The sequence below is a fragment of the Humulus lupulus genome, chromosome 3 (assembly GCF_963169125.1).
Source record: "Humulus lupulus chromosome 3, drHumLupu1.1, whole genome shotgun sequence".
NCBI lineage: Eukaryota > Viridiplantae > Streptophyta > Magnoliopsida > Rosales > Cannabaceae > Humulus > Humulus lupulus.
In genome coordinates, this window is record NC_084795.1 from 13,647,793 (window position 1) to 13,719,881 (window position 72,089).

At 34.9% G+C, this 72,089-nt stretch overlaps 6 protein-coding genes across 6 annotated transcripts in view; 4 read left to right on the forward strand and 2 right to left on the reverse strand.

Annotated features, from left to right (window-relative positions):
* Window positions 1-16,013: 16,013 nt before the first annotated feature.
* On the forward strand, window positions 16,014-19,278 carry LOC133820940 (L-tryptophan--pyruvate aminotransferase 1). Its single transcript, XM_062253499.1, has 5 exons — window positions 16,014-16,187; window positions 16,303-16,636; window positions 18,037-18,323; window positions 18,436-18,740; window positions 18,845-19,278. Exons 1-5 carry the CDS (start codon window positions 16,093-16,095, stop codon window positions 19,039-19,041), a joined length of 1,218 nt encoding a protein of 405 aa, XP_062109483.1. The 5' UTR covers window positions 16,014-16,092; the 3' UTR covers window positions 19,042-19,278.
* Window positions 19,279-20,148: 870 nt separating this feature from the next.
* On the reverse strand, window positions 20,149-23,744 carry LOC133822158 (AP-1 complex subunit mu-2-like). The gene is made up of 11 exons (XM_062254401.1): window positions 23,372-23,744; window positions 22,990-23,136; window positions 22,843-22,905; window positions 22,300-22,476; window positions 22,110-22,213; window positions 21,649-21,756; window positions 21,439-21,535; window positions 21,257-21,354; window positions 20,956-21,097; window positions 20,704-20,826; window positions 20,149-20,542 (listed from the first exon to the last, which is right to left on the reverse strand). Exons 1-11 carry the CDS (start codon window positions 23,498-23,500, stop codon window positions 20,444-20,446), a joined length of 1,287 nt encoding a protein of 428 aa, XP_062110385.1. The 5' UTR covers window positions 23,501-23,744; the 3' UTR covers window positions 20,149-20,443.
* Window positions 23,745-24,179: 435 nt separating this feature from the next.
* On the reverse strand, window positions 24,180-27,810 carry LOC133823665 (lysM domain receptor-like kinase 3). Its single transcript, XM_062256516.1, has 10 exons — window positions 27,147-27,810; window positions 26,841-27,044; window positions 26,597-26,727; window positions 26,433-26,522; window positions 26,242-26,347; window positions 25,386-25,537; window positions 25,098-25,195; window positions 24,879-25,017; window positions 24,555-24,653; window positions 24,180-24,344 (listed from the first exon to the last, which is right to left on the reverse strand). Exons 1-10 carry the CDS (start codon window positions 27,808-27,810, stop codon window positions 24,180-24,182), a joined length of 1,848 nt encoding a protein of 615 aa, XP_062112500.1.
* Window positions 27,811-58,942: 31,132 nt separating this feature from the next.
* LOC133823667 (uncharacterized) lies at window positions 58,943-62,479 on the forward strand. The gene is made up of 8 exons (XM_062256517.1): window positions 58,943-59,111; window positions 59,325-59,424; window positions 59,481-59,653; window positions 59,770-59,960; window positions 60,228-60,468; window positions 60,937-61,566; window positions 61,707-61,760; window positions 62,004-62,479. Exons 1-8 carry the CDS (start codon window positions 58,943-58,945, stop codon window positions 62,477-62,479), a joined length of 2,034 nt encoding a protein of 677 aa, XP_062112501.1.
* Window positions 62,480-65,518: 3,039 nt separating this feature from the next.
* LOC133823668 (uncharacterized) lies at window positions 65,519-67,850 on the forward strand. Its single transcript, XM_062256518.1, has 3 exons — window positions 65,519-66,660; window positions 66,872-67,106; window positions 67,734-67,850. Exons 1-3 carry the CDS (start codon window positions 65,519-65,521, stop codon window positions 67,848-67,850), a joined length of 1,494 nt encoding a protein of 497 aa, XP_062112502.1.
* A 3,392-nt stretch (window positions 67,851-71,242) lies between these two features.
* The window catches only part of LOC133823669 (peroxidase 5-like), a 1,298-nt gene continuing 451 nt past the window's right edge, over window positions 71,243-72,089 (forward strand). The window contains exons 1-2 of the mRNA XM_062256519.1: window positions 71,243-71,464; window positions 71,561-72,089. The exon at window positions 71,561-72,089 is cut by the window's right edge and continues 222 nt beyond it. Of these exons, the coding sequence (XP_062112503.1) occupies window positions 71,243-71,464; window positions 71,561-72,089 (751 nt within the window). The remainder of the gene's footprint in view (window positions 71,465-71,560) is intronic.

Sequence of the window (72,089 nt, forward strand, 5' to 3'; positions counted from 1 at the left end):
ACTAATTCAATTAAGTTTCTACACATGTTTTTAATATAAATTTACCTAATTACCTTCGTCGCATTCATCAAAATTTACTATCTTCACATAAAGGCTAGTGAAACAAATAAAATTTGAAGATTAATAAATAAATAGGGAAATTTTACTTAGAAATAATAGTGAAAAAAATACGAATCATTGATGAAATGATAGGAATGTTAAATTTAATTCTTCGATTAGAAACCCAAAAATTGAGTATAGGATATAATTTCTACTTTATACCGTGTAAGCCTTCCCTCCGTTCCCAAAAGAAAAAAAAAAAAAAAAACAGAAGCCAAACAAAAGCCTTCCCAGTGAAATGGGCCGGGCTTGGCGCAGCTCTTGATAACACTGGGACGGGCTGACCTCGGTTCATTTACAAGAATGTTAGGCCCATGACAAGTCTTTGAAGGTTGGCACTAAAGAGATCGCTTTTAGTTATTTTAAAATGTTTTTCTATCCAAAAATAAATAAATATGAAAAGTTGTTAAACTTTCTCATGAATATTTTAATGGATTTAATTTATTTTTAATAAAAACCTAATTAAATGATGTGTTGAACTAAAGGATACTCACTAATGATAGAATGATTAGTATCTTACACTCTTGAATGATATATATTAACTTTAGGGCAACTTTTAATTTCTAATTAATGATTTCTATAACTTTTTAAAAAATGTTATCACGATCCATGTGAGCATTTGAAGCAACACTACGTGATCATCATTAAATTTCCTTCTCTTTAATTATTATAAATGAATAATAAATTAAATCAAGGACAAACTAATATTTTTATCATGCTTTCTATTAAAACTTTATTTTTATTTTTGTTGATTATAAATAAATAGATGAAGCATAAAGAAAATAAGAATCAAACACAAGGTTTTACTTGGTACAGGTTATTGATTGCTCATAGTCCACAAGTCAATTGCATTGAAGAAGAACTTGCAAAGCTGAAGTTTTCTAGAAATTTAGGCAACGTTTTTGCATGTACTAAAGTTGGGATCCTTCTACAAGTAATACCCTACGCTTATTAATAGGCAGCCAAGGAGGTTAAACTCATTAATGGGAAATAAACCTTAATTTACATGTAATATGATCCCTTTAAGGGGCGATTATTGAGTTTAAAAGTCACTTTTAGATGTCTTCTACATAATCTCATATTTTCACTTTTCTGTAAGTGAAAATCGTTAAGTGTTTTGCACCTTAACGTGTAAACATCTTAACTATTATATTTAACCAATCTCAATAGATTCTAAACCTTGAGGAGGACTGAACGACAATACCCAATGAGACCATGTTGCCGTTTAAAAAAACACGTACAACACTTTCATATAATAAAACTTACGACACCAACGTTCTTTTATGAAGTCTAAGTCAAACAACAAACAAACCCACTAAATAATTAAGAGAAATTAGAGTTTCAATGTCCAATAGCACTTAATATTTTCTTAAAAAAAATATAGTCTAGTAATACACAATCATATATTAATAAAGTATTTTACATTCTCCTCTTGCCTTTTTTTTCTACTATTCTTTCTTCCATGGCCGACCATTTCTTACGTCGATATGCACCATCTAGATGGGTTTGCTGGCCATCGAAACCCCCAAGCCTTGTTGTCCCACTTGTCACTTGCCATCGTGAGTAGAGAAGATGAAAATCTGGATTTTTTTTAACATTTGTTATAGACCTATAGTTGCTTTTATACATTATAGTATTTTTGTAAATTATAGTTACGAATTTAGTAATTTTATGCAATATAACATTTTTGTAAACTTTAATTACAAATGATGTATCTTTGTAGTCACAACTTAGTCAGTAAATATTGTTTACATAAACATCTTTCAGTAATAACTTTTTGTAAATATTTGTTATAAAATTGTCAATTCGTTAGTGCGATTTTTTCACTCGGTGTTTTTGTAAAAGAAATAAAGAGTATATTTCTGTAAAAAAAATACAATTCTTTTGTGATAATCTTTGGACAGCAGGTTACTGTAATTCGATCCTTGCTGTGGTGTCATCGGCTGTTGTGAGTGCTTGTATCGCTTGCATTTTTAAAATCCCTTTCTTTAGCTGCAATAGCTGCAGTTGCTAGTGCAACTGTCTTTGCCAATAAGGGAAAATCATCAGAATAGTATATAATGTGGTATTTGTTCCTTTCTTCCTCCATGCACCACTAAGTTTCTTTCTCTCCATAAAGAAGTGGTCTATTAGTGTTTCAAATTAAACCACTTTATCCATTCGTGCCAATCTGTAACTTGCACAAGGACATTAGAACATGGAAGCTGGTTTCCTTGCATTCATCACACAGGACAAGAAGTCTTCTCAATATGGAATTATTATTTGACAAGGTTAACATGGTTCGAATCGAAATCTAACTCAACTCAAAACTATAATATAGTTGTCCTCGAATTATGTTCAAACAAATCATTAGTCCACCTCCAAAATAATCATTTAATCACGTTCCAACATGCATCGAATCATAATTGAGCAATATTCGAATTTATTTACTTAATTATTTGAACCAAAACATTAAATTTGAAAACCTTAAATAAGACGACCCTAAAACATTGAATTTATGCAAACAAATTTGTTGTCACGTGCTGTCATCAGTGTCATGAATTAGCACATGCATGATGGTGGCACATGAGAGTTTGAGATCCACACACTTAATCAGAGACAAAGTGTCTAACATAACACTACCTTAATTAGACATAAAATTGTCATTGCAACACAAGCCTACGTCGCCACCAAAAAAAAAATATATTATTTATTTATTTAAGCAAAACCTTAATATATCTTCTATACAAAAAGTGTTTAGACAACGAAATTTTTTGGTTTTAAGCGTTTTTTTTTTCTTCAGTTAACCTTAATAGAATATTCTTATATTTAACAGTAGAATGTAAATATGACTTAAACTTAAAATACAATTAAATAAATAATAATTGAACAAATTAAAATAAGATATTTTTTAGAATTATTTAAAAATAATAAAACCATATATTTTATAACTTAAATAAAATTTAATTAAACTTAAACTTAATATTATATTAAACATATAATATATAATCTTTTGTTGTCACTGTCAAATTAAAAAACTACAACAAACATAAACTTAAACAAAAACAAATAAATAAATTAATTAAAATATGATAATTTTAAGATATTTGATGATAATTTAAATTGTTAAATCATATTTATTTAAAAATAATAAAGACATACAAATCATTTTTTTATCTTATAAATTTGTGTGATAGTTTGTGTTGATCCTGATTTTGGTTAACTGACACGGAGTCAGAAATGCTTGATGTGGACAAATAAAATGAATGTGATGACAAAAATAAAGAACACAAGAATTTATAGTGGTTCGACTCCAGAATCTGATAATAACCTACGTCCACTTGAACTGTTATTGATATAAGATCCAAATGAGTGATCAAAGAACTAGGGTTCAATGAGTTTCACAAACCTCTGAAGAACAATACAATATCTCGAATGTAACAACTCTAATCTCAGATAATTCGAAAGCCAAAAGTCCCATTCCTTGAGCTATCTTTCTCTATTTATAGGCTCAAGGAAGATTACATTAATTTGTTACAGATATTCTTTCCTATAATTTCGGATATGGTTATAACTACATAAGATTCTCTCCAAATATAGCGAGTATACGACCAGTCTGGTCGTATATAAAGATTGAGCGTCGCGCCATAGACATTTCTCTGGTCGATATACGAACAAGATTCCTGCCAGATGTCAGCCACGTGTATTAAACATTTGCCATGTCATCCAGAGAATGTTTTTTGGATAACAGTTTGCTTTTTTATTAAGTAATTATAATTCTTTTTCTTCATCAAATTCACTAAAGTACATTGTTCGATACATTAGAAACTAAAAATAATTGATGCATGTATACTGTTGTCTACATTATGACTTTTCCTATTCTTATTTTATTTCTATTATTAATTTCTTTTTAAATATTATTGTATTTTATATATATGTCATGTAGTCATGTAAATATATACATGTCAACATTGTGTTTAGATGTCATATATGTAGAGATTATTGATATAAATATTTATATATACTATTGTTGATCCCAAAATGGTGTGTTTTAAAATTTAAACTCGCAAGTGCACGAATCGTTTCGGAATATAATGTTCATGTAAGTACGAGGTCAAACCCATGGGAGTTGACTAACATCAAAAGAAACTATTTCAAACAAAGCAAGAATATTCTAACCTAGTTCCAAATATTTGATGAGATTTTGTTTTAGAAAAATAAAAGACAAGTAATAAAAAGATGTAAGATTAAATAGAAAAATGGTTTTCAAATGATATATGTAAAATAAGATTATTAAGATATTAGAATCCACAAAATGCAAGTTCAATAGTATTTATAAGTATATTGATTCCCAAGTTTAGATATAGTTGAAATAAATCACACTATATTTTTTTCAAAATACATTTTCTATTCAAGCACAAGTTACTTTAAAAAATGTAGGATTTTTCTTCACTTGTATAAGATATAATTTCTAAGCATTAGTTGTGTTACAACCTAATGAAACTACAAGAAATCAAAGAGATTATGTTTAGGCAAAATATGATACTTATGCTCTAAGAATTAGATGTGAACAATTTAATGAAAAACATTTAATCAAAGAATATCATATTTTTGCATAATGAAGAACTAAGTGTAATATGCTTTAACACTCAATAATAGATGAAAAATGCATATCTTTGGTAGAAAAATCCATAAACAATATTGTACAAATGGGAAATCAACATACAACAAAAAATACTATCTAGTTACATTTTGCTTCATCATCATCTTAATAACCTTTGAAAAAGATTAGAAGCTCATAACTAGATTGAAATAAAAATTACAAAATAACATACTTGACATGCTCTTCAAAAGATGAAAATGGTAGAGAAAAGAGAGAAAAATAGTGAAAAGAAGAGAGAAAAATATGTGTAGAAGATGTTGAAAAGATGAAGAAGAAGAGCCCCTCAAATGGTCTTACAAGACTCTATTTATAGGAAAAATGTGGAGATTAAATTAATCAAATTAAAATAAATAAATTGATTAATTTAATTGTGTTGGGAAGTGGTAGGATAAATAGAGTAAGTGTAAGGGTATTGGAAAGATGAAATGTTTGGTTGGGTAAAAAGATTAGTGAAAAGCTAGGGTAAAAAAAAATAAATTAGGAATGTTTATTTAGGTAAGAAAAATTGGGAAAAGTGAATTGATATTTGAGTGAAAAATATTGGGAATGAAAATGTGATTTTTGAGTCTTTTTGGTGGTTGTTTGGTGCTTGGTCTAGGCTGGCCGAAATGGGCTTGGGCTGAATGCAATGGGGTCCGTGTGGCTGGAAATGGGCAGCTGGTCATAAGCAGGTGTTGGAGCTGCTTTGGAGGTTGAATTGGAGCTGGGCCGAACGTGAATTGATGCTGGGAATTGCTGGGGAGTTGAAACGTTGACAGCTGGCGTTGGAAGCATATGCTGAAGCTGAAGCATAGGCGTTGGAAGAAAGTGGCATTTGACTTGGGGCTGAAGCTGGCGTTGGTGGCAAGTGCTGATTGATGAAGTGGTGGCAGGGACAGCTAGCGTGGAGAGGGAATGCTGAAGGCTGAGGAGGACAGCTGGCGTGGAGAAGGGAATGCTGAAGGCTGAGGAGGACAGCTTCGGATTGGGCCAGGCAGCAGGTGGGCCTTACTTGGGCATGGAGAAATACCACTTTCCTTGCTTTCCCTTTACAGAAATGCCATTTTTTCACCATTCTTCTTGCTTTTCAAGAGCAAATATCATACAAAAAAATTCCCTATAAAATAAACATAAATTAAATTAAAACTAAATATTTTCAATAATGAAATATACAACAAAAGTTCAATGAAAATATTAATTAAAATTTAATTTACTTAAACATTTAAGCTCAAAATTGCATCTTTTTACTCCTAACTTAACAATATTATTTTTAAATAATTAAACTATAAATTTTTTCAATAATATACTATAAAAACACACAAAAATATATAAAAATCAAAATTAACCTAATAAATTCAAAATCACTTAAAAACTTGATAAATCAATTAAAAACTCAAGGATTAAGCAACAATTAGCACATAAAAAGTGGTAAAATAACTCTATTTTATAGAGTTATCACACCCCCAAACTTAAAGTTTTGCTAGTCCTCAAGCAAAAGAAAAATTAAAAACACATTTTTTTTTATTTACTTGGTGATATCAAAAATGTCCTCAAAGATTGCACATTGAAAATAATTTATAAACAATATGAATCGAAATTAACCTTATGTAATTAATTCCATAGTCAATCTTGCTTTGAAAATATATTTTAAATTAGAAGTTCAAAACTATTTATCAAGTTTTATGTGAATTTTGGAAAAATTGTTGTAATAAACTATTTATTCCACATATTATGATGAATAATTTTTGGCAAAATTTCATTTTTTTTAAGCAAAATTGACCCAAGAATTAAACACAAAGCTTAATAAAGATTCATATATTTCTTTTTAAACTAAAATCAAACTCAATTAAGGGTGTTATCATAGGAAAAACGGATATCACCAAAGGGGTTTTTTTTTTTAATTTTTTTGTTTTTTTTAATAGTTTTTTTATAGAAAATAAAGTATAAAAGTACAAAATTATATATAAATATATATTACTAGAGAGATAATATTTTTTTTGTTTTTTTTTTAAGAAATTCTACCAAAAAAAAAAAAAAAATTCTACAAAAAAAAATTCTACTATTTTCAAACACATGAAAGAAGTAACTATATAAACCCACTACCCCCAAACGTAATTTATGCATTGTCCTCAATGTATCAAAATACAAATATAAATTGAAGCGTGAAAGAGTTTAGAGTTTAGAATGGTCGTACCTCATCATGGAGCATGTCAAGAGTGCAACAAAAATCAAAACAAGAAGTTAACCTAAAACATAAATAAAACACACATTTACCAATAATTGATGAGAGCGATCAAGGACCATGGTAAATAGGATCCTCAAGAAGGATTTCATCCACTTTAGCAGTTTTCAATTCTAAAAATGGTTTCAATTTTTGTCCATTCACTTTGAATACATTACCATTATTAGGATTTTCAATTTCAATGGCTCCATGTGGAAAAACAGTGCGAACAATGTATGGACCTACCCACCTAGAGCGTAACTTCCCCGGGAAGAGATGCAAACGAGAATTGTATAAAATGACTTTTTGACCGGGAGAGAAATCTTTTCGCAAAATGTTTTTGTCATGGTAAATCTTCATTCGATCCTTATATTTTCTGGAATAGTCATATGCATCATGCCTAAGTTCTTCTAACTCATTTAATTGAAGCTTTCTTCTTTCACCCGCTTTGTCTAAGGAAAAATTCAATTGCTTAATCCCCCAATAGGCTCTATGTTCTAGCTCAACGGGTAAATGACATGCCTTTCCATACACAAGTCTATAGGGGGACATTCCAATGGGTGTTTTGTATGCAGTCCTATATGCCCATAATGCATCAATGAGTCTTAAGGACCAATCTTTTCTAGTTGGATTGACAGTTTTTTCTAAGATGTGCTTAATTTCCCTATTTGATATTTCAACTTGACCACTAGTTTGTGGGTGATAAGGTGTAGTGACTTTATGTGTAATACCATATTGTTTCATTAAATGCTCAAAAGATCTATTACAAAAGTGTGTACCGTTATCACTAACGATAGCACGTGGTGAGCCAAAACGGGAGAAAATATTTTCTTTCAAAAACTTAAGCACAACTTTATGGTCATTTGTGTGGCATGCAACAGCTTCAACCCATTTAGACACATAATCAACACCAACAAGAATGTACAAGTTACCAAAAGAGTTAGGAAATGGACCCATAAAATCAATGCTCCAAACATCAAATATTTCAACAATAAGGATAGGATTCAAAGGCATCATGTTTCTTCTAGTTACACTTCCTAACATTTGACAACGTTCGCAAGATTTGCAATAAACATAAGTGTCATGAAAAATAGTAGGCCAATAAAATCTACATTGTAAAATTTTCAAAGCAGTTTTCTTCCCACTAAAATGTCCACCACATGCATGATCATGATAGAAAGATATGATTTTAGCTTGATCACAATTTGGAATGCATCTCCTTATTATTTGATCAGAACAATATTTAAACAAATAAGGATCATCCCACATGAAATGTTTCACTTCAGAATAAAATTTAGATTTATCATGCTTAGACCAATGAGAAGGAATTTCACCAGTGACCAAATAATTCACAATGTCAGCATACCAAGGCAAAGAAGATATATGCATGAGTTGTTCATCAGGAAAAGTTTCAGTTATAGTGGTGGAGTCATTATTAGTCTCAACAACAATTCTAGACAAATGATCAGCAACAACATTTTCAGAACCTTTTTTTATCTCGTATCTCTAAATCAAATTCTTGTAAAAGCAAGATCCAACGAATTAAGCGAGATTTAGCATCTTTTTTCGACAAGAGATATTTCAATGCAGCATGATCAGAATAGACAATTATTTTAGATCCTAACAAATAAGACCTAAATTTCTCCAATGCAAACACAACAGCAAGCAATTCTTTTTCAGTTGTAGAATAATTTAATTGAGCATCGTTCAAAGTTTTGCTAGCATAGTAGATTACATGAGGTAACTTGTTAATTCTTTGTCCTAGAACAGCACCAATAGCATAATCAGAGGCATCACACATTATTTCAAAAGGAATATTCCAATCAGGAGGGCGAATAATAGGTGCACTAGTCAAAAGGGATTTCAATCTTTCAAAGGCAACATGGCAATCATTATCAAAGACAAAAGCATTTTCTTTTCCTAGCAAATGACATAATGGGCGTGAAATTTTGCTAAAGTCTTTTATGAATCTTCTATAAAAACCGGCATGGCCTAAGAATGATCTAATTTCTTTTATTGTTTTAGGTGGGGAAAGTTTTGAAATAAGGTCAACTTTTGCTTTATCAACTTCTATTCCCTCAGATGAAATTACATGACCTAAAACAATTCATTTTTTAACCATAAAATGACATTTTTCCCAATTAAGAACTAAATTCTTTTCTTTGCAACGAATTAAAACAAGAGAAAGATGGTGCAAACAGTCATCAAAAGAATTTCCAAACACAGAAAAATCATCCATAAACACTTAAAGATTTCTTTCAACCATATCAGGAAATATTGCACTCATACATCTTTGAAAAGTTGCAGGAGCATTACAAAGACCAAAAGGCATGCGACGATATGCAAATGTTCCAAAAGGGCAAGTGAAGGTAGTCTTTTCTTGATCTTCAGGGGCAATGGGGATTTGGTTATATCCCGAATAGCCATCAAGAAAACAATAATATGCATGGCCAGCTAAACGTTCAAGCATTTGATCAATAAATGGTAAAGGAAAGTGGTCTTTTCTAGTAACATTATTTAGCTTTCTATAGTCTATACACACTCTCCACCTCGTTTGTACTCGAGTAGAGATTAATTCATTTTTCTCATTTTCAACAACTGTGATCCCAGACTTTTTAGGCACTACTTGAACTGGACTAACCCATTGACTATCAGAAATAGGGTAAATGATACCTACATCTAACAGTTTAAGTACTTCTTCCCTGACGACCTCTTTCATATTTGGATTTAACCTTCTTTAACATTCCCGAGAGGTTTTAGCATTTTCTTCTAGATGGATTCTATGCACGCATATGGATGGGCTAATTCCCTTGATGTCTCCAATGGTCCAACCTATGGCTTCCTTATGTTTTCTAAGGACATTTAACAATTTATCTTCTTGTTCTTTATCTAAAGAAGATGCTATGATAATAGGCAAGGTTTCAGACTCTCCTAGAAAAACATATTTTAAATTTTCTGGCAAAGGTTTAAGGTCTAACTTTGGAGACTCGGAAATTGATTGAACATGATCTAAGGGTGCAAAGGGTTCAACTTTGGTTTCATTTAAGGGTATAGACTCTAACAAAGAATTCACTTCATCATTAAAATCATCAATATGCAAGTTCATACCAAAGTATTTTTCACAAAAATCAAGTAAGTCATTTCCATCATCTTCACACATACTCCCTATCATGTTAACGTTCATGCACTTCCTCACACTCAACAGATTTAGCAACATTAAAAACATTTAATTCAACAGTCATATTTCCAAAAGATAATTTTAATACACCATTACGACAGTTGATAATTGCGTTAGATGTAGCTAAAAATGGTCTACCTAGAATGATGGGTATTTGAGCATGAGCATTTTCAACAGGTTGAGTGTCAAGAACAATAAAGTCCACAGGGAAATAGAATTTATCCACTTTAATTAAAACATCTTCTATGATACCTCTAGGGATTTTCACTGAACGATCGGCTAATTGAAGTGTTATAGAAGTTGGTTTTAATTCTCCTAGACCAAGTTGCTTATACACAGAATAAGGCAGTAAATTCACACTAGCTCCTAAATCAAGTAAAGCTTTGTTAATGAAATGATCGCCAATGATGCATGAAATTGTTGGACAACCGAGATCTTTATATTTCACAAGGCTTTTATGTTGAATTATGGAGCTAACTTGTTCAGTTAAAAACGCATTTTTTGGAACATTTGTGTTTCTTTTAACACTGCAAAGGTCTTTTAAGAATTTAGAATAGGCAGGAATTTGTTTAATGGCATCTAAGAAAGGAATGTTGATGCTTACTTGTTTGAAAACTTCTAAGATGTTACTATATTGGTTGCCTTTCTTGAGTGGAATTAATCTTTGTGGAAAATGAGCTTTTGGGATGGAAGGAAGGATTTGAGCATCATCTTTTGAAAGGTCATTTGTGTTGGAACTTTGAGGTTGGCTTTGGTCTTTTTCAACTTAAGGTATGTAATCGGGTTTGACAATTTGTTTTCCGGACCTAAGAGTTGAGATAGACTTAGCTTATTCTTTATGACTAGGAGTTCCTATTTCGGAAACCCACATGGTCGCCGAAACTTGGAGGCTCCTTCGAGAGGGCCAGGGGGCGTGTGAGGCTAAGGTCTCACGGGGTTGAAGGTTTCGGGGGTCGGGGAACACCGTGGACCAGCTCGTGTAGGCGGGGTATGGCAAGAAAGTCGTCGTTCATGGATGGGCAGCGGGCTTGCGTGAGAGAGAGAGAGAGAAAGAAAAATGGGGGAAGAGAGAGACAATGGGGTGTTTTTTTTTTTTCTTTGTGATTTAGTATATATTAAAACTTTAGTTAAAAAAAATATTCAAACTTTTAGGACACACATAAGTTTTTAGGACTCGCTTTGCGTGTCCTAAAAGAAATTCTTTAAGGACTCTTAATAAGTGCCCTAAAAAGTCCAGGAATTTTTGTTAAAAAAAATTCAAACTTTTAGGACGCACGTCAGTTTTTAGGGCTCGCACCACGTGTTGTAAAAGAAATTCTCTAAGGACTCTCAATGAGTGTCCTAAAAAATCCATGAACTTTTGTTAAAAAAAAAATTCAATCTTATAGGACACACTTCTGTTTTTAAGGCTCACACCGAGTGTCCTAAAAGAAATTATTCAATGACTCTCAATGAGTGTCCTAAAAGGTCTAGGAGATATTTTTAAGGCTCACATCTAGGTAAGTGCCCTAAAAACATATTTTTGTAGTAGGGGGGCTATTCTCCGAGATCATCATAGGCTTATACTATTTTTGCAATTTGGCCTATTCATGCCACTTATAGGCTAGATATAGTTGAGGCTTTGGCCATTGTTCATGGTCCCGTCTGTATAAAAGTATGGATTACGACAATATCATTGTGGAGTCTAATTGCTTAATTGTGATCAATGCAGTCTTGAAGAAGTGTATGCATTCTTCTTATCTAGGAGCTATTAATGTTAAAGAGATCATCATCATTTGTAATTGTTTTCTTTCTATTTCTTTTCAATATGTTTCTAGCGAGGATGACTAATATTGTTGTTCATTCTTTAGTTAAATTAGCTCTGCCAAAGGATGAACATTATGTATGATCATCAGACCATCCAATTTGTATTGATCCTCTTATAAGGGCGGATACCCTTTATCAATGATATTATCTTACACTTTTTTTCCCTCTAACTTTTTTTTTTCATTGGGTTTTACTTTTGTGAAGATTTAATGAGGCCAACTTTTCTAATATATATAAATATTTAAAAAAAAAAATTGCTAAGGGGTATCACTAGTGCTCAACACCACAAGGAGGTGGCATACCAATATTGGTGCAATCTAATATCGTGTCCCACACATTTGAATTTAATAAATATTGTGGGATATCGCTAACCAACCATAGAGTGTCTTCTCATATGGTATTGGGCACCTTAAGGTATCAAATAACAACACTAGAAACAATTATATGAAAGTACTTCGATGGCCAATTGATGACTTGCCATTTACCAATTGTGTCTGCATGCTTTTAGTTAGACAATGTGATTTTTAGATGGCACAACGAAATTGAGAATTTTTCAAAAATCTGACTTTTATACTATTAATGTGCAAAAATATGAGAATTATACTTTTTTTAATTTGTATGAGAAAATTTATTAAAAACCAAATTAAAGTATGAGAAACATAACTAGTAGCTAACTAAAATATGAAAATGCCACATTTTTTATCATAGTTATATTTTCTTTGATTTTGAAGGTGATTTCATTTTATTTTTTCCTTCATTCTTTAATTATTTTTTCTTTCTTTTTTTCCTTACTTATTTGTTCTTTCATTTTTTTATTTTTTTTTCTACTAATTTTTTCATTTATTTGTTTTCTTTCCATTTTTCCATTCTTCTTATTCGTCTTTTCATTTTTATTCATTTATATATATTTTTTATTTCATTTGTATTTTTTTTTCATATTTTCTCAGTTTTTTTTTTCATTTTTGTATTTATTATTTTCTCCTTCCATTTTTTTTCACACATATGAGATTTTTCTCTTTCTTTTTTTCTTCTTCCATTTTTTCTTTTTTTTTTTTCATTTTTTTCTACCAATTTTTTCATTCATATTTTTTTTTTCCATTTTCCCATTATCTTTCTTCTCCTTCTTTTCATTTTTATTCATCCATCTATTTTTTTCCTTCATAATTTCTTTTGTTTTGTTTTTTTTTTATATATTTTTAGTTTTCCTTCCTTTTTGTACTTATTCTTTTCTCATTCCATTTTCTTTTTCCCCTTTTTTCACATATATTTTAACATTACATAATTATTTATTTATTATCTTTTATTATTGTAATTTTTTTTTAGTTTTTTCCACTATATTTAAAAAAATTCAAATCATTTTTTTCAGTATTTTCTTTTTACTGTAACCCTTATAGGAATACCAAAATTTGGAAAGAAAACTAATAAAAATATGAAAACATGAATGTATAACTAGTTACCCTGATGGGAACATTCAAATCTAAAAAAAAAAAATTATATGAAGAAGATGGGAGAGAAGGGAAAGGGGGTAGATCTGATTTTTTTTTTCTATCTTCAGATTTGTGGAAATTCGTTACCTTCCCGTTCTTTATGTATGTATTTCTGGGGGTGAATGACTACATTCACGTTTTTTTATGTGTATATTTCTAGAGGTAACTGGTTACCTTCACGTTATGATGTGTGTGTATATTTTTGGGTTCTTTATGATAACTGGTTACCTATGTTACTAAAATCATAGTCACTTCTTTCTTTTTTTTCATTCAAATTTGATGTTTCTTTTCATATTTAATATGAGTAACCCGTCACCCCTCTTATGACAGAATGTTACTCCTCTCAAGGTAAATGTTGCTCCTCCTGGTACATGTTATTTAACCTAGCTCTAGGATTTTTTTTTACATAATTATCAAAGATCAATCAAGTAATTGGTTTCCTTACACATGATTTGAAAAAAGAAGCATACAATATAAAAATAAGGAAAAAATGTTTATAATAAATAAAAAAATAATAAGCACAATTCATATCATAAAAAAAAATTGCAAAACAACAAAATAAAAATTTAATATAAAATTAGTTATAGAAAAACAAATAAGCTAAAAAAAAATAATCAAATTACAAACATACCCTTCCAAATTAATAAAACTTGATTAAGAGTAAAACTATGGCATAAACCAACTTTTATACAAAAATATGGGAAAATACACCCATAAAAGTGAAAAAGCTTAAAAAAGCCATAGATTAACTTTTTTTGAAAAAAAAACCATATATTTGCACATTCTACTAAAAATCCCATACAAAATATAATTTCTTCTTACTTTTAGTCATACAAAACAAATTTTGTAACTAAAAAGTGAAAAATTTGTGACTTACAAAACATTTTCATACTTATATCATCTCACTAAAAAGTTCATGACTAAAAGTATTAGTCACAAAATTATTGACGCGTTTGACTAATATAAAATGAATATTTTAGTGTAGTGTAAATATGTTCTTAGTCACAACAAATTTTATCACTATATATAATATGTTGTAACTAATACTACATTAGTAATAACTTGTAACTAAGTATTACTTTTCAGTAAAAGTCACCTTTAGTTACAAAAAAAATCTATATTGTGACTAAAATAGTAATTTTTTTTGTAGGGTGGATACAATCTCTCGCTTTCATTGTATCTTTATCCAACCTTAAAGTGATTCAAATACTTTTTTCTTTTAAAAAAAGCAAAATAATCCAAATTGTCGGTTATCCCAAAATTTCAAATATTTTGAAATGTGGCAACCTAATAAAAAACCATATAATAATCATTTTAAAAACACCAATACAAAACGCAGCACCTTAAAACGAGATTAACTCATATAATCCAAATAAGGTACGAGTAATAAGTGTAATAAGAGCAAATCGTATAATAACATTAATTCCTCGCATATTTATACATATACAAAATAAAATTCATTAACTAAACACAGATAACTTATTTTGAAATGAAGTCATTCGTTTTTTTTTTAGACACTGATTATGGATCTTCCAATAATTAACTGACATTTATCATAGCAAATCAGATTCATTTAAAAAAAAAATCTGATTATAGAAACCCCATATAATAGTATTAAAACGATAATAAAGAAAAAAGTAAAAATATTTTTAATGGATGATATAAATATTGTGACCAATTTAACATCAAAAATTAAATAAATCTTTTAAATAATAGATGAGATATACAAAATAATAATTAATAACAAAACTGTAAATAAAAAAGATATTATTTATTGATGAGTCAAATTACAAATTTAGTTTGTTAATTTTTCTTTTGACAAATTTAGGATATGTAAGCACACAATTTAAGATTTTTTAAAGTGTTAAAATATGGTAATATATCACCAAATTAGTATCCTCTGATAGTTTTGCTATTATAAAAAAAAGACTAATAATTTTGATATTGGGTCAAAAATATTCTACTTTTGGTTCATTCCTCGTCTCAGTATTTCCTAAACTCACTCGTTTCCAAAATTTGATGTTTATTTTAATCTAAATGATAATTGCTAATGAACATTACTGGTGTCCAACACTACAAGTAGCTAACATATCATTATTGGTGTAATCCAATATTGATTCTCACTTATTTGAATTTAATAAGTATTATGAGTATCGTTAATCAATCATGGAGTGTCATCTCATTTGTTATTAGACACATTAATATGCCGAATAGCAACTATCAATCTAAATATAGCCCCAAAAAGCAAATTGTATATTCCATACATATATGACAACTCATGAGTAATGCATTCTTTACTATAATTAAAACAATATCTCACTTTTTGCTTCTTCCAAAAATCGGGCTGGAGATATTTGGATAAAAATTAGAAGGCAATCCCTTATAATTGGCAAAGTCTGATATTGTCATTACTGTCCAGATTTTCCTACTCATATATAGACAACTCCAAAGAGACATAATTTTCAAATAAGGAATTGATGTAACCAAATACTCTATAAAAAGTAAAATAGAAAAAAGGAAAGACAACATGGACAAATTATATAGCATTTATATGGTTCATGTACTTCTCCACATTCTCTGGCTATATATATAAAGCCCAACAAGTGTGACCCAACTACGAAATTTCAAGCTAGAAAAACCAAAGAAAAAAAGAAGAGAGAAAATAATAATTTTGTGAAAGATGTGTGGCACTGAGAACCAAGCTGCTACCAATGGCACCACCAAACACTTATCATCACCATCATCATCAACAGACGTTGTCCTTAATCTGGATCAGTAAGAATTAGTTGCTGCTGCTGCTTAATCTAGCTATTAACTTATTATACAAACACCCTTTTATCTATACATGTTTGTTTATGTGTTTTTTTTTTTTGTGTGTTGAAATGTGCAGTGGTGATCCGACGGTTTACGAGTCTTACTGGAAGAGAATTGGAGAGAAATGTACGGTGGTGATCAAGGGCAGCGAGTTGATGAGCTATATAAGCGATGTGAGGAAGCCCTGCTGGTTTTTGGAGGAGAAGTTTGAGAGTGTCATTAAGAGGCTCCACCGTCTGACCGGTAACGCCGTCGTGGATGACCGTTATGTGGTGGTGGGAACTGGCTCCACTCAGCTTTTCCAGGCTTTACTCTACGCTATCACTACTACTGATGCTTCCCTCGGCGGCACCGGCGGTGGCCCTGATCAACTACCTGTCCCCGTAGTTTGTGCTGCTCCTTACTACTCGGTCAGTTTCTACAATTATTTTTCACATCCTTATCTATTCATTTCTTCCGTTTTATTTTGTTTTGTTTTATTTAAAATATAAATATATATATATATATAAATCTAACTCAAATCTTTATGTTGATGTTGTGATATATATTTTGCAAGTTTCAACTATAAATTTAAATATGCATTAAATTTTCCTGCCATAATAATAAGGAGACTTTAGTTAAAATATCATGCGTTATAATTTGAGGAAAAGGGGTATCGGATCCGAGATCTTTGAAATTGGATCTTAATTAAGAAGAAAATTAATTAAAATGCCAACTAAAACAAACAGCAAATAATTTTGCAGTGCTGTTGATCATCATTATCATGAGCCATTTTTTCTTGATCGTTTCTCATTTGGGTTTGGAAAAAAGAGTGATTTTTCGTGAGAATCAAAATCTTTAACTAGTCATTGTCAATCATTTTAGGCCACGTGCTGAGCCACAAATGTTGGGCAAAATAAAAGCACAAAGCACGACTTTTGGTAAACAATTTTTTATTTTATTTTTTTGAATCTGAAAACATTAATTTACAAAGCAATGTATCTTGAAGGTGTGAATTAGCATTGGAAAATTGTGTGTGGGGTGACAAGTTAAAGAAGTGTTGTAGAAGACATGTGTATATGTCTGCATGGAACCCTCGGACAAAGGGACAGACATGTTTTTTGGGAACATCCAGCAGGCACAACCACGTACTTTGTTTTTCATTAATAATATACACATATATATATATATACTCATTCATACATACATATATATATATATATTTATATATAGCTTCAAGTTAAAACATGGTAACATGGCCATGTGTTCTTATTCATAACTAGATCGATATATGATCATCCAAAAGCTAACTTAATATAATTATAGGAAACAATTCGGTGTAGTTACTTTTTTTGTTATACTAGTGTAACTAGTTGGGTATTTTGCTATATAAATATTTATTTTTTTAATTTTTTTTAATAATAATGTATATTGTAGTTTTATAAATTTAAAATGATTTACGATATAGAAAACTAAATTATTATGTTTCAAATAATAACAATATACATCCTCGTACAAAAATTTATTTAAATACCAAAATAGTCAAATCAGTGACTAGGTGCAGCGGGTGCCTTATAAATTATAGCACTTTTAATTAAAAAAGTAAAAAAAGATATCGATGTGAAGATGCGTTTTTGTCGTTAATTTTTCAACTCCCTAAGAATCTAAATTATTTGCCAATAAGTCGAACTAAGCGGCGAACGGTAAGGAATACAGATTATGCATAGTTTAACTTTAGTCTAATCAAGATAATGACAAAAAATAATGGCTTTTGAGATTTTGTTTTTGTTTGTTTGTTTCTTTAATTAATAATTAATAATATTGCATGCAGCAATATGCGGAAGAGACGGATTATCTGCGATCTGGGCTGTACAAGTGGGCGGGTGATGCTTATGCATTCGATAAGGATGGACCATACATCGAAGTGGTTACTTCGCCAAATAACCCCGACGGCACCACTCGTGAAGCGGTCGTCATCCACAACGGTGACCAAGGCAAGGTTCTCTACGACATGGCCTACTATTGGCCTCAGTACACTCCCATCACTCGCCCTGCTGATCATGACATTATGTACTTCACCTTCTCCAAGAGCACTGGCCACGCCGGTTCCCGCATTGGGTACGTACGCAATACCTAGCTAATAATAATCGTCCCACATCGATTATGGATTCGTTTCTATATCCTACGTCTATTCTTATACTATACTTTGTTATTCTCTTGGTTTCGAAAGATGGGCTCTTGTGAAGGACGAGGCGATAGCTAGAAAGATGACCAAGTTCATAGAACTAAGCTCGATTGGGGTGTCGAAGGATTCCCAGATCAGAGCTGCAAAGATCATGGAGGTGATTTGCGAGGACTACCAAGATTTCAAGCATCATCAAAACTCGAACCATTTCTTTGAATATGCCCGTAAACTCATGGAGAACAGATGGAAGAGATTGAGAGAGGTCGTGGCTCGGAGTAACGTTTTCAGTCTCCCTAAGTACTCTCAAGAATACTGTCTTTTCCATGGAGAGTGCACTGAGTCATACCCTGGTACGTAATACATTTTACATATATACATATTATATATGTAATAATTAAATATTAATTAATATGTGTGGATATATATATATATATATATATATATATATATGCAGCATTTGCATGGCTGAAGTGCAAGGAGGAGGGTGTAGAGGACTGTGAGAAGCTTTTACAGGAATACAAAATATTGGGCAGAGGAGGGAAACGGTTTGGGTCTGATCCAAGCTATGCTAGAGTCAGTATCCTGAGCAGGGAAGAGGTGTTTCAACAGTTCCTGGAAAGGCTTGAGATTATTAAAGGGAACACAAACTAATCAGTCAATAAGAATAATAGTAATATATTATATAAACCAATTCTTAGAAGAAATGGTTGTTGTTGACCATTCTTTAGAAGAAATGGTTTTAAGTTGTAATGTTTTGTTTCTTGTTTGTTAATTAAGTTAGAGTCGTGAGCTTATATAGCTCCTCTTGTTTTTGTAATTTTTATGCAAACCTCATCAACCACAATTTATTATTATTTTTAAATATATTTTATGCAGAATATGTTTCTGCTTATTGATTATTATTTTTGTTTCACCATATGCTGTCTTATTCTAAAATATTCTTCTATAGCGAGCCCATCAAGATTAACAGAAGACTATAAGCATGTAAGTAGTTTCAGCCATGATTCTCTACTTACATCCTTGAGATTGCTTCTCACCAGAGTTTAAGTATTAAAAAAAAATATCATCCAATCCTTAAATTCTCAATAAATGTCCGATAATCTAAATCTCCCAAAAAATTTAACTTTAAATTTGGAACCTGGATTTTAAGAAGAAAAAATCTAAATTAATGATTTTGTTTTTTTTCTTGTTTGGATTCACACTAAAATTGGGAGATTTTTTTTAAATGATAATTAAATTTAATGAAACTTTTATAAACATATTTTTAAAAAAATTTAAAAAAATACTCATTAATTTCTTTCTTAAGTTCCAAACAAAACATGAATATATAAATATTGTCCATCTTATTTCATGTGTTACTTCCCGTGAGCAAGAGCAAGAGGGAGGATCAACAAGGAAGGTGAAAGATAAGAAGAAATATTTGAGACATACAAATTTATTTTAACTTGCTCTCGTTAAAACCTTGCAATTTAATATCGAGTCACACACATTTGAATTTAATAAGTATTATAAAATATTGCTAACAAATTATAAGGTATTGCCTCATGTGGTGTTGGACACCTTAAAGCATCAAATAGCAATACTCCTTTTTTGTTCGGCTCGCCATTAGACTAGCTAATATGTATAGCTATATATATTCATTAGCCAAAAATATATTCAAATACTTGGGAAAGACACCTCAAACAAAATGGGAAAAGTGGAAACCGTTGAGTCATGATCAAAGGTTTGTAACATGTACAAAAAAAAATCAACTGCTCAGGACCAAAAGAAGATAAAATTTTAATGAATTTTCACAAAGCTGAAAAAAGAATGATTGAATCGCAATTTAATACACAGAAAAAATCCTATGTTTCACAAAAATAAGGTTAAAAAACCTATGAATAGAAGACATAGAAATCGTGATAACAGTCAGCGTAAGGACAGAGCACAAACATTGCTCCTAAAACAGAGTGTATTTCTTGATGATGTCATTTATGCATGGAGTTCCAGTCTTTTGGTCGATTAAAGAATAGCCGTAAATTTGGTTTGGAAAAACCAAGTTGGAGTTACGAGTTTATATTAATCGAAGTTCGTACTCGCCAGCCATTGTTATGTATCTCACCCATGGAAGAGCTTGGTATCCACTTTTTTCAATGATCTTCAAATAGCGAACCTGCAAAAAAACCCCACCATTCACAAAAATGCATGCTTAACAAATGTGTGCGTGTTATATACATTGACATTAATGAAACATCTCCTAAGTATAAACAAAATATATTCCAATGAGATAGCTATATAATTTAAGAGGCCAAAATCAAGGACGGTAAAGCGTACCTGAATTCCAGAAACTGTAAAATATGGAATCTCAAACTTGACGCGTATAGGAGCCTTTCTCTCAGGAGCACCTTCTTCTGCTGTTATGGTTGGAAGACGAAACTCTGCTCTCAACATGTACTCCTGAATATGTTGGATTCAAAACATTACTATGGAGAATACAAATAAGATAATAAAAGAGACAGATTGTTACAAGAAGACGCAACATTGTTGTAAGATTTTAACAAACATAAGAAAATTTTCAACTTGTACCTTGCCACCAGGAAAAGATTTTATTTTCCAAACCAATGCGTCGCTTTCAGGTGCGTATGCTGCGGACCCCATTGATGTCCGAACATCTGGATTTGTAGCATCATAAGGCACAGGCAGCTCTATCTCAACGTTAGTAGCAGTGCTGTAGGATTACAATTAATAGATGACTTAGAGATTTTTTTTACATTATTTATTTAAATTTAACACAGAGCAATAGACTAACTAGAGACATGAGTAAGCAGTACACCAGAACCCAAGTTCCAGCCTTGTTCAAATAATAAAATAGATGTACAGAAAGTACCTACGCTCCTTGAACTGGCTCCTAGCTTTAACTGTCATCTCAACACGACTCTTTGAATGCCTTTCAACTTGAGCTTCCACCCATATCAAGGGCTTTACCTGAAATTAATATAGTAAAATTCTTAAAGTTGTTTAAACAAGAAAATCATAACAAATGGAAAAAGAAAAAAGCATGAGTTAAACCTGAGTATTAAGTCTATAGGTCATGAGATCAAAAGCACCATCAGGTGGTATAAAGGATATTGTCCGGTCATTTTCAAACCGAGCCAAACGCACGCACCTAAAGACAAATTTAAGTGTGAGGACTTGCATAAAGCTAGCAATTTTAGAATCCAAAACACTAATATTGACAACACTAGAATTAAATTAGACCAACAAGTTAAAGCAGCATACTGATGAAATTTGATGTCTTCCAAATCAATGGCCTTTCCCTTTGTTGCTCTGCCTTGTGCCTCTAGCAACACTCGATCGTTAAGGCCAAGCTTACATTCTGGCATACCACTGCAACCAGTTTCATTTCAGCTATGTACCACGAGTAAAAACAGAAAACTCGATGATAAAAATAAAATAAAAATGCTAATGCAGTCATATTACATTGACTCAAGCACATAATAGTGTCCCGTCAGAGAACTGAGAAATAGTGAAAGTTTAGGTTCCTAAGTCTAGATTTGTTGACTAGATGGAAAGTCAGGCAGAACTAGCATCGGCTAATCATCAATCACTAGTGCAAGCTCCCTAGCAGTGCCCACTCAGACGATATAAACTGATGTGTAAAAGGTATTAAAAAAAAAATCAACAGGCAGCATTTACCAGCACAAGAAAATTTTAATCCCAAAGCGCAGATGCCAACTCACCTCAAATACGTTCTCATCTTCAATGCCCCAACAACATCAGACCTAACTATTTGTCCGTTGCTGTTTACAAGGATATTAACACTCTCCACCACATCCAAGAAAACCTGTTAAATAAGTACTTTTATCCAGTGGCTCCAGAGGCTAAAACACAAATCACTTTTTTGAGAAAGGGGAAAAAAAGAAGACATACTTCATTTTTCTTGTATTGTATTCCTTCACTGCGCCAAGACACGGCATTTGTGACAGCCATTGGAGGTCTTTGATTAACTTCCATTCTATAAGCATCCGTCTTGATAAATTCACTAAGAATCTTTGCTTCAGTGTACTGAGGGTAACCAAAGTCCATAATTTCATCAAGCAACTCATACTGCACACAGTACAAATCACTGGCTCAATTGCAAATCAAATAGAAGCTAAATTGCAAATCAAGTATTAAATTCACCCATGAGTATGTCAAATGGTCTAGTCTAGTCTAGCCCATAGTTTGTTCCCATGGCTCAATAAGTTTTAAATCAAATATAAAAATACCCATATGCTGTAGCCGGTAGGTCAATGGTTAGAACATAGTTTAATCGCATGAATTTCTACGAGGGATAGATCGAAAGGTCTAGCCATAATTGTTTCCCATGGTTTGTGTTTAATTTAATATTCTAGAGTTCCCTCCCTCTAATAATCAACCATGAATCTATCCAATTACAATAAAGCAAAATCAACAGCCCAAACATCCACTTACCACAACCACAAAGTTATCCCTAAGTGATTCCTCTTCCAACTCTTCAAAATAATGCTTAAAGACCTGCAAATGAAAATAGAATAAAGCAACAATCAATTCCAATGCAAAACCTAAAACTCTGAGAATCTAAATACCAATAGAGCTTACATCAACTACACGGTGTAGAAAAAAGAGAATGCTAGCAGCATTGCAGTTCTGCCTAGACGCCGCCATTAAGTAGACATTGTTATGCTGTATAAACATGTAGGATACACCATTATCGTAAGCAACTGGATCCTGAGACTCCGGATCTCCCTGAACATCGTGACCAGATCAAATCAACACTCGCAACGCCAACAAAACAAAACAGAATCTCCACTTAACTCAAAACTCTAACTCGTTCACTCAATAAGTAAATTAATTCTAAAATAAATCATAAAATTCTTTTAATTTCCCTTTATTCGTTTCTCGGCAACCAATTATCTAATTGGATCTGCTGAATTAATTCAGAAAGAAAGAAAAAGAAATGCAAATTAAGCAGGAGGAAAACCTCTTTCTCGATGAGCTTGGAGAAGAAGCGCTCAGCCTGAACGGCTGAGACATCGCCGCGGTAGTCACGGCAGATCAAAACACGGCCTTTAATGTCGAGAAGGAAGAGCGCCGAGACAGCTCCAGCCATCTGGACTCTTTTCGCAAAATTTCTACCAATCAGATCAGTTTTCGGAGATCAATGAGATCTGAAGGTAGCAGGTTCTTGAAGTTAGTTAGTCCACCATTAACATGACGTCATAGCGATCTGAGCTCTCTCTTTCTCTTTCCCCGAACAACGATCTATGGCACTCCGAAACGATAATGGAGCAAGAAGCAACGAACCTTCACGGGGAATTATTTTTGCACCTACCGTCAGCAGCAGCACCTGCCTTTGTCTTTCCTAACGACGCCGTTTAATCGAATCTTTTTTATACTTATGCAACCTTCATACGACACCGTTTAGTTCAATTCGTTAACCTTGATTTTATTTATTTTTGTCGTTTTTCTTGCTCCTCCTCCTCTCGTCTAGCCACGTTCTCATAATACTTGGATTGGAACTATAGTAGTAGTAATAATATTTTCATTGTCGTTTTCCAACTATTGGTCAAATTTTTAGTAACAAATCTATGTATAGAATAAGATACTCATGCCTCTCCTCCACTCTTTACTGTCTTTTTTCAACTGTTTTATTATAGAATTTTATGTACAAGTTCTTTTTTTACACATATTTTTCAGACTGACTTTGTAAACCTCTTAATCATCTCAGAAAAATAAGTACTGAATTTACAAAGAGTAGTAGTTTACATGTGCCATAATAGTATTTTCTTCTATCTGCCAGTAAATACTCCACTAAAGACCTGGCTGTTCCCTCCAAGTGATGCTTCCCACTCTGTTGAGGACATCATGATTTGAGACAGCTTCACCACGATGTCCCTCATCTCTGGTCTGTCCACTGCTTCTTCTTCTAAGCATGATTCTGCAACTTCAGCCATCTGCACAAGCACAACAGTACTTATTCATCTACATTCAAAGTCACGAGTTGGGCATAGTTAGATTGTAAGTTTCTGAAATGGGGTCCTTCAAACATGTGTTTAGAACTATTGGATGTTTCAACTTTCAAGTTTCTTGAATATTGCAGTACAGAACTTTGTTAGGAAAGAAGTCAAAGATAAAAATGGGATTTTTAGAGTCAGATGGTCAACCTTGAAGATTTCGTCAATAGGGTAGCTGCCACGAAGATTTCCATCTATTTCAGCTTGTAAAGCCGACTCTGGATCTTCATCTTGGAATATTGTCTTAACCTGATCAGGTGGTCCAAAACAAGAAAGAAAGATAGTTTCGTTGTTGAAGTTATGATAAAGAACTGGGGTTTCTTCCAATCTTTTTCTATTTGTTGTGTACGTATATAACAATGAAAAACCAATCTCCAAAGGAAACAGTTCTTTGGATTCTTTGATAGACATATAGAAAAAAATATATATATTTAAAGATTTACAAAAATTCATGTTTTTTCTTTCTTAACTTACTACTGTAATCAAAGATTTCATCTTGTTAGGCTCTCGGTTGTCACGGATAAGTGCACGTTGCCCTGTTATCAGCTCTGCTAGTACCACGCCAAATGCGAAAACATCGGTCTTAGGGGTTATTTGGAACTCCTTCACCGATCTTTCAAAAGATTTATAAATGTGAGGAACAAAATCACATTTGTTTGCAAGAGAAAATGATTAAAGTGATATTGAACTTACTCTGGAGGAAGGTAGCCTGGTGTTCCAACCAATCGAGTCGCTATTAGATCATCTTCGTTGGCTCCTCCAACTAGCTTTGCCAATCCAAAATCTGCTATCTGTTGAAATGGATGACAGAAGTGGACTAATCATTTGCACTGCAATGGTACTTATCTTATAAGATCTTAATCAGATTGTTCACTTTGAAGATGTCTATGATGATACTAATTGGAGTCTGTCATTGATAACATGATCATAAGTGTTATGGATAAGCATCTCTTGGTGTATGCAAGAACATGCTTTAGGTACCTTAGCTCTGAGGCCCTCATCAAGTAGGATGTTAGTAGTCTTTATGTCACGGTGCACATACCGTTCTTTTGTATGGTCATGAATGTACTCAATACCCTTTGCAGCGCCGAGCGCAATCTGTGCTCTTGCAGACCAAGACAGTGGCTGGTGACCTAATTCAATAGCATTTGTTGTAAATGGATCACAACACCGAACTCAACTCAATCAAGATCACAATAACAAGTTGGAACAATAAAACACTAAGATTATACTGACTCAGTCAAATGAGATCTACATCCAATTTGAGCTCTCTATACAAAGAACCTCATAACCCTCTTGGGCACAGAAACTTAGTTTCTACCCTCAGAAGAAATGGTCTCACTCACACACAAGTGCAATGGTTTCCCAAGGCTGACAAAACTCTTTGGTTTTCTCTCAAAGTTTCCCAAAACGATTTGAAGCAAGTGTTATCACAAATGAGAACAAAGAGGCCTTAAAATAGTCTTGTAGCAGAAGTCTGCGAGCCAGTAGCTCGACTCATTTGTACAAATACTGCAATTGCAGTTTTGAGAGAATTAATCTCCACAACATTTATTTATATGTATTTTGCAGTTCTAATTTGAGAAGTTAAGTCTGAATTGGAGGTTTGCAGTGTTGTACTAATAACCTCACTCATTGAGCATTGTAGTTATTAAGATGTATTTTGGTAAAGACTGAAGAGCAGTAGAATCATGCTCTTGGTTAATATGCAAAGCTTTCATATTCAAGTATTACCACACAGAAAGAGAAAAAGAACAAGTCATTGAATTTGAGGTACTTGAGGCAAGAAAATTCTTCCTACAAACATAGCAGCATGTGCACTTGTCACTTGAAATACCTTTCAGTAATGGATCATGAAGATGCTCACTTAGTGATCCATTCCTAACATATTCATAAGCTAAGTAAAGATGGTCATCTCCACAAGCATATCCCAAAAGCTCCACCTAAAAATACAAAATCCAGATGTGAATCAATGCAGTCAAGCTTTTTCATTCAATCTTTTGTTTTTTAGTTCTTTGTTTTACTCACAACGTTTATGTGATGGATCCTGCATAAGACCTTCAGCTCTGCAAAGAACTCCTTCGATTTATTCGATCTCATCTTCTTTATCGCAACCTCCTGAGGTAAAAAATACTTAATCAAATCAGTTCCAATGAGTAACACAAAAAACAAGTTTAGAAGACCTTCCATACCTTCTTTCCCAAGATGCCAAAATACACACTACCATATCCACCCTCTCCTACTTTCCTACTTTCATCAAAGTTTCCGGTCGCCTCTTCAATCTCTTCAAGACTAAATACTACAGGCTTTTCTGAATCAAAATCTGTCACATATGTACAATTTCATGACTTACAATAACTATAATGAAAAGTTTATTTCTCCATGTCATTCTATCATTACTAATACAAGGCATAAACAAAATCTATTTTATCTGACCTTCAAAATTTTCTTTAGGAGTGAAAGTGTTCTGCAAGGAAAAGGATTTCTTAGCATTGAGAATTTTGGCTAGACCTTTTGGATCTTCCGCATTCTTTTGTTGTAGTCTTTTCCTTCTGACAAGAATGACAATCAATGCACCCATTGAAAGCACTGTGACACTTGCCAATATCCCAGTTATAATTTTCCACTTCTGTCTCATACCTGATAAAGAAGGACAAAAACAAGAGTATATAGGTAACTCATATAAAAAAAAAATCATTATTTGACAAAGCAATGAAGTTATTCTTTTACAAAAGAGCTCACCTATCTTTGATGTATTATTATTATTAATTCCATTCTTCTCCATGGGAACAAACAAGACCCAGCCTACTTCAATGTATTCTGGGTTTAGAGCCAAATTTCCATTCAAACCCACCAAGTTATCAAATTTGGCTGACAACAGAGTTGCAATACTTGATACTGTATCATGGGCCTGAACTGTGTAGGTTACCACAATTTGGGAGTCACTTTCTGAACACCCACAAAGAAGATGAATGGGAAAATCTTTATTAGGTTTGAAAATTGGATCCTCATCCTCAAAATACCAAGCTTGCCCACTATAATACTTGGTTGAAACATTCTGAAAAGTGTCGCCAAACTTCACTTTGTAGGTTGTGTTGTAAAAATAGCCATTAGTGCCATACAAGGATGAGCAAGAACAAGGCACACTTATGAGGTAATCTTCTTTATTGCCATGAATTATAGACTTTATTTGGGATGATGCATTGACATGGTAATAAGAAGCAACTTCTTCCTTTGTGACACCTTCATTGTCGTAGTACAATAAAGCATTACAGGTCTTGATTTGGGCAGAGCAGTTAAAAGTGTGCATAGTGGAAGTTGTGACATTCGATGGTTGTGGAGAAACTCCATAAACAATAGGGAACACAAGGGAAAGATAGGGAAGGAGATTACAGTAGGATGCCATGATGACAAACAATATTGAATGAAGAACACAAAGAAATAATGGAAATGTTGGAGTTAGTCACAACATATTTTGTCCTCTTTGTCATAGCTGGGTTTTTTCTTTTTTTTTTGGATTTTAGCATAAATATCCTTTAGTTTTTACTATTTTTTAATTCATTCATTGAGGAAAAGAAAATGGCAATTAAATCCTTGATTGATTTTTTCTTCTTCTTCTTTTTTAGAAATTATAGTAAATGAGTCAAAACAATAACGTCAAGAAGTTAATGTGCTCATTTTTAAAATTGTATATAAATAATTTTTTATTTATTTAGGAGCGTATGACTTTAATATAGTGGTATATGTATATTATTTTTGTTTAATTAGTTATTATTTTAAAGTTATATTGATTTTTTAAGTTTTTATGGGCTATTGATATATTATCTTCCAACTAGTGTATATGTTTTTTGTGGTATGATATATCACTTTTTTATGATATTTAGTTTATATCTTATTATATACATAATGATAGGATATACACATTTTAATGGGAGTATATAATTTTGTTAGCATAATATATACATTTTTTAATAATAATTTAGTAAGTTTTATTGGTATATTATTTTTCAACTCAGTATATATATTTTATGGTATGGTATATTATTCAACAACCCGTAAAAAATGAAAAAAATCAAAATAACTATAAAATAAAAACTAATTAGACAAAACTAATATACACATACCATAATATTAATATAGAATAAAATAGTAATTTGCTAAATGACATATTTGGTAATATGTAATATTAAAAAAATGGTTAAGTTATTTTACTACAAAATTAAAAACATGGACATTTACTTACTTTCACACACCATTAATGTCATTTTGCATCAAACCCCAAAAAATTATATCATAATAGAGAACAAAAAGAGAATGTTACAATAAGATAGAGCAAAAACTCCAACCCAATAACCTTAATGTCTAGCCAAAAAGAGTATGAATCCATGGGACGTTTGTAAACAAAGTGACTGACTTGAGAAATATATACCCTCAAAAATTTAGACAATAAAGCTTTAAGTAATCAGTAAAAATAGACTATTTTTTAATGTCATTTTGTAAAATGACATTCTTTTAATAATTTTTTTAAAATGACTTTCAGGCAATTATCAAGCATATCGAATAAGATATCAAATGTGTCCAAAAAATCATTTTGCTAAGAATTATTAAAATGATGTTATTATGAAAAGTAATACTTATAAAAAATTAAAAGAGAGACTATTTGGTTAATCAAATGAATTTTTATATATTATGATATATATAATATATAGAAAAAAAATACTAAGTTATCCATGAAAAACTTATAATTTTGTTAAAAAATAATTATAAAAATTTGATTGTTATAATTTTAAAATTCAATGATTTGATTGCCATTTTCTTTACATATAGAAACTAAATTTTCTAACAGAAACAAATTTAAGCAAGTCATTGGTCTTAATATATGCATTATAAATAATGTTAAGTGCTGAGTTTTCTAACAAATGAAAAGAAAGGACAGAGATACAATTCTATTATATTGAACAAAGAGAGTAACAAGGTTTTGTAATTATATAAGAAAAAAATATATATTTTCCATTCCATGTAGGATTATTTATAAAGAAATATATATCATCGATGATTACAATATTTTTTATTATTATTATTTGATAAAATTATTTTGTCTCTGTTTGCATTGGCATCAAATCAAGAATGGCCGTTCAGACAAGAAGTTAAAGCCAAATTACCCATTGAGTTTTCCAATCTTGATCAAACAAAGGTTGAACATCTTGCATGGCATACAGCTTTAATAGGGCACTATTATCATATGCTACACTAATTGAAAATTTTATTTACAATTTTGTACATGAATGTTTTCTTACCAAATAATTTATATATAATATTAACCATATTTTTAAGATTATGTATAAGGTCATTGCTTAGATGTTAACATAGCCTGGTTGGCTTTTCCGAGTTTATTTTATAAATATGTCTTTTCTGGCTAGCTATCAAGCTTTTTTTTTTTTTTTTTTTAATTTTGGAAAAAAATAACCCTTTTTTTCTCCTAAACTGCACCATAATTTAATGATGTAATAGATGATAACTAACTATTTCATATAAATATCATTTGACAAAAATATTTATGTCAAAAGGTCCAAATTTTTTGGCACTCAAACAACTGTTTCATTCCCTTCAGACAAAAAAAAACTTCTGTTTCATCTCAGACCACACACTCAAACTTTTATGTTCAATTTTTTTGGAAAGATAAAATAAGATAAAGGGATAATTATTACAATATCAAATAATAACATTTTAAAAAATAGAGCCAAAATAAGATTAGGGTAATAAAAGTAGCATTTAATTTAATTAAAGTAAAAAAAAAAAAAAGAGTTGTCTAATTTCCTAAAGTTTATTGTAGGAAAGTGATAGTAATTAGGAAATTTGACAATCTATATATATATATATATATATATATATATATAAATGAGAGCTTCAAGGAAATGAGATGGCACTCTAAAATTACTCCAAAATATTTTTTTTATTTTCTCCTTTAATCTAATTTTTTTTATTCATTTTTATTAATAAGGAGATGATGTGTCATTTTAAAATTACTCCAAACTATTTTTTCTATTTTCCCCTTTAATCTAATTTTTTATTTTTTTATTAATAATTATTTAAACTTTAGTTTTTTAGATATTTAAATAAGATATTTTTTTAATTAAATACCTAATAAACTAACAAAAAATAAAATAAAACAAAAACTACATTAAACGCTGTTTTTTTACGTATTTAAATAAGATATTTTTTGAATTAAATACCTAATGAACTAACAAAAAATAAAATAATAAAAAAAAACTACAAAAATATACTACATAATATACTAATAAAATAACATCTTTGAAGCGGTATATAAAAGATTATTCAAACGAGTAATCAACATTTTGATAAAACACAAGGTCCATGAGTTAATTTAAAAAAATAAAGGGTCCAAACGGGTAATCGGCTAAAATACAAAGTTCAAAATGGTGTGAACCCTTAAGTAAAACATAAATTATATATATTTATATAATTTACTTTCTTTAAAGAATTTTTAATACTTTGAATAAATACATAGTCCAAAGATTAATTTTTAAAAATAAAGAGTCAAAATAAGTAATCGGCCAAAGTATAGTGTTCAGATAACCAATCTATATATTCCTATTTTTAACATCTTGACAAAACTTGAGGTCCACTAATTAATTTTTAAAAATAAAGAGCTCAACGAGTAATCGGCTAAAATACAATGTTCAAAATGATGTGAACCCTTACAAAAAAACATAAATTATATATAATTTAATTTTTATAAAGAATTTTTAACCTTTTGAATAAATATATGGTCCAAATGTTAATTTATAAAAATAAAGGGTCAAAATGGGTAATCGGCCAAAATACAATGTTCAAATAATCGATCTATCAAATCCTATATTTAACCTTTTAACAAAACACGAGTTCTAAAAGTTAATTTTTAAAAATAAAAGGTTCAAACGGGTAATCGCCTAAAATAAATAAATGCACACGTACAACAAATTTTTTGAACTTTGTTTTCGGTACTTTAATTATTCAGAATTTTTCAAAAACTTGCAAGAGATTTGATATACAATGGACACCATTATGAAGAAAAAAAATTGTATTCAATACGCCCTCATGTGCCCATATAAGGAACATGTTGTACGAGTATGGTGAAAAAGAATCCATGTCGTAGCACTCTTCTAAAAGTATTTTAAAATATGTATATTTTTTAATAATTACAAAAGACTGCGCGAAGCGCGGTTATATTTTCTAGTTGATGTATAAAAAAGGCTCATATAACAAAATGATATCAAGCTAAAAAAACATCACATTTTTATCCTAGTATTCCCCTATATTCCCAAAATGTCCCTATCATAAATTTCCCTCTCTTCTTCTCCTATTGTCTTCTCTCTCTCTATCTCTCACGTTTTCCCTCTCTATCTCTCAAGCTCTCATACACAAATTAAACAAAACAGTCATCATTATCTTAATCTATACTAATTTTCGAGCTCATTTTGGATTTCAAATCTAGGGGGAAGTTGTGAATCCTTTCAAGGCAAGAACTTCATTTTGGATTTCGGATCTAGGGGCAAAAATCGTATGTGTAAGTATATATTTGTTATATGTAGTGAGGAAACTTCTTTATCTACATTTCTTGTGCTATTTCGAACAGATTTGTGTATGTCTTCATGTTTTATTGTATTTTTTCACTGTCGGAATGGATTTTCGTTCCTTTTTTGGTTTTTTTCTGGGTTTTTTGTCTGTCTCGATAGTCCTTGATGGACCTCGATAAAACCCTCATATTTTTATGTTAATTGGCTACCTCGATATGCCTCGATGAGACTCGATGGTCCTCAATGGACCTCAATAAAATCCTCATACATTTAGGGAAATTGGCTACCTCAATATGACTCGACAGTCCTCGATGGACCTCGATAAAGGCATAGAACTTAATGTATGTAGTATGTGCCTCGATGGGGCTCAATGGGTTCATAAGAAATTTTTTGGGCAGCCTGCCTCGATATACCTCGATTGTACTCTATAGACCTCGATAGGCCTCGACATATCTCGATAGAAATCGATTTTTTACTGTTTTATGTTATAGTTTTAATTTTTGACCTATTTTTTTGTTTTTTTTTTCTTATACAGATTCGAATTTTTCCATATTTGTTGCATTCAATGGTGTTTGGGAACTGGAAAATAGGGATTGGATTTTCAGGGATGCTGAAAATCAAGTTCTTCCTTTAGAGAAGGGTGTGATGTATGAGCAACTACTTGACATTCTGTACGATGAGCTTGAAGTGGATAAATGTGTGTGTGACTTAAAAATTGAGGTCACGTACACATGCCTCTCACAATCCATCAAACCTACCATTATCAAGAATGATAGGCATGTGCGTGCATTCATTGGGTTAGCCTCGAAATCTGTAGAGAAGCTTATCCCTCTATGTGTGACATTGGTTAAGAAGGGAGGTATAAGAAATGCATCGGCCTCTCCCAATGTTAATAAAGAAATTCGATTTGAAGAGAACATTTCTCCCCCATGTCATGGTTTCAAGGGAACTCAAAGTGAGGTTGGGACATTTGTTCCCGAGACAAATTCAGGGATTATAGTCCATGATGATATCCCTGTTAGAGATCCACCATATTTTCATGACACAGCAGAGTACGATCCCTATGGCTACGATCCTTATGTCAACAACAATCTTGTTGCTGATGCAGCAGATCTTGGTGGGCCAGATATTAGGGCAGATTTGCCAACACAGAGTTCAGATGTTATGGTAGTTGAGGAGCGCATAATAGAAGATCGGCAAACACCTAGGACCAACAGTAGTCGTCCAGGTCCAAGTAGAACCGATGATAGTTTTAGATGGAGTTCTCCATTGGACTTAGGTGAATATCGTAGAACATGGAGTGCTCCCATGTTCACCAAAGAGGATATAGTGGTCTCACATCAACATTATTCCTCAACTGGCAAAGCTTCAGGAGAATTGTACCTTGGCAAGTTCTTTCAGAACAAGCTTGAATTGAAAACCAAATCATCCATATTTGCAATGAAGAATAATTTTGACTTTATGGTGAAGAAATCTGGTACTGATGTGTGGTACATTACCTGCAAGGATCCTGATTGTGGTTGGAGATTGAAGGGAAAGAAAAAAATGCGATGTAAAATGTTCAAGATTACTGTATACAACGAAGTACACATTTGCTCACAAGAAATTCAAGATAAGGACCACCGTCAAGCATCACCGTGGGTTGTTGGCCACCTAATCAAGAGGAAATTTGATACCAATGGTACTCGATACATGGCAAACAACATAAGGGATGACATGAAGCACCATTTTGGGGTCGAAATGAGCTATGAGAGGGCATGGACATGCAGAGAAAAGGATCTTGTGTATGTCAGAGGGATACTTGAGGAATCATACTCCAAGTTACCTAGATACCTGTGTCAGTTGGAGCATAAGAACCCAGGTACAATTACTGATTTTATAGCAGAAGATGGTCGTTTCTTGTATTGCTTCTTTTCCCTCGATTCTAGGTGTGGATTCCAGTACTGTCGTCTGATTAATGAGTTTTAGACTCATTTATCTATGTGTTTTTCAAGTAAAGTATTAGGTGTTTGTTTTGTTTTGTTCTATTTTACGCTGGTTTTTGTATGTTTTCAGGTGTCAAAGGGCTTAGGTGACTTAGGTGTGGAAACATGGTGGAAAAATCGACAAAATGACAAAAATTGGTGGAAAACGGTGTTTCGGAGCACTTCCTGTGACTACAGGAAGTGTGTCTTGCGGCTGCAACTCTAGAGAAGTTTTTGCATTTCTAGAGCATTCCTGCGACCGCAGGAATGACATCCTGCAACCGCAGGATATGTCTACAAATGAGAAAAACGCAGATTTTTAATTAAGGGTGTTTTGGTCCTTTCATGTTTAAAAAGTCGCTAATTAGGTTTAAATTACGATTAAGAAGAGAAAAGGAGGCACTTTTTGCAGACTTAGACTGGGAGAGGAGGCTGAGGAGTAGATCTATCATTTAGAGTTTTTTTTTTCTTCTTCTCTTCTTATTTTTTAGTTTATGTTAATCTCAGGTTTATGGATTTCTTAGTGATGTTTATGAACTAAATTCTGTTTAGGTTTTCTAATTGACTCTCTTGAAACTCTGTTATGATTTAATGCATTTATCTATTTCTTCTTCATCTGAAATCTATTCAATTTGTGTTTATTGTGTATGTAATTAACTGCGCACCTTTTACATATGATTTATGAATTTGAATCAAAATCTTAAAAGTGAGATTTGAATATGCTAAAATTGAATAGACATAGATTTCAATTTAGAACGAGAGTATCAAATTGGTTTATGTGATTTAGGGTTGTATTCATTGCTTCCTATTGTTTGAATTGACTATAGAAATATAGGGAATTCACATTAGGTCGAGTTTTCTATCTCTTAACTCGAATAGTTAACACTTTTGCATGCATATCATTTCAGTGAGAAGAGTTTCAGTAGTAATTGAATTAAAGAATAATAGAGTGGATAGTAGAGAAGATTAGGATTCCTAATTGTTTCATAGTGAATTTAATCCTTGTGTTCTTTTTATTATTTGATTTCTACAATTTTAATTTATTTCTGTTTTCTTATTTTCAAATTTCACAAATCTAGTTTTCATTAGCCAAATAGAAACTAGAAATTAATTATTTGGTAATTGATAAATCAGTCTTCGTGGGATGATACTCGTTCTTATCGAGATTTATTACAAATTGCGATTACGTATACTTGCGTAGCTTAATTTTCGCAACACCGTCCTCTCATTTGTATGGACGACACATTCTTGAAGAATAAGTATGGTGGCTGCATGCTCTGTGCTGTTGCATTGGATGCAAACAACCATTTGTTTCCAATTGCGTTTGCATTGGTGGACATTGGGAACCATAACTTTTGGACTTATTTCATGAGAAAATTGAAGGAAGCCATAGGGGACATTGACAACCTAGCTTTTGTATTGGATAGGCATAATAGCATTAATCATGCTTTGGAGCTTGTGTTCACAGATGCCTATCACGGTGCATGTTACCACCACATCTGTATGAATGTGGTGGAAAAATTCAAAACTGACCACTGTCAAGACATCATGGGGTGTGCAGCGTATGCGTTTCAAAGAACATAATTGCACAAGTTCTTTGACAAGATTAAGGTAATTGATTCGCCCATTGCTCAATATCTTGATGGAATTGGTTTTGAAAGGTGGAGTAGCGCTTATTTTCCTAGAAACTGATACAATATCATGACGATTAACTACGCAGAAAGTTATAACAATAAAACCAAGGAGGCAAGGAGCTTTCCAGTTGCCACTTTCTTTGAATTCATAAGATTCACTCTTCAATCTTAGTTTGTCGATAGACGTGAAAGAGCTGCTAAAGCAGCAACTGTGTTATCACCTGAGATGGAAAAAGATGTGAAGCAAATAGGTGAGAAAACAATTTTCCTAGATGTCCAAGTCCTTGGTCATCATGAATTTCTTGTGGTCGATGGTATTGGTGATGGTGAGGTGAACTTAGCCACAAAATCATGCTCTTGTTGCATGTTCCAAATGATTGGGATACCCTGTGTACATGCTTTTGCTGCAGCCAGAAAAAGAAGCATAAGCATTTACTCATTGTGTTCCCCTTACTATAGAATTGAGGCATTAAGGGACACTTATAAGAAACTATTTACCCTGTTGGGAACGAGAATGAATGGGTAATCTCTGTTCACATCAGAGATATGGTTGTCGGCGTCCCCGTTGAGAAAACCCTTGTAGGAAGGCCCAAGAAGAAGAAAGTGGGTAGACGAAAGACAAACTGCTATGCTTCACGCAGGGAAAAGATCGTCAAGCCACGTAAATGTAACAGATGTGGTGGTAGTGGGCACAATAGGAAGTCATGTAAGGCTAGGATCTAAAAATTTGTGTTCTGTAATAACTCAATTGATTTTGCTGCATTTATTTCACTCAAGTGCCTCTCATAATACTTTGTTGGTTTTGATCTAAATAAATAGCTCTTCACAAAAAATTTCCTGTATTGGCCTCGACACAGTAGTCAGTCTGCCTCGATAGGCTTGGACCCATCGAGGCCAGTCGAGTCCTATCGAGGCAAATATCTTTATGTATTAATCTAGACTCATCGAGGCTAGTTGAGTCCTATCGAGGCATATATCCTTATGTATTAATCTGGACCCATTGAGGCCAATCGAGTCCTATCGAGGCCTATCGAGGTAGATTTGGTTAAGTATTATTTTGGACCTATCGAGGTCAGTTGAGTCCTATCGAGGAAGAGTTGGTTAAGTATTATTCTGCAGTCCTAGCCTCCACTACAATTGATTCCAACTCAGGGAATAACCTAGAATCAACGTCTAGGAGGCTATTGTAGTAGACTACCTCACCGGGACAGGCTTCAGCATGAAAAATACTACTAATTGCATAGTCGAATAACATGTGCCAGAAAAACTTTAATAAAAGAAATCGTTAAACAATTAATTTGTGAGATTTAACAAGATAAAGTGGAACTTACTTGACGCTTGGCGAACATAGGAACCAACTCAGTTGTCAAAAGAGTGACATGGGTCTTCGTAGCCCAGCTAAGTGTCACGGGCCGCCAACTTCGATACTCAAATCGACGGAACGTGCGGCACTTGTTAGCACTCTTAGCTAGCAAGTCAGCCTAGAATTCACACCTGCGGCAAGCAAACTCAATGGTTAGCCACGTTACAAGTCTCATACAAGTAAGGGAAATTATGAAGCGGGAGCAAGCACGAGGCAAGCTGTCCAAAGACAACATCCCACACAACAATCAGAGCGTACAACACAGTCAAGTGGCACGCAATGGCCCAACGAAGGTAACAAACAAGCAACACATAAACTGTAAAGATAGCATACACAAAGGGACATGGCAAAGCATTGTTTTATTCATATAAGGCCTTGATAGGGGCAAGGGAGTACACAGCTTAAGCCCCGATCTGCTGGTGGCCATGGTGCATCCTTAAGTCACCAGGTCACCCCCCCCCCTAAGGAGCTTTCTAAGGAAATGAAGTCTTCCCAGGAACATATATGATTTTTGTCTGGGAGACATATGCATAATTACAAAAGTGTCATTCCCTACCCCTGAGGTTACTTGGTGTGCAAGACTTGACTAATGATCAAGCACCAACGCATGCTCATACATACAAAATGGCCCCCTGGAGATGTGTCATGACGCAGCACGTCACACTCTCCCCCACTTAAATCTTCGGCGTCCTCGACGAACCTGCCCCTTGTTGATCTTCAATCTTCTGTGTATGCTTGTGCAAGTCCTCCGCCCTTTCCCAGAAAATTTCTTCATCTCCGAGCCCTTTCCACTTCACCAGAAACTTTCTTCTTCTTTCTATCCACGACCACGGTCCTCTCTGCCTCTGAATCGGAATACACCAAGATGTTGTCGATGAAGACAATAACGAACTAATCTAGGAAATCCTTGAACACCCTATTCATTAGATCCATAAAGGCTGTTGGGGCATTGGTCAAACCAAAGGACATGACCAAGAACTCATAGTGCCCATATCGCGTTCGGAAGGTCGTCTTAGGTATGTCATCATCTTTGATCCTCAGCTAGTGATAACCAGATCGAAGATCAATCTTTGAGAACACCGTCTTACCCTGCAGCTGATCGAACAAGTCATCAATCCTTGGTAGGGGATACTTATTCTTGATGATCAACTTGTTCATTTCTCGATAGTCGATGCACATTCTCAAAGTCCCGTCCTTCTTCTTTACAAACAAAATTGGAGCACCCCATGGTGAGTAACTAGGCCTGATAAACCCTAAATCCAGAAGCTTCTGCAGTTGTATCTTTAATTCTTTCAGTTCCGCCGGTGCCATCCTATATGGTGCCCTCGACACTGGCTCTGTCCCTGGCGCCAACTCAATGACAAACTGAATCTCTCTACGCGGCGACAGCCCAGGCAAATCCTCAGGAAACACATCCAGGAACTCGCAAACCAATCTGGTCTCCTCCGGCCCTACTGGTGAAACTCTGGTGGTATCCACCACACTAGCCAGAAAGCCTATACATCCACTCTGTAACAAGTCTCTGGCTCTCAACGCCGATATCCTGGGAACGCAGGGTCCATGCACCACTCCCACAAAAACGAAGGGATCCTCGCCCTCTGGCTCAAAAGTTACCATCTTCTTCCTGCAGTCGATGGTAACTCCATATCTAACCAACCAATCCATACCTAGGATCATATTGAAATCCTCCATACTCAACTCAATCAAATCTACTGATAACTCCCTACCATCAACTATCACTGGCAGTGCTCTAATCCACCTCCTAGATACTACCAGTTCTCCTGTAGGCAAAATAGTCACAAACCCTGAAGTACTATACTCACTAGGTCTACACCGTCTATCAATCACCTTATCAGATGAGTGTACATGTCCAGCTTGTCTTCAGGAACCATAAACCTTGGTTCGCTCTGATACCAAGTTGTAACGCCCCAAATTCCAGGGACCGTTACGGTGTGCCTTGTAAACAGTGCTAAACTCGCTAATCGAGTCATTTGGCCAAAATCGTGAACTAAATGTGATTAGCGATTTAGGGATTTAAAACTTTGGTTAAGATGTAATGTTTCACTAGAACATTTAATAAATACATTGGGATCCCGAAAATATAATTTCAGAGTCTATTACAGAAAATATTTACAACAGGCCGTTCTAAGCGGCAAAACAGGGTTTAACCCTAGTTCCACTTTAAACCTCGGCCGTGGCGGACGAGCAGCTGCATATGTACACATCATCACCTAAGCTCTCCAACTCAAGAATGGTTCAGCTTCCTCTTGCCTTTACCTGCACCACGTAGCACCCGTGAGCCGAAGCCCAGCAAGAAAACACAATATAACATGATATAATTGTTGGAAAAAACTTATACAGGATCTTTATTTATTTTCATGTATATCTAATATTAAACAAATTAATATGAGATAGCCTAAAACATGTTTCTAAAATTGAATTCAAAGAGAAATAAGGAATAGAATACTTACAGTATACGCAGCGGAATTAAGAATCCTTCCTTCAGTTTCTCTAACTCTTGTATCCTCTCTGTCGCAAAGTATTATCAAGAAACTGAACCGATCTTCTATTTTCTTCAGGATCTTCCAATATATCCTTAGAACCACCTCGACTAGTGTGGGCAATTCTCAACACATGAGATAGATATAGAGAGAAGAAGAGAAAATAACAAAGTGGTTTAGAAAATGACTTGTGTTTAGAGAGAATCTAAAACTATCAGAAAATCTGACTTGTGACTTACCTGTCGTCTCTAAAATCTTCTCTCTAAGCACTCCTTTTATAGACTCAATTAGGCCATTTAATTTAATTAAAAAATCAATAAAATAACAGCCATTTTGAAGCCCTAGGTCGAAATTATCATGGGCTATAGGCCCGTGAAATTTCCCATTTGATTATAAGCCCATTGGACTTAAAATCAAGGCCTGTATTATTTTCTATTGATTTAATTAATTAAATAATTATTTAAATCCTTTATCAAATTAATTATTTATAATTTGAACCTTGATTTAAATTTATTTATTAATTTAGATACCAATTTATCTTAATTAATAAATCTTCCATAATTTCTCTTTTCTTCTCAAAATTACACAACTCTGTGAAACTATCCAAAATTGACCTGATCAACTTTGATAATTCTAATTGATGATTAAATCAATTAATTGAGACTATCTAGATGATTTTATCCAAGGTACAATGGGGACCATGGGCCTATGAAATCAAGCTCCAATAAGTTATCATAAATCTAACAAATAAATTTACTAACTTATTAATTCCTCGTGACTCCACTATAGACTTGGAATTGCACTCTTGAATTCATAGAGCGCTCTATAACAAATATAGATACGCTATTAATTATCCATTGTTACAACCATAATTGTCACTCAATCCTCTATAGACGGTCTACAATGAGATAGGACTAAAATACTGTTTTACCCCTCATTGTATTTTATCCTTAAAACACTTAGTTCCTTGTAAATGATATTTCAGTAAACTAATTTAATTACTGAAATGAGATCTCTATCATTTAACACCTTGAACCAAACTAAAAGGAAACCATTGTTTCACTTCTTCATCAGAAGCTATAGATGTTCATATCTATGATTAACACTCCCGCTCAATTATACTACCGAGTTCCCAAGATGTAAGTATGGGCTAGTCCGTAGGGTAAGCTGGTAACGAACAAGTCAAAGAACTCAAATAATACAATCAGTTAGAATACTAACCACTCAGAATTGAGATTGAATTGACCTATGGTCAACTATATGATATGACTAGAATAGATAATAACGGTATGTTTACTTATCTTATCAACTGTCAATATCGGTCCTGGCCGATGTAACAAATACATCCGATCTTATCTACTTTACTAATGTTCTGGAAAGAACATAACACTGTAATGTGTAAGTAGATCATATCGTAGATTGGAAAGTCAGTGTAAATCCAGTGCACTGACTAATCTTAGGACTAACTTATTTTGAACATATAATCATATTTATATTCCACTGTGATTACGTCACTATAAATAAGATTAGCTATATGCTCGGGATTTAATAGAAGTTTATATTAAACAAATAATCATGAAAATAAAACATGTGAGCAAAGTGATTGACCAAGTCAAAAAATGATTTCTATTCTTTTATTGATAATAAAATGATATTACAAAGAATTTGGGTTTCAATTAGGCATAAAACCCCAACAATAATATCAACAGATAACATGATGTAATATCATCGGGTAACATGATATAATATCAACAGATAACTGTATTGGTTACTCAGGACCAACAGCTTAGGCAAATAGGTGACAATAACCAAAAGTCACAGAAGTGAGTACAGCTCAACTGATAAGTGGTTCCTTCATAAGCTTGATCAGGATAGGTGCATGGTGATAGTCACCAACATAACCATCCTCCCGACTCCAGAGTCGTAACTAAGGACAGCGTCCCCCAGCCATGTGACAAACAGTCACCGAGGTCATATACCTTGGCTGAAATCATCTGGTCTTAGACCAGGTAAGCGCTTATAGTTCTCGTTGACCTTCCGTTCGGTCCAACACTGATACCCTATATGGGTCATCCAATGCCAACCTCGATTAGATCTAATCTCCATTTGGCCCGGCGTTCGCAACGCACTGCCACTTCTGACTCTTGGGTCGGTGAAACTCGACCAGTGCCCAGCCCGTTGTAAACTTAACTAGTAAGTCACAGCTTTACAGACGGATCTGACACCATTGCCGATTCTGACTAATAAGCCAGCGCCATACACAAGTAAGCCATGCCACCAAACATATATCACATATCCAATATTCATAGACAAGGCATTCAACATGCTTACTTAACAGGTACTAGTACAATTAGGACCATACACAACACAGAGGCTCAAGCTCTGAACGATATCATACCCAGTATACAAAGCATGTCCTAGTCACATGTTTCTCGTGCATCACATGCATCATACTTAACAATCCAACATGCACCAGTAATAGCCATGCATGTCACGTTCAATAATCAACCAACATGCATCAAGAATATCCATGCATGTCATACTCAATAATCAACCAACATGCATCAATAATAGCCATGCATGTCATACTCAATAATCAACCAACATGCTTCAATAATAGCCATTGTAATGCCCCGGATTCCCTATTATGGTTAATGGCTGGATTAGTAGGCCGGGAGGGCCATAACTATTTAATTATGCCATTAAGTGTGTTTATGCATGTTTATGATAATTATATTATAATATGATGTTAAATGCGTGCAGTGGGTCCACATTTGTTTACAGGGGTGTTTTGGTAATTTGGCCAGTTGAGGGTATAATTGAATATTTGTTTGCGTGTTAATGATATATTGTGAGACCACATTATAATGTGGGTTGGTTCGAGTATTTCGACATGAGACGATCTTTAAACATGATTTATCGGTTTGGTCATAACAGGTTTGAGCTCGGGGCTCGGGGTGAGTCTCGGGGTGATATTTGTGATTATAGCGTTACCGGGGATTTTAGGGTAACGAGATATAAATTATTGGTGTTTGAGGATATTGAGATTAACGGGAATTAGGAAGCGTTAATTATAATTAACGGGTTTAGCGGAATGTACCAATTTTGCCCTTGAGTTGGTTTAAGAGGCTTTGGATGGCACAAGGGTATTTTGGTCTTTTTAGGGAGGATATATATGATGTTTAGTGGCTGTAGAAGGTGGTGGAATAAACAGAACAAAAACAGGGGTTTGCTTCTTCCTTTCCCGTACATCATCTTCCTCACTTTTCCTTTGAGGGTTTTGAGTTCTTGGTGGGGATTCAAGCTAGGGAAACTTAAGCGCTGGATTGGAGACTTGATTTAGCTTGTGAGGGAGGTCCAAAACCGGTTCCAAGGTGAGCTTTAGCCACTGGTTTTTATACATGCTCTGTTTTTCATTTTAGTTTTCAATTCATGGTTTTTGATGTGGGAAGTGAGAATCAAAGGGGGGTTTTAGTGTTAGTTTGATTGGGGTTTGATGTGAGTGAGCTATGGGTGTTATTTGGGGGTTTAATTGAGTGTTTGGAGGAGGTTTGGAGTTGGTTTGAAGGGTTAGTTCCAAGGGAAAATGCAGGGGAGAGTTGGCTGGTGCGTGCTGGTTTCTTGGCTGTTTTGCGAAATGAGCCGCGACCTGTCTATGGCGTGCCGCGGCCTATGATGGCTTAAAATGTGAAAATGGGCCTGTCAGGAGGGTGAGCCGCGGCCCATCAAGGCAGATTTAGCCAAAAGCATGTTTTTAGCTTGGGGATTTAAACCTTAGGCCTCGGGGTTGAACCTAGTACCTAGTTGAGTTATGTTTGATGTCCCGGAGGCTAGATCTTGATTTAGGAACCCTCAGTTATTATTTTTATTGATGAATCCTATATTTTGGTTATGATCAGGTGACCGTCAAGGAATTTAAAGGTTGATCTCTCTCAGGGGTCGTTCATATAATAATTCTCATTCGAACCAGAGGTAAGAAAACGATGTATGATTACAGTTGCACCCTGTATAGGTATATGACATGCATGGTTTGATATTGGGGCATGTTGATTGATATATGTGGACATGGATTGCATATTAAATGCTAGTGAACGCTGATTACCTATTTAAGACACTGACTAGTAAGGGACCGACTCTAGAGTCAAGAATTATGCATTGAATGGCTCTATGGCATTAATGCTAGACCGACCCTAGGGTCGAAGAACTTATAAGTGCTTGCCTGGTTTACGACCAGATGACTATAGCCAAGGTATATGACCCCGGTGACCGTTTGTCACGTGGCTAAGGGACGTTGTCCATAGTTTCGACTCTAGAGTCGTGAGGAAGGTTATGTTGGTGACCAATCACCATGCACCTGTCCTGAACAAACTTATGAAAGAATCACCTATCAGTTAAGCCCTGGTGACCCTATCGTCACATGGCTAGAGGGAGCGATGCTCATTATTGTGACTTTTGGCTATTGTCACCTATATGTTGGACTGATAGTCCTGAATGGTTATTATGATCGTTGTTGATATTATATCATGTTTTATTATGTTTTCTTGCTGGGCCTTGGCTCATGGGTGCTATGTGGTGCAGGTAAAGGAAAGGAAAAGCTTGGCCAGCCTTGAGTGGAGAGCTTGGGCGATGTGATGTACATACAGGGCCGCTTGACCGCCACGGTCAAGGAGTTCTCAGAGGGACTAGGGGTTTACCCTATTTTTGCCGCTTAGGCCGGCGGGGATTGTAAAATTGAAACTGTAGCGACTCTTTTGTATTGTGAACATCTTTTAAACATTTTAAAAGGCTCATGAGCAGTTTATTTACTTAATGAAATGTACCCTTTCCTTTTTATTGGTTTTTCACCTTAACCTATTAATAGTACCTAGATCACGTTTTTAACCAAAGGACTCGGGTAGCGAGTCAAATTTCCGGTTCACTGTTCACCGTAACTGTTCTGGGGTAACCAGGGCGTTACAGCCATGCATGTCACATACACACAGGGTACAGTTTTCTTACCTCAGATTCGAGCTAGAACCAATATATGAACGACCCCTGAGAACGATCAACCTTTAAGCCCTTAGCGGTCACCTAATCATAACCAAATATGGAACACCATCAATAACATGATAATCAAAGGTTTTCAAACCAATGTCTAGCCTCCAAGATATCAATCCAATCCAATCCAAGTAGTAGGGACACTCCCGAGGCCCATAGCTAAGTTCCCGAGGTCAAAACGAGCAAACGGGGTGAAAACAGGGCAAGGGCTGCGGCCCTAGCACCTTGGGCCGCGGCCTCCAGGGTTCTCTGAGGCAAGGGTCGCGGCGCCCAGCAAGGCCAATTTCCTGACACCTGCTTCATCGAACTAGGGCCGCGGCCCCCAACCCTGGGCCATTCCCAAACGTGTTTTAAGCACTTCAAATCCTCCAAAAACATTCCCAAACATTCCCCAATCATCAAATCAAAGTTCCCAAGCTTCCCAATACTCCAAAACCCTCAAAACCCAAGGTTCAAACTAACCCAAAACTCAACAATTCACAAAGTCCAATTCTAAGCTTAAAAACTTTAAAAACTTCAAACTTCAAACTTAGATTACCTTTTATTGGGTTGTTTTCCGCCAAATCCTTCGGTTAAGAAGCTTCCAATCTTTCCTAGGATCGCTATGCCTCGACCCTCGCTTGATTCCGACTCCTAGAACTCAAGATTTCCTCAAAAATACTCAAATGGTATAACGGACTGTCAAGAGAGAGAATGAGAGGTTTTCTAACGTACGTTCTTATCTGGGAAGCTACGTCAAGCTTAAGTAACCTCAAATAAAACCTAGTGCTCGGGGTCCCGAAAACACCCCCGGGGATACTATAGTCAAAACTTCCAGAATTCCATCCTGATCTCAAATACTCCCAATCTATCACCAAATAAACATTTCTATTACCCCGAAATTGACCTCGTTATGACAAAACCGCTAATCCATATATATGACCGTCTCAGCCGAATAGCTCGAATATATCTCCATAATAATAAAATCTCATTCACAAATTACAATTATGCCCTCAGCAACCCAAATTACCAAAATGCCCTTATCATTATAAATACACCCATATGCATGCATCTATCATCATATAATAATACAATTCACATTAACACGCATATGATCATTAAATACCATAATAAATCAATTATTGCCCTCCCGGCCTCCTAATCAAGTTCCTAAACCTTATTAGGAAATTTGGGGCATTACATCCACCGGGGTCTAAGCCAATTGGCTGTAAGTGGGTATTTAGGAGAAAATACAACACTGACGGCACTATTCAAACCTTTAAAGCTAGATTTTAGGCAAAAAGAGGGCATCGATTATTTCGATACCTATGCGCCTGCTGCAAGAACAACTTCCATAAGAATTTTGTTCCCTTTAGCTTCTATACACAACTTGTATGTTCATCAAATGGATGTCAAAATGTCATTCCTTAATGGTGACCTCAATGAGGAGGTCTATATGGAACAACCTGAAGGGTTTATCCTACCAAAATATGAACATAAAGTATATAGACTTGTAAAATCCTTATATGGATTGAAACAAGCTCCTAAGCAATGGCGTGAGAAATTTGATCAGGCCATCATGTCTAATGGGTACAATGGAGACAAGTGTTTGTATTCCAAAACTTGTAAGGAAATATGTGATCATTGTTTGCTTATATGTGGATGACATGCTTATTCTAAGTGATAGCATGAAAGGGATAAAAGAAACGAAGAGGTTTCTATCATCAACCTTCAAGATGAAAGATCTTGGAGAAGTTGACACCATACTTGGTATCAAAGCAAAGAAACATAGTGGGGGTTTGGCATTAGGGCAAGCCCACTATGTTGAGAAAGTATTGAACAAATTTAACAATCTCAAGGTTAAAGATGCCAATACTCCATTCAATCATAGTGTAAAACTAGAGAAGAATGAAGGAAGAGCGGTGGCTCAATTGGAGTACGCTAGTGCTATAGGGAGTCTAATGTACGCCGCCCAATGTACTAGACCTGATAGAGCATTTGCGGTAAGTAAACTTAGTAGGTTTACAAGTAATCCAAGTGTGGATCACTGGAAGGCAATTGGAAGAGTCCTAGGTTATCTCAAGAAAACCAAAGGACTAAGCCTTCACTACTCCAAATTTCCTTCAATCTTAGAAGGATATACAGATGCAAGATGGATATCCAATCTTGGGGACAACTTGTCCACAACTGGTTAGGTATTTACACTTGATGGAGGTGCAATTTCTTGGGGTTCCAAGAAACAAACCTGTATATCTCATTCGACTATGGAAGCAGATTTTATAGCTCTAGCTGCTACCGACAAAGAGGCCGAACGGTTAAGGGATCTGTTGATAGAGGTACCCATAATCAAAGAGAATGTATCCACTATATCGATACATTGTGATAGACAAGCGACATTGGCTAGAGCATACAGTGGAGTGTATAATGGGAAGTCCAGACATATTATTCTAAGACATGGATATGTAAGAGAATTGATTCAAAGAGGACTCATCTCAATATCCTATGTGAGAACAAGTGAAAATCTGGCGGATCCTTTCACTAAACCACTAACGAGGGATTTAGTGGCTATATCATCTCGAGGGATGGGACTTAAACTCCCTAAAGAGATTCACGATTGATGGTAACCTATCTTAACACTAGTTATTCAACTAGTGTTAGGTTCAATAGGTAACAACATGTCAATCAAGTGAATATTAGTTGTACTCAAAACAAGTCTCATCTGAGATATTGAGTACTTGTGAGTTACCAAGTTGACGGTTAAAACCGAAAGGTTTTTTAATAGAATTCAGTCTTATGAAGACAAGTATTTTTGGTAACAAAATACTCTAAGAATTCTACCTATATGGACCTAGAGGTGGTGCCGCCTCTCATGAGAATTGGGAGTATTCTCAAGAACGTCCATGAATGGAAAGTGCACATGGCCATTAACGGTGCAAAGCGAGACATAGAGGTCTCAAGTGAACATCGCAAAGGTGTGTGTGTTATTACCGATTTGTTATCATGAAAATATGGTTCAATGCCTAGTGCAACCAAATTTTCGACAAATTTTGTGATAATTACACTATAGTAAAGTTCAAGTTGAAAAACATTTTATTTTATGCACTAATGCAATGACTCCTATAAGAGAGAGTTTTTATTTGATCAAGTGGGGGATATGTTATATTTTAAAATATAATGATTGATTAAATAAGTGTTACAATAGATAACTATTTAATCTAGTGGGGGAATGTTATATTATTTTATAATATAATGTTTTAGATTAAATAAATGTGACAAAGAGTGTCACATATTGTAACATATAATAGAGAGTTACAATATTTAGATATATGAGAAATATCCAAATATGTAACATATTTGGTGTTACAAATTCAGCTACAAATTTGTAACTTCCAAATATTACCCTTTATTGTGTAAATTTGTTGTTACACAATATTGAGATGAATTTCATAAAGCTATATGTGAAATGGCTGTTAAAGATATGATTTTAACCCCAATAATGTATTTTGGGGGTTACAAAATCATTTAGGAGGGTTTAGAACCGTTTGGAAAAACAACACAAAAATATGTGCTGAAAATGGTCAGTGGCCACGGCCACAGGATGTTGGTGGTTGCGGCCTATGGGACAGAGAGCAGTGGTCGCGGCCACTGATGTCCCTGGTCGCGGCCACAAGGGTTTTTCTGACCATTTTTTCAGTTTTTTCAATCTTTGTTGAACGGCTCAAAAAACCCATATAACTCCCAAATCTCATTTTTAATTCCATAAACATCCAATTAATCATTGGTAACAGCCATGAGGGCTGGTGGAATTTGAAATTCAAATGGTGTCTTTAAACTCTATAAATAGGAGCCTATTGCTCACTTGAAAGACACATTTTTCTATCCATTAGAGCACTTGGCTAGAAACACCTTAAGGCTTGATAATTCCATAAAGCATTTCCAAAATTTGTGAGAGATCCCTTAGTGCTTGAGTTAGGGGGAAATAAGCTTTTGGACAAAGGTTTCAAACCTTATTCAAGTTAATGATCCCCAACACTCTTCACTTTGGTTGTGTGAGTGAGAGTTTATTGTTTTTGTTCTTGTTCTTATTCTCTACTATTGATTTTCTTCTTTTTCTTCTTGTTCTATTTACTTGTACTTTTGTTTTAAGAGTTGTAATCATTTTATTTCCTCTGTTCAAACACTTCTAGTTAATTTGTATCTTTTTGTAATAGAGTTGTACTTTCTATTTCTATCATCTTCCATCTCCTTCTCTTTTTATTTGTATTTTCAGTTATAGAGTTGTGACACTCTTTTTAATCAATCATTATTTATTTGTAATATATTGCATAGAGTTGTATTTTCTTACCATTTCCATTGAGGCAAATACATATTTTCCTAACATATTATAATATGACTTGATATGCATGTTTAGGTGTATTAAATATGCATGTGGGCCCATTTCTGATTAAAAGAGCAATTTTCGCAATTTGGCATGTTACGGGTATATTTGACATATATGTAATATATGTGTGGAACCACGTTATTATGTGGATATATTTAGGTTATTCGGAACGAGACGATCCTAGCAAGCAAGGTAGCGGTTTAGTCACAACGGGGTCAAATACCCGGCTCGGTGTGAGCCTAAGGGTAATTTGGTAATTTAGTACATTACCGGGATCAGGTAATGGGAAAATTATTTGGTAATTTTTTGAGGATATTGGAAGTAATCGAAATTATGAGACGTTGGTTATGATTAGCAGGTATGTGGCAAATGACAAAATTGCCCTTGAAGGGCTTTGGAATAGTGTTTTGACCCTAAGGGCATATGTGTCATTTTGAGCCACATTAGTGACTTAGTCACTTTCCCTTGGCTGAAGGAAACCTCAAACCGGGAATATCAAAACAAAACAGCCTACCTCTCTTTCTCTCTACATGTTTCTCTCTCTCTCTCTCTCTCAAAGCCTTGGAGTTCTTGAAATTTTGGAGGCCAAGGTTTGGAATTGAAGACTTGAGGCCTAGAATTTGGTTAGCTGCAGTTAGGAGGATTAATTCATAGCTGAGGTGAGTTTCAGTTTCTGTTTTAATGGTGTTGTGTTTTTGTGTTATGGTTGTTCTTGAGCTTTAAGGTTCAAGGTATTGGATTGAGCTTTTGGTGGTGTTTTTAATGTGTTTAAACTTGGGTTTTGATTAGGTTGGTATATTGATGAGGTTTTGAGGTTATATTGTGAGTTTGGATTGTGTTTAGTTGAGGTTTTGATGACTTGAACTCAGGGGAAAACCAGAGAAATTTTGGGTTGTAGGGATAGCGCCCCAGCACTGTTCTGGGCGCCCCAGCGCTAGGCAAGGGAAAATCAGGGGTGGCTCTCTGACTTGGATGGAGACCCTTCACTGTCTTCAGCGCCCAGTTTCAGCAAAGCTCATTTTTAGGGCGTAAGAGGACTTTGGGGGCTCGGGGGATGGTTCCACCACCCCGTTGGGTGGGATTGGAAATCCCGAGAGCACGGGAGTGGTCCCGAAGTTTATTTTTATGGATTGAATCTTATAAGATTATTATTTATGATTGTGACTAGGTTATCGCTCGGGCTCGAGACAGGATTGTGCTCGAGGGTCGTTCATATTTAACTAGTACTTTGACCAAAGGTAAGAAAATTGCACCCAGTATGTGGTACATGTGATTATGGTTTGGGCCAAATTATTAAATAGGAATATGAATAGGGCATGAACGCCTAAGAATGTGCATGATTAAAATTATACTTGTGATTGTTGATTAAGCATGTTGAATGCTTTATGTTTGGATATTTGACATATGATATATGCTTGTTTGCATTATCTTATTGAGAAAGGCTTGACTTATTAGTCAAGGATGGCAATAGCTCTGAGCGCTGGTCGTAAAGCATTGACTTATCAGTCAAGGACGCCAATAGTGCTGAGCGCTGGTCGTAAAGCATTGACTTATCAGCCAAGGACAGAAATAGCGTTGGTTGTAAAGCATTGACTTATGAGTCAAGGACGACAATAGCACTGGTCGTAAATCATTGACTCATCAGTCAAGGACGACAATAGCTCTGAGCGCTGATCGTGAAGCATTTACTTATCAGTCAAGGGTGGCAATAGCGCGTTGAGCGCTGGTCGATATGGTTATGCTTAACCAGAAGCGCGTCATATGCTTGATCGACCTATTGGTCGGGGAAAACTCAGCGTCGGGTACGCTGGGCCAGCTCCAAGGCTGGTTATACAAAGGATAGGGCAATGGGCCCCGAGGTGACTTATTAGTCCCATATCCTAGGCTAGGGCTGGGCCTCTGACATGACTTATGAGTCAAGAACGACATTAGCACACTGAGTTCTGGTCAAAAATCATTGACTTATGAGTTAAGGACGGTCTTAGCACGCTGAGTGCTGGTCGAAAAGCATTGAATTATGAGTCAAGGGCGGCCTTAGCACGTTGAGTGCTTGCCAAAAAGCATTGACTTACGAGTCAAAGACGGCCTTAGCACGCTGAGTGCTGGTCGAAAAGCATTGACTTATGAGTCAAGGACGACAATAGCGCGTCGAATGCTGGTCGTTATGGTTATGCCTAACCAGGAATGCATCATACGCTTGATCGACCTATTGGTCATGAGAAAACTAAAGCGCTAGGTACGTTGGGCCAGTTCCAAGGCTTGTTATATAGAGGATAGGGCAAAGGCCGAGGTGACTCATTAGTCCCTTATCCTAGGATGCTGAACCCCGGTATGACTTATTAGTCATGAATTAGGACACTGAGCCTCAGTATGATTCATTAATCATGTATTTTGGGCATTGGGCTCCGGTATGATGCATTGATCATTTTTCTAGGGCAAGTGGTCCCATATGACAATGTAGTCATTTATATGAATAGTATGCATGCATGAGTATGGTTATTACTGTTAAGAGATGACATGGGGACCATGGATCGATCCATGAACTCAAACTTCAATAAGTTACCGTGAGTTTGTTTATAACAAATAAATTCACTACCTTATTAATTCCTCGTGACTCCATTATAGACTCAGAATCACACTCTTGAATTCATAGAAAACTTTACACCAAATGTAAATACGTTATCCATTGTTATAACCATAACCGTCATTCAATCCTCTATAGATGATCTATTAATGAGACATGAGCAAATTACCGTTTTACACCTCATGGGTATTTTATCCTTAACTCCCACTAAGTTCCTTGTAAATGATATTTCTGTAAACTTAATTACAGAAATGAGTACTCTATCATTTAACACTTGAACGAAGCTATAAGGAAATAATCATTTCACTTCTTAAACAGAAGCTATAGATTTCATGTCTATAATAAATACTCCCACTCAATTATACTACCAAATCTCCAATATGTAAGTATGAGCTAGTTCGTAGGGTAAGCTGGTAACGAACAAATCAAAAGACTTGTAAAATACAATTAGCAAAATATTAATCACTCGGAATTAAGATTGAATTAACCTATGGTCGACATTGTGATATGATTAGATTATATAATAGCGATAATTACTTATCTTATCAATAATCGGTCTAGTCCAATGTAACAAAATACATTCGATCTTATCTACTTGGTCAATGTCTTTGATAAGACATCACACCCCGAATGTGTAAGTAGATCATATCACAAATTACCATATTAGTGAAAATTCAATGCACTGACTTAATCTTAGGACTCGTTTTTCCAAACATATAATTACAATTATAATCCACTGTGACCTAGTCACTATAATTGTAATTATTTATATGTTCATGATTTTATAGATATTTGTATTATTCAAATAATCATGTAATAAAACAAGCAAGCAACATGATTGTCAAACTAAATAATTTTTACTTCTTTTATTGACAATATAAAATCATGTTACATGTCCGATATAATTTTATAAAAAGCATAAAACCCAACACACGTATATAGGCACCAAGCTCGGGAGAACTCTCCATATGATCCTTAGTGAAAACATGTGTTCACTGTCCAGCTCGCAACAAGGTAAGAAATAGGAAAGATTGCAATTTTATTCGTCCAAAATGACCTCATCATTCCCAAGAGGGTCACAAGACAGAGATCAATTATTGATGGTCTCAAGGAGGACGCTGCAAAATAGTTGGACAAATCTCTAAGATCACAATGATACTGTATAGGGTGTACAACTACTACTACATCAAAATCATGACCTGACCACCATTATTTGTGCAGTCCTACTCTGAGATCGTGGTGTCAGATAAAATAAAGGACATTTACCTTTTTGTACTTTTTTTTTATGTCAAAAGTAAAGGGCATTGGTGTAATTGTATGTGTATCAACATCCAACAATGCCAACATAAGGGTGGTAAATAACCCTTACATTACTCCACACTTGCTCATTTTCTTTTTTTGTCCTTAACTTCACAAATACTATCTTGGTACATTTAGGAATTCAGTTTACGATTTCCAAGTGGTAACACTGATCAAATCTAATATTGAGATGAATAACCAGGTTGTAATGCCCCGAATTTCCTAATTAGGGTTAAGACCTTGATTAGGAGGTCGGAGGGCCATAATTGAATTATGATGTTATTTAATGATCATATGCACGTTTATGTGAATTATATTATTATATGATGGTAAATGCATGCATATGGGAGTATTTATAATTATGAGAGTATTTTGGTAATTTGGCCGCTGTGGGCGTAATTGTGTATTTTGGGTGCATGTTTGTGATTAATTAATATAGCCACATTATAAGATGGATTGGTTTGAGTTATTCGGCATGAGACGATCGTGGAATGCAAGTGTTCGGTCGAGTCATAACGGGTTTAAGTTTGAGGCTCGGGGTGAGTCTCGGGGTGAATTTAATGATTAGAGCATTACCGGGAATTAAAGGGTAATGGGATATGGATTGTTGGTGTTTGGGGTTATTGAGAATAGCAGGAATTAGAGGGTGTTAACTGTGATTAATGAAATAGGTGCAAAAGGACGGTTTTGCCCTTGGTGGCTGTTAAGGTTTTATTTTAGACCTAAGGGTATTTAGGTCCTTTCCCCTCAAAGGATATATATCAGCCATTAAGGCTGTAAAAGAGTAACAAAAACAGAGCCTCTTTTCCTTCTCTCCCGATAGATTTTCTTCCTCTTTTCTCTTTGTATTTTCAAGCTCTGTTTGAGGAATTAAGCCAAGGAACCAAGATGGGATAAGCTAGGGTTATGCTCCACTATTGAAGAGGGTGTGTTGCTGAGATTGAGGTGAGTTTCTAGCCACTAGAACTCTTGCTTTTGCTATGTTTTCTAAGTTAAGTTTCAGCTGGTTTTCGGATTGGAAACTTGGGAATTGGATAGAGTTTTAGCTAGGGTTCTCGGGGTTATGATCCCTAGGACATGTGGAGATGGTTTTTGGGTTCATTTGGCACCAAAAATGGGATTTGGAAGCATTGGAATCGAGTTAGAATTGAAGGAGTCGAAGATGAAAGTTTTAGGGGTGGCTCTGTCTGGGAGTAGCGCTACAGCGCCCATCAGAGGGCGCTATAGCGCTACACAGGGCTCAGTAGGGCGGTTGTGGTTCTGTCTTGAGCGCTGGGGCGCTAGAAGGGCAGCGCTGTAGCGCTACCCTGTTCCTTCATAACCCTGTTTTGGGTGTTTTTAAGGGTTTTGGACTTGGGGTTTCAATCCTTAAGGCCCGGGATCGTATTCACTCACTGTGTGGGCATGTTTCGAGGTCCCGAGAGTGGGGTTTAGGTTAAGACCCTATCTGTAATGCCCCAAATTCTCCGATGTATTTAACGGCGTGAACAGTAGGCCGGGAGGGCCGTACTTGCTTAATTATGTTATTAATTGATTAAATGCATGTATATGTTGATTATATTATGATATGATGTGAAATGCATGCATATGTGTCCATATTTCTTTATACAGGGGTGTGATGGTAATTTGACCCGTTGAGGGTAAATTGATTATTTATTCACATGTTGGTGATATAATTTGAGACCACATTATAATGTGGGTTTGTTCGAGCTATTTGGCATGAGACGATCAAGGAATGTTAATTAACGGTTTGGTCGTAACAGGCTTAAGCTCGGGGCTCGGGGTGAGTCTCGGGGTGTTTTAATGATTAGAGTGTTACCGGGCATTAAAGGGTAACGGGATGTGAAATATTGGAGTTTGAGAATATTGAGATTAGCGGGAATTGGGAAGCGTTAATTATGATTAACGGTATAGGTGGAAAGTACCAAAGTTGCCCTTGGGTTGGCTTAAGAGACTTTTAAAGACCTAGGGGTATTTTAGTCTTTTGGCTTGGATATATGTTAAGCTTGGAAGGCTGTTGATAAACAGAGTAAAAACAGAGTGTAAGCTTCTCCTCTTCCCGTACCTTCATCTTGCTTCTCCTTCCTTGTGAGTTTTGTGAATTTTTTGAAGGTTTGAGCTTGGGAGCTAAGCCTTGGTACTTTGGGAGAGTGTTCCATTGTGGAAGAGCACCATAACCTGAACTTGAGGTAAGTTTTTAGCTCTTAGTTTCCATGTTTGCTCTGTTTTCGTTTTGGGATTTCAGCTTTAGAATTTGATGTGGAAAGTGAGGATTAAAGGGAGTTTTCTTGTTGTTTTTGATTGGGGTTTGATAAGGGTGAGCCATGTGTGTTATTTGGGGGTTTAATTGTGTGTTTGGAAGAAGTTTAGAGAGGGTTTAAAGGGCTGGTTTGAGAGGAAGGAGCTCAGGGGAGAAAACTGGTTCGTGTGGCCGACTTAGCCATTCTGGGCTGAGCACCGCGGCGCAGCAGGGGAGCGCCGCGGCCCTTGGCGTCTGGCAGGGGAGGCCCCTTCTGGCTGAAGGGCGCGCCGCGGCGCAGCAGGGGAGGGCCGCGGCCCTTGAGGTCAATTTTGCCAAAAATGTGTTTTTAGCATGGGGATTCAAACCTTAGGCCTCGGGATTGAACCTACTACTCGGCTGAGTGGTGTTTGAGGTCCCGGAGGTTAGGTTTTGGTTTGGGAACCTTTTATTATTCATTTTATTGATGGAATCCCATAATTTGGTTATGACCAGGTAACCGCTAAAGGACCAAAAAGTCGATCGTTCTCAGGGTTGTTCTTTTATTCGTTCTTGCTCAAACCAAAGGTAAGAAAACTGCACCCCAAGTGTGACATGCATGGATATTCCTGAGGCATGTGGAATGTGAGAATATGGACATGGATTGTATATGGAATGCTTAGCATATGTTGCTCATTTGTGCATAGCACTGACTTATTAGTCAGGTTTGGCAAGGGTGCTAGTATCAACTGTGAAGCTGTGACTTATTAGTCAGGTTCGGCAGTGGTACTGGGCACTGATCATGTTGAGCTGACTTATTAATCAGGACGGCCTTAGCGTGTGTCACGCAAGCCAACAAGATTTGATCAAATCGATTATCAGCATTGAATGGCTCAAAGAGCATTAATGCCAGACCGACCCCGAGGGTCGATGAATGAAATAAGCGCTTGGAGGCTAGTGGCTTACTCAGCAGCCACTCTCCCATTTGAATTAGTGACATGCATGGCAGTCACTCAGTGTGGTTTATCGGAACCTCATGTGGTGTTCACTCATTTGTTTGAAGCTTTATGCTCAGTGTGATTATAACGATAATCATTTGATAATGTTTATATAAAGTGTTATGTTTTCTTGCTGGGCCTTGGCTCATGGGTGCTATGTGATGCAGGTAAAGGGAAAGAGAAGCTCACCTAGCCTTGAGTGGAGAGCTGATGTGGTGGTGTGTACATATGCAGCCGCTTGACCACCACGGTCAAGGTGTTCTCAGAGGAACTAGGGGGTTTACCCTATTTTTGCCGCTTAGGTCGGCGGGATTGTAACTTTACAACAGTAGTGACCTTTTTGTACTGAGAACAGCTTGTAAACGTTTTGTTTAGCTCTGCAGAGCAGTTTGTAATGAAAATCTCCATTTCCTTTTTATTGGTTTTATACCTTAACCTGTTAATTACACTTAGAGCACGTTTTTGACCAAAGGACTCAAGTAGTGAGTCAAATTTCCGGTCCACCGTTCACCGTAACTGTTCTGGGGTAGCCAGGGCGTTACACTATCTTTGGTAATTTTCATTAATTGGAGATTGTTTTGGTTATGACTAGGTGACCGCTAAAGGATTAAGGATCGATCGTTCTTAAGGGTCGTTCTTGTTCTAATTCTCACTCGAACCGAAGGTAAGAAAACTGCACCCTATGTATATGTGACATGAATGGCTATTCTTGATGCATGTTGGTTGATGGTTAAATATGACATGCATGGCTATTATCGGTGCATGTTGGATTGTTAAATATAATGCATATGATGCACGAGAAACATGTGATTAGGACATGCTTTGTATATTGGGTACATTATTGTTCAGAGCTTGAGCCTCTGTGTTTATGCATGATCCTAATTGTACTAGTACTTGTTAAGTAAGCATGCTGAATACCTTGTATATGGATATTGGACATGTGATATATGTTTGGTGGCATGGCTTACTTGTGTATGGCACTGACTCATTATTCAAAATCGGCAACGGTGTTAGATCCATCTGTGAAGCTATGATTTATTAGTCAAGTTCACAATGAGTTGAACACTGGTCGTGTTTTATTGACCTAAGAGTCAGAAATGGCATAGCGTCATGAATGCCGAGCCAAATGAAGATTAGATCTAATTGATATCAGCATTGAATGACTCATATGGGGTATTAATGCTGGACCGACCGGAAGGTCGATGAAAATTATAAGCACTTGGCTAGTCTAAGACTAGTTATTGAGAGTCAGGGCATACGGCCCCGGTGACTGCTTGTCACATGGCTAGGGAACGCTGTCCCATAGTTATGACTCTAGAGTCATGAGGAAGGTTATGTTGGTGACTAGTCACCATGCATCTATCCTGTTAAAGCTAGTGAGATGCTCACTTATCTGTTAAGCCCTAGTGATCCTATCGTCACATGGCTAAAGGGTGTTGTCCCCATATTAGTGACTTTTGCGACTGTCACCTATTTGTTTGGACTGAATGTTTTGAGTAACTGTTATGATCATTGTTGATATTATGTCATGTTATATTGTGTTTTCTTGCTGGGCTTCGGCTCACGGGTGCTATGTGGTGCAGGTAAAGGAAAAAGAAAGTTGGACCATCCTTAGTTGGAGAGCTTAGGTGATGATGTGTACATATGCAGCTGCTCGTCCACCACGGCCGAGGTTTGAAGGGGAACTAGGGTTAAACCCTGTTTTGCCGCATAGAATGGCCTGTTGTAAATATTTTCTTGTAGTAGACTCTGAAATTATAATTTTGGGATCCCAATATATATATATATATATATATTAAACGTTCTAATGAAATGTTACATCTTAACAAAAAAATTTAATCCCTAAACCGCTAATCATACTTAGTACACATTTTTTGCCAAATGTCACGATTAGCGAGTTTAGCACTGTTTACAAGGCACACCGTAACGGTCCCTGGAGTTTAGGGTGTTACACAAGTTGTTGCATCATCCACCTAATCTCAGGACTAGTGTGGCCAAGAATCATTGCCGATAGGATGAATTTGCTGCGCTTCACTCATAATTTTATGTAATTCTTAGAATTTGGTTGGACTCTCTTTTAACTTAGTTTATCTTGCTGATTGAGATTCTCCTTTTTCTGACTTTTATTGCTATTAGTAGTTAACTAAGTTGTATAAGTTGCTTTTTGCATATATATATAATGATTTTATTATCACATATTTAAAATAATTGCTTAGTGAGAAATATATTGTCAATGATGTTGTCATCTTTTTTTACTTTTATATTGTTGATGATTCTGATTTGTTTTTGTGAGAATAGTTTCTCCAAATCCCAACTAATATAGTTAATTGGTTTTTCGGTTCACAACTGTCATAACAACCTCATTAACTTAAGGGTTATTTCTTTCCTTGGTCTATAAAAGGACAACTTGAATCCACTTGTCACAACAGAGAAAATTCAGATGAAACAACAGAAAAGCCAGATTAGAAGAGAGAGCTCAAGTGTGGAAATCAAGATTGAGTATTGAGAAAGGTTGTGAGAGCTGGGTTTGGGGAGTGCATTGAGAAGCACAATTGTTGGGAAAGTGCTTGCTCATGGATTAAGAGGAAAACACCTATGTGATTGAGTGTTTAGAGAGTTTGATCCAAGATTGTTCCAAGAAGCTCCATTGAAGTCTTGTACTCATTTCGCTGATTGAATAAAGAAGAGATAGTGGTTTGTAAAACTGGATTAGGTTCAAGATCACATTGATCTTGTTCTGAACCAGTATATATACTTGTGTTGATTTATGCTTTCATATTTTTCATTTTCTAACTGTTTGATAATTAGTCTTACTGACTTGTGTTCTTAGATTCATCTCTAGTTCACTGAGATTCATCTGAGGTTCTTGAACTGGGAAACTTATCCTCATTTCAAACAAAATCAAAGTCAGGTTCTTGATCAAAATAGGAGAAGAAAGTTCAAGATCCTAGAGCTTTCGCATTACAACTGATACAGAACACAAGCTAGAAGACTATGTCAACCATGGCCAAGTTCGAGCTTGAGAAATTTGATGGTACAAATGATTTCTCATTGTGGAGAGAAAGTCTTAAAGGAATTTTGATACACCAGAAAGTAGTCAAGATTCTTGGAGATCAGAAGTTGCTGGCTGATAAGAAACTTGAAGAAATATTTGAGATGGAAGAAATGGCCTGTTACACCATAATCATGTACCTATCAAATGGAGTATGAAGGAAATTGACTTCAGAGACTACGACAAAGGGATTATGGGATAAGATGGAAAAATTATATTTAAAGCCTTCTGTTTCTAACAAAATTAATTTACTTGAAAGGCTTTATGGTTTTAGAATGAATCTTGTTATGTCTTTAGATGAAAACATTGACAAATTCAATGAAATCATTGTAGGTTTGGCAAATATCGAGCACAAGGTGGATGAGGAAAGCCAAGTAATAATCTTGTTGCGCTCATTACCAATGGCATACCAAGAAGTGAAAGCTGCAATAAAGTATTTCACTAGATGGAGTTCTTGAAGCATTGAAGTCCAAAGACTTTGAACTTCAGTTGGAGAAAGAATCCAAGAAGGATGAAGCTTACTTTGTTCGTGAAAGATCAACAAAGAGAAGCTCTTCAAGAAGCCATACACCATTTCAATCGCGTTCTAAATCAAGAGGAAAGGATTCAAGAACATGTTACCACTGTAGAAAGGCAGGACATATCAGGAGATTTTGCAATCTGTTAAGAAATCAACAAGGGTCCAGATCAAACCAAGACTAGAGAAGACCCATCTACAATCAATTTCATAATGAGAACAAACACCAGCAAGGAATGAAGTCTTAGAATGATTATGCAGCTGTGGCAGAAACCAAAGGTGACTGCTCATCAGAAGGAGAACTTTTCTCAATATCTGAGAAATCAGATATCAAAGAGTGGATCCTTGATTCAGGATGCACTTACCATATGTATCCTAACTTAGATTTATTTTTTTATTATAAAGAAACTGATGGTGGTAAAGTACTAATGGGGAATGATGTTTCTTGCAAGGTAATTGGTCTAGGAAAGGTGGCAATTTGATAGTTCAATGGAGAGGTGAAAGTGCTCAACAATGTGAGACACATACCCGAACTGAGAAGGAATTTATTATCCTTGGGAGCTCTTGAAGAAGAAGGACATGGCTACAAATCTTTGAATGGAAACCTAAAGATCACAAAAGGATCTTTACTGATCATGAAAGGAAAGAGAGTCAATGGACTGTATGTGCTAGAAGGAGAAACTGTAGCCATTGTTGAAACATCTTTTGTTAAGACTTAGGAAATTGAGATGCATCTATGGCACCAACGGATGGGACATATCAGTGAGCAGGGGCTGAGAGAGCTTCACAAACAAGGAAGCATAGACAAGTTGAAGACCTGTGCATTACCTTTCTGTGAAGCATGTGTATTTGGAAAGCAACATAAAATTAAATTCACTACAGCAAAGCACAATACCAAAGGAGTCTTGGAGTACATTCACTCGGATTTATGGGGGCCTAGCAAAATACCAACACACTCAGGTAAGCATTTCTTTCTATCTATTGTAGATGATTATTCTAGATGTGTTTGGGTATATTTACTTAGGACTAAAGATGAATGTCTAGAAAAATTTAAAGTATGGAAAAATCAGGTGGAAAATCAAACAAACTCTAGAATTAAGACTCTTAGAACCGATAATGGCTTAGAATTTATAAACCATGAGTTTGACATGTTGTGCAATGATTATGGTATCACTAGACATAGGACAGTAGTTAGTACTCCATAGCATAATGGAGTTGCTGAGAGGATGAATTGTACTCTACTAGATAAGGTTAGGTGTTTGCTAGTAAGTTCAGGGTTGTCTAAATCTTATTGGGGAGAAGCTCTTGCTACTTCATGCTATTTGATAAATAGGAGTCCTAACAAATCTATAGATTTGAAAACTCCATATGAAATGTGGTATGGAAAAGCCCCAAGCTTGAAACATTTGAGAGTTTTTGGTTGTGCAGCATATGCACACCAATCCAATGAGAAACTAGGCACTAGATCTGTCGAGGGAATTTTTCTTGGTTACCATATAGGAACTAAAGGTTATAGACTTTGTGTTAATCAAAATGGTAAGCCTAAAATTATAATTTCAATAAATGTTATCTTTAAAGAGCATGATTTTCCTCACTTGAAAACCAAGATTGGTAGTGTTTCAAATGATGCAGGTGGAACAAGTGAAAGGAACATGGCTGAGTTTGAAGTTAAGCTGAGAAACTTTGAAGGAAATACTCAAGCTGCTGCTGATATGAATGACCAAAATGAATTTGAAACTGAGCTAGATGCAACAGAACAACAACCTGATCTATCTGGGTATCAACTGGCAAGATATCGAGAGAGAAGAGCTATACAACCTCCAACAAGATATGTTGAAGCTGACTTGGTGGCTTATGCACTTGCATCAGTGCAGCAAATTGACACACCAGAACCCAACATTGTTGAAGAGGCTCTTTCAAGGAAGAACAAGGTTGAATGGAGTCAAGCAATGAAGGAAGAAATGGATTCATTGAGCAAAAACAGAACATGGGATTTAGTTGCAAAACCAAAAGGTCAGAAAATGATTTCATGTAAATGGATTTTCAAGGTGAAGGAAGGTTTGAGAAAGATGAGCCTTTGAGGTTCAAAGTAAAGCTCGTCGCAAAGGGGTTTACACAAGTGGAAGGAATCGATTTCAATGAAGTGTTCTCACCTATAGTAAAGTATAAGACTATAAGACTGATGCTATCTCTTGCAGCACAACAAAATTTAGAAGTAGAACAGCTTGATGTCAAAACTGCCTTCTTAAATGGTTTTATAGAGGATGACATTTATATGCATCAACCACCTAGTTTTCAGATGGAATCAAGCAACAAAGAGATGGTGTGCAAGCTTAGAAGGTCACTGCATGGACTTAAACAATCACCACGACAATGGAATAAGAGATTCGACACCTATGTTCAAGACATTGGATTTGTTAGATCAAAGTTTGATCATTGCCTATACTAAAAAAATCTTGAGCAATCTACATCAGTTTTTCTCTTACTATATGTAGATGCTCATTATGGGGAAGAACAAGATAGTGATAAAGGCATCAAAGACAAGTTGAAAGAAGAATTTGAAATGAAGGAGCTCAGTCAAGACCAAAAAATACTTGGGATAGAAGTGACAAGGAATAGAAAAGATGGGATTCTGAATCTTAAACAAGCAAGTTATAATCATAGGGTACTTCAGAGATTCAACTTGCAGGATTCAAAGAGTGTTTCAGTACCTCTAGGAGGAAAATTTGTACTTTCAAAAGATCAAAGTCCAAAGACTATCGAAGAGACAAAGGAAATGGCAAAAGTCCCTTATGCTATGGCACTAGGGTGTTTAATGTACATCATGGTCAGCACTAGACCAGACATAGTACATGCTCTAAGAATTCTTAGCAGGTTTATGTTCAATCCCGGATTAGAGCATTGGAATGCTCTTAAGTGGCTACTTAGATATCTAAAGGGAACTACTGAGATGGGACTGAGATACAAGTAGATGGATCAGAAAGTTACACTTGAAGGTTTTGTAGATGCAGACTATGCAGCAAGTAAGGATACAAGGAGGTCAATTACTTCATGTGTATTCACAACAAATGGAGATTGCATATGTTGGAAGTCTCAACTATAGTCGGTGGTGTTACTATCAACAACTGAAGCTGAGTTCATGGCCACCACCGAAGCATTCAAAGGAGCAATATGGTTACAAGGAATGCTACAAGAGCTGAAGATGATGAAAGGTAAAGCTAAGATATACTCAGATAGTCAATCTTCAATTCACCTCTATAAAAATCCAGTATACCACGAAAAGAGCAAACACATTGACATTCGTTTGTTTTGGATAAGAGAAAAGATAGAGGAAGATGTGATATCATTGGAAAAGATTGGTACTGAGGATAATCCAGCTGATATAGGAACTAAGGTGCTACCTGTGAACAAGTTTAAGCATTGCTTAAACTTGCTCAACCTTGGTAACTAATGCTGGAACTCTAAAATCACCATCTCTACAAGTGGAGTTCTATTACTACACTTAGGTTGTGATTTGAAGAATCTAGGTGGAATTTGTGGGAGTAGTTTCTCCAAATCCTAACTAATTCTGTTAATTGGTTGTTTGGTTCACAACTGTCATAACAATCTCATTAACTTGAGGGTTATTTCTTTCCTTGGTCTATAAAAGGACAACTTGAATCCACTTGTCACAACAGAGAAAATTCAGATGAAACAACAGAAAAGCCAGATTAGAAGAGAGAGCTCAAGTGTGGAAATCAAGATTGAGTATTGAGAAAAGTTGTGAGAGCTGGGTTTGGGGAACTGTATTTAGAAGCACAACTGTTGGGAAAGTGCTTGCTCAGGGATTGAGAGGAAAACACATGTGTGATTGAGTGTTTAGAGAGTTTGATCCAAAATTGTTCCAAGAAGCTCCATTGAAGTCTTGTACTCATTTCGATGATTGAATAAAGAAGAGATAGTGGTTCCTAAAAATGGATTAGGTTCAAGATCGCATTGATCTTGTTCTAAACCAGTATATATACTTGTGTTGATTTATGCTTTCATATTTTTCATTTTCTAACTGTTTGATAATTAGTCTTACTGACTTTTGTTCTTAGATTCATCTCTGGTTCATTGAGATTCATCTGAGGTTCTTGAACTGGGAAATTTATCCTCATTTCCAACAGTTTTGTTTTGTTGGATGGAGTGGATGAAAATTGGCCAACTTTGAAGAACTCAAACTACAACTGATAAGATAAGTATTTTCTTCTTTCATCTCATTGAATTATAGAGATATAATTCTCCAAATTAGTTTATTTTTTGTATGATTTTTTATTTCATTATAATATGATGATATTATTTATTGTTGTTTTTTTTTTGTTCGAAATTTATTATCCTGGTTAATATTTAATGATGATATTTTTTTCTTAGAAAAGAATATCCGTATGGGTTTTTGTAAATAACTGATTATCGTTTTTCAAAAAAACTGTTAGTTATTTTTAATTTAATATAGGGTTATTTGTGAAAAAACCCCAAAATCTTTATGATTAGTTGCACTTAATCCCCCAATCAAAAAAATTGGTGGCCAAACCCCCTTAAGTTAGTAAGTTGTTGCATCTGTTAGTTTTCTGCCGTTAATAGCCAAATATGATTAATTATAGCACATGATTATACCACCTGCATGCACATATAACATAACTTAATGAGGTGTAAAATCCAATTTTTAACCTTTTTTAATAATATCTATTTTCCTAAAAAAAAGTTACAAATTAAAATTAAGAAAACTAATTAAAGATTAGTGCGTTTAAAAAAAAAGTAAAAATTAGTGCAGCCCAAGACCTCATCTCATAGAATCCATTTGATTCAAAAAAAAAGATTTAAGAAGCTAGTGGCCAGTCGGCAATTTGATTCAAGAAGAAGAACAACGACGATGTGAATCGAGAAGAAAAACCCAACCAAAAGTCGTAAAACCCAACCAACAGTGGCAAAACCACAAGCTAAAAAATACCCACCCAAGTTACACAACCCCAAGCCTGGACCACATCAAACCAGAGCTGTGAAGAAGACTTTAATGGAAGAACCCACGAACTTCAGTAAGCATTGTTTTTTTTCTCTTGAAGTGTTCTTTTCTTTTTTGTTTTTTCTGCACACACTTTGATTTTTTATAGGCGTTTTTGTTTGATAAAGTAACATGTTTGATAGATTGCATGAGTTTGTTGGATAGATGGCAGGTAAAGATAGAATCCAATCCTTATAAAAAAAGAATCCAATGTATTTTTCTACTTTATTTAATATAGTGTATGTTTGGCTTGTTGGATAGTTTTGGTATTTGTGTCTGGCTTGTTGGATAGTTTTGGTATTTGTTATAGTCTTAGATTTAGCAAGTGAAAGGAATCAAATTGATGTGCATTTGTTATAGTATTCAGCCATGTGAAAAGGAATCAAGATTTAATCTTGGATTTAGTATTGGATACGTGGTCCTTGCATAGTGGAGTCCCTTTCTTTGACCATTATCAATTTTGGTTTGATAAATTTAATGAAACAATCATTTAGTTTGTTGTTTATATACTAATTAAATAATCATATTTTATTATTTTATTTAATGTAGATAGGGTCTTAACAGCTAAAACAGTGGGTTTGCAGTGGAGAGATGTCTCTGAACATGAAAATGGCAATGAGATATATGAGGATAATGAAGGGAATTTTCATGGGTTTGAGTATGGTAATGGTAGTAAAGTTGGGGTTGAAAGTGAGATTGAATATTTAACTATCCCACCACCCCGACCCACTGACTTTGAATTAGAAGAAGAAGAGTATGCTCAAGACATAGAAGGAGAGAAGAATGTTGATAGTCCCATTAATCCCAACACATGGTGGACCTCTGTGACGACTTTGTGCACTGAAACACTAGAAGTGGAAGATGGTATTGACAGTGAAGAAGATCTAGCTAGCTTGAAAAGTGATGATGATGATCCAAGTGTTCGAAAAAGGGGGGTTTAAAGAGTACAATCCAAAGACAAAATGGGAAGACTTCAAGTTCACACTAGGCATGCAATTTGGCACTGTTTATCTACTTAGAACAGCCATTAAGGAGTATTTCATTCAAAATGATAGAGAGTACAAGTATGTGGCCAATGAATCATATCGAGTGAGAGCTATATGTAGAGCTAAAGGCTGTCCATGGGTTTTATATGCTCATGTTCTTGGTGATAAGACAACATTTAGGGTGAACACACTAGTTGATTCCCACTTATGCCCTTTGGTATTAAACAATAGACATGTGTACTCCAAATGGTTATCAAAGCACTTATTGGAACAATTTAGACTGAATCCTAATATGGAGTACCAAAGATTTAAAGAACTAACTCAGAATACCAAGTTTTCTATGATATCTAAGTGGACTTTTTATAGAACAAAGGAAAAGGCAATGGGAAAATTGGAAGGGACTGTGGGAGAGCAATATTCCATTTTAGATGACTATTGCAAGCAGTTGGTGGTTACTAATCCAGGAAGCACAACCATATTGAAGACTAGGATGGAGAATGATAAAAGGATTTTTGAAAGAGTTTATATTTGCTTGAAGAGTTGCAAAGATAGATTTTTGAAGGGTTGTAGGCCTTTAATTGGATTAGATGGATGCTTCTTAAAAGGGTATTGTAAAGGCATGCTACTTGTTACTGTTGGGATTGATGGAAATAATAGTATGTTCCCCACAGCATATGCAGTGTGTGAGAAGGAAAATACATACACTTGGACCTGGTTTTGTGAGCTACTCAAAGAAGACTTGAATGTTGATAACTCAATCCAGTTCACATTCATAAATGATATGCAAAAAGGCCTTGAAAATGCAGTTTCTTGTGTTTGGGAAGGATTTGAAACTAGAAACTGTGTAAGGCATCTTCACAGCAATTTAAAAAAAGAGTTTCCAAGATTGCTCATGAAGCAACTATTGTGGGCTGCTGCAAGGGCAACAACACCTCAAGAATTTAAGAGGAAGATGCAGGCAATTAAGGATGTCAATCCACATGCATATGCTTGGCTAGCTGGTAAGTTGCCTAATCAATGGACAAAATCTCATTTTCAAGAAACTGTAAAGTGTGACATGTTAGTCAACAACCTGTGTGAAAGTTTCAGTGCTGCTATTATGATTGCTAGGGATAAACCTATTGTGACTTTGTTAGAGAAGGTTAGGTATTGGCTTATGTGTAGATTTTTTGAAAAGAGAGAAAGTGTGGGAAGGTGGAATCAACCAGTGGGGCTTAGGATTTTGCAAATAATAGAGAATCTTAAATTAGTTGCTAGAAACTGATTTCCTACTAGGGCTAATGAAAACAGAAGTTAATCAAGGTGGAATGAGCCAAATTTTTGCGGTAGATCTAGTTAAAATGACATGTACTTGTAGGAGGTTTGAGTTGTCAGGTATACTGTGTGCACATGATCTAGCATGTATTTGGAGCTGTAACGATGATGTCATGAATTTTATCCATGAGTATTATAAGAAAGAACGATTTGTGGCAGCATATGGTGGGGTTGTAGGGCCAATGCCAAGCCCAGAAAATTGGCCTGAAACTAGGGCTGACAATTCGTGTAAACGTGTCAGATTCGTGTCAACACGATTAAGACACGACATGATTAAGGTAAACACAAACATGACACGATTATTAAACGTGTCAAAAATATGAACACAAATACAACACGATTATTAAACGAGTCAACACGACACGAACACGATAACACGATTATGACACGATTAAACATAACTATATGAAAAAAATCATAAAACCTATGCAAATTATTCGTGTTATCGTGTCTGACACGATTATGACATGACACGATTATTAAACGGGTCAACACGATTATAACACGACACGATTAAGGTAAACACGAACACGACACGATTATTAAATGTGTCGTGTTCGTGTTTACCTTAATCGTGTCGTATCATGTCGTGTCATCGTGTCGTGACCCAAATTGCCACCCCTACCTGAAACTGGCCTTAACCCTATTCAAGCTCCTTGTGAAAATAATCTGCCTAGAAGACCTAAAAAAAAAAGAAGACGGGGTACCGATGAGCCTCCTCCAGGAGCAACAAAGACTAAGAGAACAGGCCAACAAACAACATGCAACAACTGTAAGGAGGTAGGCCACTACAAGAACTCATGTAAAAAACCCGCTGTTAAGAAGGTAATCATGCGAAGTTTATATGTTGAATTTAGACAGCAGTAATGCTTTTATTTATGTTTGGCATTGTTTTCCTTTTGTAGGCTCCAATTGCAAAGAAAAATGGAAGACCACCTAGCAAGAATCCATCTCAAGAAAATAAAAAGATAAGAGAAAGAAGACGCAAACAACAAGCAAGGGAAGCTAGTCCAAGTTCTTAGTTGTAATAGCATCTTTTTTGTTGTTGTTGTTGCACCTATTTTGATAATGCACCAATTTTGTATGGCCAGATGTTTTGAAGTAATCATATACTCGTTATAACTTTGGTTTAAATATTATTGGCCTTTGTTTTAGATTAATTATAACTTTGGTTCTATTTTGTTTCTGGTTGATTAATACGTTGGCATATTATTTTGTTTCTTTCTGATTAGCATTCGTTGGTGTATATGCTTGATTAATACTTTGGCCTATTTTGTTCCTTTCTGATTAATTAGTATTCTACGGTGCATTTGGCATTTGGTGAAGTGAAAGATGTAACTATTCTTGTATAATAATTTGTATCACTAATTTGTAGTAGTGATTCCTTCATAAAAAAACCAAAACAATAACAGTCAATTTGAACTATGGATAAATTACAAATAATCTCATTAATCATTGCACAAATTAAACTTACATTTTTCAATCAAAACAGAGTATATATTACAACTACATAAAAAATGATATTCTTCCATTTTTTTTGTGCCTGACAATGATGACATATCTCCTTCTTAAACTATGCTTTCAAAATCTCTCACACAATTTATCAAAACATATCAATACGACCTGAAATCACTTAGACGCATCAAGATAAGTATATATTGGATGATGTTCCATAATTGTCAAGCGTTACAAGCAGGGATATTACACTATACAAAGCATAAACAATAAACCATGGATATTCAAGTAAGTAAATGTGAAATTGAAACTTGTGTGATAATTGTTTCTTGTCATTTCTAAGATTCAAAGCTTAAAATAAGCTAACCTCTCTAGTAAAAAGTGCAAAGTGACCTTTTTCTACAGTCCTAATTGCATCAAATGTGAAATATTAAATTCACCCCTTATCTTATGAGCAACAGACCACTGGGACGAAGCACCCTTCAAAAAGAAAATAAGCATCCAGTCAAAACAAACAAATAAGCATATTTAATTCAACAAAGAAATAGGTGATTGATTACTCAATCAAAGAACCAAACAATACCCATATAACTCTTATCTGCCCAGATAGAAATAAAGAAAATGGAGTACTCTACCAGACAGAATATGGACTCACTTAATAGAACGGAAAGTGTCTGGGGATTCTCAGACTGATTTTGGGGTCGACAGGGGGGACAAGTACAACGAAGGTGCAGGGGGTTTGATGGTGCGACGCCGACTGGGTTCTCTGTAGGATCGGGGTTTAGTAAGTAAATTCAGGTTTCCTTTTAATTTAATTTGATTATTAGTTATTATTAATATGAATTATTATTATTAAAAAAACTAAGTTTTACACCTCATTAAATTATGTTATATGTGCATTAAGGTGGTCTAATCATGTGTTATAATTGATCCTAGTTGGCTCTTAACGGTAGAAAACTAACAGATGCAACAACTTACTAACGTAAGGGGGTTTTGCCACCATTTTTTTGATTGGGGGGTTAAGTGCAACTAATCATAAAGATTTGTGGGTTTTGCCGCCAATTATTATATTATATTCTTCAATGTGTCTTGTTTATCATAATATTTCATTTTATGGTTACTTGCATCTTTAAATTTTGTAATTAAAGGCTCTTCTACGGTATTTCATGTGTTAGTATACTTGACTGTTTCAATTATACTTCATATTTTATTTATTTATTTTAATGAACGGAAGGGTTAGCCTTCGGTTCTTAAGTTATAATTTAACTTGACTTTACTATAATTCATATATATATATATAATTTTAAGACAATTCTTCTACAGAAGTTTCACTTTAAGCCCTACCGGTAGGGCTCTTAGTGTTTCTCGACCCGTGAATAGTTTTTGGCGCGACTTTTTTTTATGACCGTGTATATTGTAGCCATTTAGAGCATCCTGCAAATTTTCAGAAAATTCTGAATAGTTTACAGTACCGAAAACTAGGTTCAAACATGTTGTTTTCCACACGCATAAAAAAAATTAGTCATGCGTGCAACAACATGTTTGAACCTAGTTTTCGGTATGATAAACTATTCGGAATTTTCTGAAAATTTGCAGAATGCTCTAAATAGCTACAATATACACGGTCATAAAAAAAATCATGCCGAAAACTGTTCAAGGGTGGAGAACACTGAGAGCCCTACCGGTAGGGCTTAAAATGAAACCTCTATAGGAAAATTTCCCTATAATTTTATAGTTTTATATTTATTTACTAGCATCTACTTCGTTCTACTATTTTCTCTTTTAATTTCTAGTATTAATTTAATGTTGCTAATGTTGGTTTGTTTTTTAATGTTTTATTTTGTAGGATGTTTCTCAGTGATCTAAGCAGAATGTATGAGATTGGATTGGATTCTATCAACGGATTATTTAGCACTTGTGTACGTTTTCACTAAGTGACATACATTTTACAATAACATTGGGTCATTGTTAGATGATATAACAAGTATGTTATCCAGATTTCCAGGAGTGTCTCTAATCCATGTTCGTCGTTCAGCCGATGTGGCTGCTCATAGATTGGTTGTGCACGCTCTTAGGATGAATAGACAACTTATTTAGTTAGACATTATCTTTCACTTTCTTCATAATATTTAGTCTTTTTAAGTTGTATGGCATTATATATTTCCACAAAATTTAATATTGAGCCAAGACACAAAATATGAAAATAGTATTTTAGTTTTCATTTTTATTTTTATTATTATTGTTGTACCTTTATTGATGATTTATTTTTTAGATTATTTGTTTTTGCCTTTCTATATTTTCCTTTTAAATGTAATTTGCTTTAGTCAAAGTTATCTTTAAAACAAAATTATTTAAAAATCACTAGAACTAGCTTTTTGATGTGGGCTAAAACAGAAGTTTGGTTTGAGATGTGTTATTATGTATTAAAAAAGATAAAATATTTAACATTCTAAAATAGTTTAATCGACAATATTAGCAGTTTCAATATATTTTACACAAACCATTGAACAAATTATTAATTATTTAACGCACAATTTTCTTCTCACACGGTAAAATGAGACGCGTCATATGCTGTTTTGAACTTGTATCACAAATCGAGATTTACCCATATCTAAATTCTGTGAACCTCGAAGGTTTTTGCTCGTACCGGTCAATTACTGGTCTTAACAAAGTAAAATAGCTATAATTAGAACTAAATCTAATAATAATAATAATAAAGCCTTTAAACCAAACACACTTTTAAATCTGATCCACCAATTAAAACTGATCCAACAAATAAACATATTAGGAGATTACACCTAAAGCAAGCAAACTTCAAATTGATGAGTCAATCAACATGCATAGACTCTTACGTTAGAACCAAAAAAAAAAAAAAGATATGATATGATTTTATGCTTCTAAAAAGCCAACCACAAGTCTATAACTTTTATTTTCTTTTTCTGTTTTCTCCATTTGAGATATGAAGGATATTCATGTAGTGGTGATCTTCACATTGTCCTTGGTCCTTCTTCCAAAGGCAATCTCAGGCCTCAATGAAGGTCAAATGCATGTTGGATTTTACAGAGAAAAATGCCCCCATGCCGAATTTCTGGTGTCTCACTACGTGGCCAAGGCATTCATTAGAGATCGTGGCATTGCAGCTGGTTTGATTAGGCTTTTATTTCATGATTGCTTCGTCAAGGTATTAAGTCCTCTAAGGTCTTCGTACATTAAGTTCGTTCCTAATTGTTAATTTACTGGTTTTGTGGTCATTAACATATAACATGGGTATTTACAGGGCTGTGATGCTTCGATTCTACTGGATTCGACATTCTCTGGTGAGCCTGTAGAGAAGGATTCGGTTTTCAATGGCAAAAGCCTTAGAGGCTTTGAGGTCATTGATAAGATCAAGACCAAACTAGAGATACTATGCCCAGAGACAGTTTCTTGCGCAGACTTATTGGTATTCGCTGCTCGAGAAGCTGTTTTCCTCTCTGGTCTTCCTTACTATGCTGTCCATGGCGGCCGCCGCGACAGCCGTACTTCCCGCTCTGCTGATGTTAACGGAAACCTTCCTATGCCAACAATGCCTATGGAAGAAATAATTAGAATATTCGCCAGTAAAGGGTTAACCGTGGAAGATTTGGTTGTTTTATCTGGTGCACACTCCATTGGACGAGCACACTGCATGATGTTCGAGTACAGACTAAACGAAACTAGTAGAAATGATCCCTATAGCCCTTCCATGGAGCCAACCTATGCTGCTCATCTAAAAAGAAGGTGTAACCAGATGAATTTATCGACTAAGATAGGGAAAAGAAATGCAA

What these genes read in the sequence shown, in the direction of transcription:
- LOC133820940 (XM_062253499.1), top strand. Translation starts at nt 16,093, where the DNA reads ATGTGTGGCACTGAGAACCAAGCTGCTACCAATGGCACCACCAAACAC. An exon ending in GTGCTGCTCCTTACTACTCG is followed by an intron (nt 16,637 to 18,036) that starts GTCAGTTTCTAC and finishes TATTGCATGCAG; the next exon opens with CAATATGCGGAAGAGACGGA. An exon ending in CACGCCGGTTCCCGCATTGG is followed by an intron (nt 18,324 to 18,435) that starts GTACGTACGCAA and finishes TGGTTTCGAAAG; the next exon opens with ATGGGCTCTTGTGAAGGACG.
- LOC133822158 (XM_062254401.1), bottom strand. Translation starts at nt 23,500, where the DNA reads ATGGCTGGAGCTGTCTCGGCGCTCTTCCTTCTCGACATTAAAGGCCGT. An exon ending in TTCTACACCGTGTAGTTGAT is followed by an intron (nt 22,906 to 22,989) that starts GTAAGCTCTATT and finishes TTTCATTTGCAG; the next exon opens with GTCTTTAAGCATTATTTTGA. An exon ending in TTACAGTTTCTGGAATTCAG is followed by an intron (nt 20,543 to 20,703) that starts GTACGCTTTACC and finishes GTTTTTTTGCAG; the next exon opens with GTTCGCTATTTGAAGATCAT.
- LOC133823665 (XM_062256516.1), bottom strand. Translation starts at nt 27,810, where the DNA reads ATGGCATCCTACTGTAATCTCCTTCCCTATCTTTCCCTTGTGTTCCCT. An exon ending in GGATCCATCACATAAACGTT is followed by an intron (nt 26,348 to 26,432) that starts GTGAGTAAAACA and finishes TTGTATTTTTAG; the next exon opens with GTGGAGCTTTTGGGATATGC. An exon ending in TGAAATCTTTGATTACAGTA is followed by an intron (nt 24,654 to 24,878) that starts GTAAGTTAAGAA and finishes CCACCTGATCAG; the next exon opens with GTTAAGACAATATTCCAAGA.
- LOC133823667 (XM_062256517.1), top strand. Translation starts at nt 58,943, where the DNA reads ATGGCCAAGTTCGAGCTTGAGAAATTTGATGGTACAAATGATTTCTCA. An exon ending in TGAGATGGAAGAAATGGCCT is followed by an intron (nt 59,112 to 59,324) that starts GTTACACCATAA and finishes AAATCATTGTAG; the next exon opens with GTTTGGCAAATATCGAGCAC. An exon ending in CAAAACTGCCTTCTTAAATG is followed by an intron (nt 61,761 to 62,003) that starts GTTTTATAGAGG and finishes TACTATATGTAG; the next exon opens with ATGCTCATTATGGGGAAGAA.
- LOC133823668 (XM_062256518.1), top strand. Translation starts at nt 65,519, where the DNA reads ATGCAATTTGGCACTGTTTATCTACTTAGAACAGCCATTAAGGAGTAT. An exon ending in ACTTTGTTAGAGAAGGTTAG is followed by an intron (nt 66,661 to 66,871) that starts GTATTGGCTTAT and finishes ATGTACTTGTAG; the next exon opens with GAGGTTTGAGTTGTCAGGTA. An exon ending in TAAGACACGACATGATTAAG is followed by an intron (nt 67,107 to 67,733) that starts GTAAACACAAAC and finishes TTCCTTTTGTAG; the next exon opens with GCTCCAATTGCAAAGAAAAA.